At 41.5% G+C, this 72089-nt stretch overlaps 1 long non-coding RNA gene across 1 annotated transcript; it reads right to left on the minus strand.

Annotated features, from left to right (window-relative positions):
- Window positions 1-8354: 8354 nt before the first annotated feature.
- Window positions 8355-47581, minus strand: LOC118923022 (uncharacterized). The gene is made up of 2 exons (XR_008993146.1): window positions 45219-47581; window positions 8355-9972 (listed from the first exon to the last, which is right to left on the minus strand). It is a non-coding gene; the product is annotated as an uncharacterized LOC118923022 (long non-coding RNA).
- Window positions 47582-72089: the final 24508 nt, after the last annotated feature.

The following is a 72089-nucleotide window of genomic DNA, read 5'->3' on the forward strand; positions in this document are numbered from 1 at the left end:
TCATTTCTGCGATCTCCTTTCTGGCATCTGTGATCTCCTTCCGGACTTCATCCCATTTCTCTTGCGTATTTCTCTGCATCTCTGTCAGCATGTTTATGATTCTTATTTTGAATTCTTTTTCAGGGAGACTGGTTAGGTCTGTCTCCTTCTCTGGTGTTGTCTCTGTGATCTTTGTCTGCCTGTAGCTTTGCCTTTTCATGGTGATAGGAATAGTCTGCAGAACTGGGACGAGTGACGGCTGGAAGGACTTCCTTTCTTGTTGGTTTGTGGCCCTCCTCTCCTGGGAGAACAGCGACCTCTAGTGGCTTGTGCTGGGCAGCTGCATGCAGACAGGGCTTCTGCTTACTGCCCGGCTGCTATGGAGTTAATCTCCGCTGTTGCTGTGGGCGTGGCCTGGCTCAGGCAGCTACTCCAAAGTGGTGGAGTCGCGTTGGAGCAGGAGCGGCTGGGAGGCTATTTATCTCCGTAAGGGGCCTCCCTGCTCCCTGCAGCCCAGGGGTTAGGGTGCCCAGAGATCCCGGATTCCCTACCTCTGGATTAAGTGACCCGCCCTGCCCCTTTAAGACTTCCAAAAAGCACCCGCCAAAACAAAACAACGCCCACCAAAAGAAAAAGAAAAAAAAATTTTTTTAATTAAAAAAAAAAAAAAAAAAAAAAGGTGGTCGTTCGTTTTTCTTTATTCTGCGGTGCCAGCCTCAGGCCTCTGCTCACCGGTCTATCTGCCCTGTTTCCCTAGTATTGGGGTCCCTATCCCTTTAAGACTTCCAAAAAGCGCTCGCCAAAACAAAACAGCAAAAAAGCAAAAAAAAAATGGTTGCGCGCTTTTCTTATGCCCTCTGTCGCCCAGCCTCCAGTGCCTGCTCACTGTTCTTGCTGCCCTGTTTTCCTAGTATCGAGCGCCCTGCACTCTGGCCCGGATGGCTGGGGCTGGGTGTTCGGCTGTCCTGGGCTCCGTCTCCCTCCCGCTCTGCCTGCTCTTCTCCCGCCGGGAGCTGGGGGGAGGGTCGCTCGGCTCCCGCGGGGCCGGGGCTTGTATCTTACCCCCTTCGCGAGGCGCTGGGTTCTCTCAGGTGTGGATGTGGTCTGGATATTGTCCTGTGTCCTCTGGTCTTTATTCTAGGAAGGGTTGTCTTTGTTATATTTTCATAGATATATGTTGTTTTGGGAGGAGATTTCCGCTGCTCTACTCACGCCGCCATCTTCTGCCCCTCCCGGATCAGACACATTTGACTCTACACTGCTTTAAGTCAATATGACATTCTTTCAGCAAAGTGCTTAGCAGGCCTTAGAGCCTAGAATGGGGGTCCTGGGGACTTTTGCTGATGATGGCAGTGGTGGGTAATGGCATACAGAATAGACTTTCCAAAACAATTTTGAAAGTGACCTTAAAAAATATTCTAGAAATGAAATATATGAATAGAATGGTAGTAAACCTTTGAACAATATTTTTGGAAGAAAATAAATTACACAGCCCAATTTTCAAACCTATTTTCAGCAGTGTATGCATTAGGAAATGTCTATGGTCTCACCAGCCAAGTAAAAATCGTGATCCATCAGAAATTATAGGTAAGGTGAGAAAAGAGGTGAGATTAACCAGTGCAGAACAGGAAACTTCAGGGAAGTTTTAGGGAGTGAAATCAGCACCTTCATTACAACAATCTGATACTCTTCTCAATGACCTGAGATACTGTGGACCCCAAACTCCAATGACCCAATCTAAATGATGCTTGATAAATTCTGAAACAAACAATTTCTCAGCACATCTCAGGAAAAATACTATACCTAATGTTTATCCCATTCAGTTTGGGTCTTGCTATCTGTCAGGCAGGGATGGTTTGGTCAGAAAGGACTGGCCATCTACTCTTGCTGCTGTGTTGCCTTCTTGCTAACATATGTACTTCACTGATGTACACATGTACATGCATACAGATAAAAAGCACCTGCTTTTGGAATACCCTACAAAAGTGATCTGATGATAGAGATGTGACACCCTGTGGGCAGTGCTGTTTCATTTTCACTGGGAATGTCTGCATTCCCTCCTCTAAATCCAGCATTAAAGGTGGCTGCTTGTCCAGGTACATACAGATGCCTGCTTTGTGTACATACACAACAGTCCTTTGCTTTGACTGCTTTAAAAAGCACATTTCATGGGTTCTATTTCACTTTCGCCCCTTGAGAGTGAATGTGTATGTATTCCAAAGACGAAGAATATGTCAAATCTGCAGAGGTCTTTAGCTACTACATGGAGGTCTTTAGTCACTTCAAATCATCAGTGAACATAAAGTATGTCATTTAGCAACTTAAAATATTAAATGATAGCATTTCTACGTTTGAATTAGTTCAAGTTTTCCCCAAAGTTCTCCATATGAATATGTTCTTTCTAATGGTGGACTCCTCATTTCATATACTGTAAATTATTACATTTAATTACTGGCAGTCTTGATGAGATCCCCGTGTTTACTGCTGATCTTGAGTCAAAAACTTCTGATAGGAGCTATGAAGTATCAGCTCTCATCTGGGAGAAGACAAACGCTGCAAAGCCCTTGGACCAAGCCTAGAAAATCCACTGTGGGGGTGCTTTATGCTGTTGGATGCATGGATGCTATGAAAGGTGGCAGGAACAAGCTAATTAACTGAAATTATCATTTTAAAGAGATGATATATAATCAACACCCTCAGAATTATGAGGGGGTATTAAAGCCATATTTAAATATTGGCAGCTAAAGCTAATTTTAGGCTTCATTATGTAACTTTGTGACTTTCTTTCTTACGGGATATAATCCTTTTATTAGTGTTGGCTAAACTCTGAACAGGTACTTTTCTGGCAGCAATTTTTAAATATGAGCATTTGCTCTGCAGTATAAAATCTTTTCAAAGTAAACTTATTTAAAATTTATCAAATGGAAGGGACAAGGTCCTCCAAATTTGATTTTTGTCAGAAATAGAATAGGGCCTCTAACTCTGTGATTTCAGTTTTCTGCTAGGTACTCAAAGGCCAGTTACAAGTAATCTTGAAGGATAAAAAGATCTGCAGTTAAAACCTGGAATAAAGTAATGATTTTACATAAGAATTTTATCAAAGGGAATAAGGAAACATTTCTGAAGCCATCATCTTTACTTTGAACTGTTCTTAGAACCTATTTCTCTGTAGTTCTGACCTTTTTACACATAAGTTGGTAGACCCAGGTTTACCAAAACAGTGGGGCTAGGATTTTATAATTAAGATTTGATTGTGTCTGAATTCAGCAAAATTGCAGGACACAAAATTAATACACAGAAATCTGTTGCACTTTTATACTAACAATGAACTAGTAGAAAGAGAAATCAGGAAAACTTCCATTCACAATTGCACCAAAAAGAATAAAATACCTAGGAATAAACCTAACCAAGGGAGTGAAAAGACCTATACCCTGAAAACTATAAGACACTCTTAAGAGAAATTAAAGAGGACACTAATAAATGGAAATTCATCCCATGCTCTTGGATAGGAAGAATTAATATTGTGAACATGGCCATCCTGCCTCAAGCAATCTACAGATTCAATGCTATCACTACCAAAATACCAACAGCATTCTTCAACAAACTGGAACAAATAGTGTTAAAATTCATATGGAACCACAAAAGACACAAAATAGCCAAAGCAATCCTAAGGAAGAATAAAGCAGGGGGGAATCTCACTTCCTAACTTAAGCTCTACTATAAAGCCACAGTAATCAAGATAATTTGGTACTTGCACAAGAACAGACACACAGATCAGTGGAACACAACAGAGAGTCCAGATATTAACCCAAACATATATGGTCAATTAATATACGATAAAGGAGCCATGGACATACAAAATGGGAAATGACAGACTCTTCAACAGCTGGTGTTGGCAAAACTGGACAGCTACATGTAAGAAAATGAAACTGGATCACTGCCTAACCCCATACACAAAAGTAAACTCAAAATGGATCAAAGACCTGAATGTAAGTCATGAAACCATAAAACTCTCAGAAAAAAACATAGGTAAAAATCTCTTGGACATAAACATGAGCAACTTCATGAACATATCTCCACCATCAAGGGAAACAAAAGCAAAAATGAATAGGTGGCACTATATCAAGCTGAAAATCTGCTGGACAGCAAAGGACACCATCAATAGAATAAGGCATCCTACAGTATGGGAAAATATATTCATAAATGACAGATCCGATAAAGGGTTGACATCCAAAATATATAGAGCTCACACACCTCAACAAATAAAAAGCAAATAATCCAATTAAAAAATGGGCAGAGGATCTGAACAGACACTTCTCCAAAGAAGAAATTCAGATGGCCAGCAGACACATGAAAAGATGCTCCACATTGCTAGTCATCAGAGAAATGCAAATTAAAACCATGAGATACCACCTAACACCAGTAAGGATCACCACCATCCAAAAGACAAATAAGAACAAATGTTGGCCAGGTTGTGGAGAAAGGCAAACACTACTACACTGCTGCTGGGAACGTAAATTAGCTCAACCATTGTGGAAAGCTGTATGGAGGTTCCTCAAAAAAATAAAATAGAAATACCACTTGACCCAGGAATTCCACTCCTAGGCATTTACCCTAAGAATGCAGCAGCCCAGTTTGAAAAAGGTAGATGCATCCCTATGTTTATCGCAGCACTATTTACAATAGCCAAGAAATAGAAGCAATCTAAGTGTCCATCAGTAGATGAATGGATAAAGATATGGTATATATACACAAAGGAGTATTATTCAGCCATAAGAAACAAATCCTACCATTTGCAATAACATGGATAGAGCTAGAGGGTATTATGTTCAGTGAAATAAGCCAGGTGGAGAGAGACAAGTACCAAATGATTTCACTCATATGTGGAGAATAAGAACAAAGAAAAACTGAAGAAACAAAACAGCAGCAGAATCACAGAACCCAAGAATGGACTAACTTTTACCAAAGGGAAAGGGACTTGGGAAGATGGGTAGGAAGGGAGGGATGGGGGGGAAAGAATGGGGGCATTATGATTAGCATGCATAATATGGGAGGGCATGTGAGGGCTGTACAACAGAGAGAAGACAAGTAGTGATTATACAGCATCTTATTACGCTGATGTACAGTGACTGTAATGGGTTATGTGGGGGGAACTTGGTGATGGGGGGAGTCTAGTAAACATAATGTTTGTCATGTAATTGTACATTAATGATACCAAAAAAAGTTGACTGTTTAGGAAATAAAATCAAACTACTTAAAACTCTCCAAGTCATATGTAGAAATTTCATTGGACATCTTGTAGAAAATGATGCAATCTTCAAATTTTTGTGCTACTAAAAACTGATTCTTTTGATATGTGTAGTTGTAATTTTAATGTGGAAATTGAAAGTGATACAGGAAGTAATGCCAATTAATCACAAATCTATAAAACAAGAGCTTGCAAATGTAATTTCAAAGTAGTACAGTAACCTCATAAAACTAGTATTCTTCTGACAACAAATACAATAGTCTTGTAATTTCAAGTCTGACAACTTATTTTACTGCATTTTATTGAATAGAATGAATGTTGAAAGGTGTCTTGTTTGATATTTAAAGAGGTACTAAATACAAAATGCAAGTATAGTTATTATTTGTTTCTAATTAAAAAAAGAACCTAACTTGCAATGTGAGAAGTGGAAAATGGTCGGTTTTGTTTTGTTTTCTTCTTCTATTTTTACAGAAAATGGTAACAAGTATTCACAACTCATTAGTTTCTGAAAATGAGTCAAATGTGACCCCACAGTCCCTTGACTCTATTACTACAGTTTTATATGGAAGGAAGTAAGGCCATGATTTTGAGACTTTTTGTGTACCTACAGTAGCAGGGAGACATAAAAGGCCCTGTGGGAAGTTGCAGACAACTAAAATAGTAGTAAAGCTACAATTTTTGAGTATCTGATCCTTCATTGGTGTTCTGCAAACATTATTTTTAATCCTCACAATAAGCCTACAAGATACATTTAGTTTAATCTTGCAGAAGAAGAAACTAAGGTTCTTCAGTTTAGATAGGCAACGCAAGGACGAATGCCTAGAAAGACTAGAAATGGAGTTCTCACTCAAATCCTATGCTCATTTTTGCTGCATTGTAACTATTTAGAAGAGAGAGTAACAACAACGAAACTGATTCCCCCCTTTGAAGGTTTTAGAATCTGTGGAAGAACCGGCACGAGCACTTAGGAACAAAAAGGGAAAAAGGAAAAAGACGTAAGTATGGCAGAAACATTACTGAAGCAGCATTTATTTATGCAAATCAGCATTAAATTTTAGAATGTACCAATTTTCACTCCTTCATAAATCTTTGAAAAAGAATTTCTGCAAATATGCCTGTTCTTACTGTGTTGTTTCACTTGCCTTTCTAAGATAGTTTTTGAACTTTCACCTTTAATGTCTAGGAAAGGCAGCACTTCCTATCTTTAATTTCTTCTGACTCATACAAGTAACTTGGAATTAGTTGCTAAATATAGATATCACACAAGTGGCTGGGCTAACTATGATTCCTACCATTTAAAATAATCGTCAGCATGATCTCAGAGACAGAATTTCTAAATCGTCAAATGGCAAACTTGGGGCTTTTGTACATACAACGTAATCAGTAGCTTTTCATTTATTAAAAACAATGAACTCTGAGAGATGGTATGGCAAGGAACAAATTATTCATTTTTAAATCATTTTAATAACAGAGGAAATCAATCAGACACAGTTACAACTACAGGAAGTATGTTACCAACAATACTACAAAAGTTTGGTTGGTTTTGTTCCTTCTTGAATAGATCATAAGTGAGGGTAGAGGAGGGGCTTAGAAATGAATTGAGAAACAGTTTCTGAAGTGTTTTAGGGCAGAAGGTCAATTTACAAAGAAAAATTTTCAAGTGGATGTTAAGGAGAGAAATAAGTAAAACTATCCAGTTTAACTTTCCCCATCAGATACAGAGCTGCCATAGCAAGCCAGCTAGATGACTTACATTTTGTTTAGTAGGAGCAATAGTAGATGTGGAAAATGGGCTTAAAAGCACCTTCAGAATTCATCATACAGAATTACCAGTCATATATGTTCACAGATACAATTAAAAGATGTGGGGAATACTTAACTTCCATATTTAATCTAATGTCTTGGAAAAATTAACTTGGCATGAAACACACCTCTACATCCTTTCAAAGTGTAAGTCTGCTAGATACATTTGATTAATACAGCTTTGTGCAATTTCCTAATTACTTCACCATTAATATCTCTATAGTTTTAATAGTGCAGCCTTGCCTTCATTTCCTAATCTAAGTTGGCTGTTTGATAAATTCCACTCATTAAAAGACTTCAAAACAAAAACTTAAAATGAGAAGGATTGAGTAGGAAGACAGATTTGGGGATATTAGAATGAGGAAGTGAAGATATAAAAACAGAAAATTGAATGGTTGACAGAGTGAAAGCAGAGGTGAGTCTGTTTGTAGATACTCCAGTTTTAATGATATCACCTGGAGATATTTAGAGTTTAGAAAAGATACTCTGCTACGTGGGGTATTTGATTTCTCAGTAGTAACTGTAGTCAATATAGCAACTGCTGATCTGTCAATCAGCCTTTAGCCAAATCCACATTATCAGTGAAAGATGCAGGAATTAAAGAGAAAGGGTAAATGAGTGCCTGTATAGTCACAAGATTTATTGTGAAATTACAAAGTGTTCGGACATAAATACTTACAGTGTACTATTCACCAGAAAAGACAAAATTAGAGAAAAGAAACATTGCCTCTAATCCATTATACACAGAAAAACTTTCAGAAGAAGGTATAAATGTAAAATCTATCCTGCTTAAATACTGACCTGATCTCACCTATCATAGCATTATAATTGGCCAGTGGAGATGCTTCGGATGTTAACTATATTTTCATAATAAGTAATAGATTATATTTTCTCCACAAATTGCACAGTAGAAAAACAAGTGAAAGCTGCTTTTGTTTATTCCTATGGTTGGCTTTGTGCGATTGGGATGAAATTCCCTAAACTTTTCACAACATACTATGGTAGTAAACTTGGTATTTCAGTAATTGAATAGAAAATGAACTATTAACACATAAAGCAGGTAATAACTCAATGTCATATTTTAATATCAATTAATTTTATTCTTAATTATAATCCTTTGTGTCACCATCATGAAACTTCCTATGAATTAACATGAAAGACCTATTTAAAAGGAATTATCATTCCTGTTCCTTAAGTCATTTGCATTTTAGTTAAGCATACACACAACTTGTTGGTCCCCTTCCCACCTCTGACCCACGGATAAGGGAGGAGATGCGATGAGATATCTGAGGACCTGAAAGGACCAGCCAGGGGACTCAAGGTGTAACAGCTCAAGAGCAATGCCGAAAAGGCACTCCTCATGTTTATTGACCAAATGAACTTACAGTGAACTCAAACATCCTTATCCAGCCTTGAGTCTAGCCCAAGGAAGCGACGCTTCTCAAGGATACCAAAACCTTGTGTGTGAAGGTGGCTCCGAGCCATGAGAACTGCTTTGGTTCTCATCACTCAGTCCTTGATCACACATCAGTGTGGGAAAAACAATCAAGTCATGTGTGCTTATACATTTAATTTCCATATTACATGAATGATGTATTAATCCTATCAATCTTACATTTCACCTTTTAGTGCATAGATATGAGTACAATAAGTAGAAAATTTCTAATGGGTCTATTTCTTGAATTTACTTCATTCTTGAAGCAGAATGAAGATAAAAGATAAATTTAGTGCAGTTAGAAAGTAAGTGCAGGTGACAGGTTTATACTTATAGATTGAATGTTGATCTGAGCTGGGCAAGGACAATAAAACATTTACAGGTGCAGATTTCTCTCAAAACTGCGGGGGTGAGGTTCTTAGCCTCAACTCTGTTGGCTCCCAATCTCTCACCTGATGGCCCCCCTGTGACTGTGCCTGTCTTAGGTTGTTCCTCCCTTGAGGAATCTCACCCGTCTCTGGATAACCAGCCATCTTCCAGGGCCATGCAGGGAGATGTAAATTTGGTAGGTGAGAGAAGCAATATTCTATGAAAAGGTTAGTTTTCCACTTCTTTACAGATTTATGCCCCGTGGCCTATGTCCAGCACTTGCTTTAAGACATCTTTGCCAGTAAAAAGGATTATGATGCACAGCAATTTTAAGTATAAGGCACGAATTCTAATAAAAAGCTGTATTTTGAAAGGAAGAAAAAAACTATAGAAGTAGCAGATGGAAGAGAATGAGAAAATTATTTGACATGATTTCTTGTAGAGTAACATAAGCATGTATAGATTTTAACAAACTACGAATTAAATTGCATACATACATTAACAGAACAGGAATACAGATACACAACAAAAGCAGACTTACAATTACCAGCCATATCTAATGAAACCAAGAAAACTACATAGATAACTCAAGCATTTGTGAGAACTTATTGACGATATGACAGATATCATCTAATTGATATTGAATATTTTGAGAAAAATCAGGCAAACTGAAACATATTCCTGGAAACTGTTCACATCCCATATGTTCTTATAACAATAGATAGTCTATAGTAGCATAATTTTGAAGTACTGCAATTTGTACTTCTCCCAGTTCCTGGTTGAGTTCAGATAATACAGAAGCAGGCAGATTTGTTGTTTTACTGTATGCACAGGCCAGCTTGGATATTTCTTTCTGTATTCCTATGACACGTCCAGGAACTGGCAGGAGGATGCAGCTGCAACATCAACAGTGGCAGGATCTGAAAGTTTCAAGTCATCGCAATCAGATGGAAGAGCTCAGAGAAGTCTCTTGTGCTTATATCCAGGATGATCTATTAGGGCAGGAAGAATGCATCTCACGCCACAAACACCTTGATAGTGTGAAGAAAGGTCTTGATATATTTTGTTATTACACCAAAATACTCAGCCATTTGGAAGTCTATACTTAGAAGACCATTTTACATTGATTGTAGAATTACTGTAAGAGAGTACATGAGTACAATGAATACATACACAATCTAATTATAGTAGTGCTAACAGGTAAATTTAATTGGGCATCAGGAGTAAGAGCTTTGGAGGGAAGAGTGATATTTCTGTAACATGAAACATTCAATAATAAAGTTTAGCATTATTTCTTTTGACAGCGCTTTCCAGGTAAGTATATATCAGGTAAATAAGCCAAATCAATAAAATATTTTCCTTGATGAGGAAAAGAAATTCCACTGACATGTTACAGGGGCCCTCTGGAAAATATCAGATCTAACTAAAGGTAGAAGTACTTTTTAAATTTTGGTCTTGGGAAGCTGACTAAAGTTTTTAAGGCACTTGCCTTAATAGAATTATAGTTATGAAATAACATTATTATTTAACCAGAATGATGATAAAAGCAAATACAGAAGGTTACACAGCTGTTAACAACTTAGCTTAGTCTTTAATATTAAAATCTCAATTTCTTAAGTACTCAGACAAGTCATTGAGACTTTAAGCATAAGAAACTGTTTTAATAAACAATCAGAAAACCTTTTACAATCTTTCAACATTAAAGGTAGAGTAATAAACTTGTTCTTTTAACAAAAAAATTCTAGTCTTGCTGTATACTTGATATCAAGATTTATTTGCTTTAATTTCACATAGCATGACTATCAATTTTTGTAAACTTTTTACAACTTTCCTTTTACATTCAGTATTCACTGTCTTTAAACAAACAGCTATACTTTTGAATAGTTATCTTCTTTTGCTTTCAATACAATGCATTTATATTCCTTATACCTTCTCTTATTAAAACATACATTATTTAGCATACAGAAATGTTTTCCTTATTATATTAAGTAGTTTTCATTAGAACTTAAAACCATTTGGTACTTTAACCTTCAGTGAACACTGAAAAAAGGCCATTGTAAACTGTTACACCAGCATTCCTCAGATTGACACATCTATGCACATATTTTATCATTTTTGGAAATGTGCCTTACAGCACAATTTCTCATTAAGCATAAAATATGTCTATATAACTTAGCAAACTTTAAGAATTTTGGTTAGCACAAAAATTATCAGGCTGTTTGCAGATATATACACTGTTATACATTAATACGGTATTATTATTAAGATGTTCATTTGCTACACTTGTTTACTTATTTTTAGCAACCATGCCAGATTACTTATAAAACTTTTACCAAACATCAAAGTCAAGCTTTTCTTTAAGCATCTTCTTGAAATATTTAACAGGTAACATTAACTTAAGTGACTTTGAGTAAACTTTGGCAGCTGATAGCTATAAAGACATGTCTGTTTCAGTTAAACTTAAATTAGCATTAATGCTTAATATTTTTTTACTAGATTTTCTGGAAGTTTTAGAATGCCCAATTTTCACAAGCACTTGTCTTTAAATCAATTTTTACCAATACCATCTGAAGATAGGAAAATATTTTTCATTTACACACTTAGACACACAAACATACAGATTGAGATGTAATGACTACACAGTTATCAACATTTTTCCTATAAAAAACATATACACAGACAGAAAAAGTGACATAAAGATTTGTTACTAATATTCAATTGCCTTCCTTTTTTTTAGCTTACTTGATTAAAAGTACTTTAGTTTTCAAGAATACACTCTAAGGGTGAGCAGTTTACATAACTGGGTTAAGGTTCAGACGGCCCCAGACTAAAAGGTCCCATGAAGGCTCTGAGCTGATAGACACCTTGTGTGTCCAGGGAGCTGGAAATGAAATAAAAGTACAATTCAAGCACCAGTTAAAGCCAGTATTGTAAAAAATAAATTTCTTCTATCTCAGGGAGTCTAGTTTAAAACTTCCAATATTCAAAGATAATGATGAACTTAATAAGTAGAATTTCACTAAAAGAATTTAGAACACTAGTTCCATATTGTAGTAGTTCACAGGACTTTTAACTATTTTCTTTCCTTCTGGCAAAATATATTTAGCTGCATAGCATTATATTGCATACTTCTTTCAGGGGCCAAGCCTCTCTAATCAGAGAGTTTGTACTGAGGTCAGGTTTGTGTGCAGAAGGCAAGACACTTCTTTTTTAGAATTATGGATCGAATTGCTCCCAGTTACTTTTCCTTAGTGTTTTCTGCCGAGCTTTAGTCATTCTTTGAGAGGCCCCTGGCTGCCTGATAAAAGCAGGGACTGTCTGACTTTTCGCTGCTAGAGTCTTGATCTGAGTCACAGGCTTGTTTTGCTTCCCTGGGGCTGCAGAAAAGGAAATGCTTAGCCCAAGGATGACTGCCTCTAAGGAAAGGAGTTAATAAATAGAGGTATTTACATGTTGGTCTGAGGGTTCAGCTTAATTACTTCACAGGCTTCACTTACATTACACAGGAGAAAGTGGCACAGGCCTAAGAGGACTGCTTTGAATGGGGAGCAGGGGAACTTTTCCCAAGGCCAGAGATAAAATTCAGAGGCTGCCATGGACATTTATGATGTGGTTTATGCTCTTAAACACCAGTTTCTCCCACTGCCTGGGAGTTATCCTGCTAGTCACTCACTGCAAGAAATCTGATCTCTGAGATAAGAGGTTGGGGATCATTTGCATGTTTTGCATAGACAGCAGCCTAGCTGGAGGTTCCCTCAGTGCCATAGGATCGATCAATCAGCCAGAGATGAGATCTAAGGACCACAGTCTACTTGGTCTGGTCTGTCTTCATAGTCTGCAGATGAGCACAGGAAAGTAGGAAATCAGCTCAGCCACTCCCTGACATTCCCGTATGTCCAGAGGCAGGAGATCAAGGAGCAGCAGACACCAGGAAACCTTTCACCCAAGACATAAGACTGGTAGCTGACGCTAATCATCTTTTAAGTGGCTAAAGGATGCCCAGACACATTTTGATGGGATTAAAAAGTACAGTATTAAGTCAGGAATAAGAGCGAAGCGTAGATGATCTACCCTGCGGTGGTGAGCATAGGGTCCTGTGAAACTGATGAAGTCAGAAGAAAGTTAGGGACGTCCCCTGCCTCACTCAGAGGCCAGGGAAGCCTGAAGAAGCAGGCTGGAAGTCAGAGACAGAAAGAGAGACACTCCTCATGGATACCCAGTCGGGCTGTCGGGGTCTGATTCCAGACACACAGGCCTTTGAGAAGCCGCTGAAGTGTAGCCTCAGCCTAGACTCTCACAGTTGCCCAAGGCTTTCCTCAGTCCCTCATGTACAAAGAGATGCCTCTGAAAGGGAATCCTGTCCTCCACTTGGCTGACTTTTCCAGCTCCCAAGGGAGACGGGGGATCCACTGAGGGAGATGCAGGGGAACCTGTCACGCAAGACTTTGAGATTGGCAGCCAGGCTAGTCCCATTTAAGTGGCTGAGGAGCGCCCGATGCTATGTGCCACAGATGACTTCCTTCTATAAGGGAAGTGAAAGAAAAGGCAGACTTAGTTGCTGATACTCACCTCTGAGGTTATCTTGAGCGAGCCCCTTAAAAGGGGGAGTTTGTTAAGGTTGCAAAGCGAGAGTAATCAAATTACATAAAGACCAGATACAGAAATAGCATCGCTCTATGAGCTTTCTTAAAATCTCTCATAACATTAACCAAATCAGTTTGCTTGAGCGTTCCCTGTGGTGGCAATCAATAACTATTTTTTAATGTATTTATGCAATTGGGCAAAATCCTTCTTAGAAGTTTTCACACCTGTTTTTAGGAGGGCACGGAGTCATTTTAAATCATCCTCCAGTTTAGCTCCTTTAGTTTCAGTTTGGCCCATTATAGTGTCCCTGATGTCTTGATCCTATCCTTATGCGTGATTTCCCGGGAGACCTACCGGATTGACGATCTTCAGAGCTTGCCTGCTTGGCTTTTCAAGGGTCACCCGAGCAGAGCTTCCCCACTCTGGGTTTCAAATGTCACTGTTCTGAGTTTCATCGGTCTCTGTTCTGAGTTTCAACCGTCCTCGTTCGGGTGCCACTTGTTGTTCCCCTTCCCGCCTCTAACCCACAGATAAGAGGGGACGCGACGAGTTATCGAAGACCTGAAAAGGCCAGTCTGGGTACTCAAGGTGTAACAGCTGAAGAGAAATGCTGAAAAGGCACTCCTCATATTTATTGATGAAATGAACTTACAGTGAACTCGAAGATCATTATCCGGCCTTGAGTCTAGCCTAAGGACACGACACTTCTCAAGGATGCCAAAACCATGTGAAGGCGGCTCCGAGCCATGAGAACTGCTTTGGTTCTCATCACTTAGTCCTTGATCACACATCAGAGTGGGTCAGAAAAACAATCAAGTCATATGTGCTTATACATTTTATTTCTATATTACTTGAATCATATTTTAAAACCCCAAGCTGAATTTTAAAAGGGCACATATTAATATATTGAATGGTACAATAATATGTATAATATATTGAATGAATATAGTGGATGGGTAAATAAGTCAGTGATAGATTCCAAGATAATTTTTTGTTTGCCACCTGTGTTAGTACTACCAGTAGCATAGTATAGCCAAAGAAGCCATTATGAGCGTGTAAGACATATGTAGTAAATAAACTATTTCATCCTCAATCTTTTTCTTGCCAATGGGTTTCAGCCCTGGGCAAGTTTCCTATGGCTTCAATGTGACCAAAGAAATTGACAGCAAAAGGTTCTTTGGGGGGTGAAAGGGTTCACTACCTGGCTTGTTCTCCCGGCAGTAGGTCGAGCACTAGCGTCTCTGCCTCTGCCCAGAGCACTGGGCTGAGCTCTCTGTATAGCGTAATAATAGCTTATTGCCTAAAGGTGTGGAAGCGGTAGCATAGCAACAGGTCAGTCACATCATCAGGTGGTTTAAGTTCAGTGAGGATCCTGCCATAGGAACCCCAACTTCCCCACACTCTCTCATTAGGATCCAGGAGTGGTAAAATATTACCCTTCTCTTGCCTGCCAGGTTGGAGAATCATCTGGTCTACTTGCTTTACTTTGAGTTGCAATCACTGATTCTATGCTATAAATTATAGGTACATAAATAAAATCTGAACATTTTTATCCATGTTTTTTTTAACTTTGTCCAATATGCTCTTTAATAGGTAAACATACAATTGAAAAATATGACCTCAGGACCAACAGCTGGCAACATAATAGCACCATGAGTAGCCTTAGGTTTCAGTTTGGAGTTGCAGTTATTGATAATAAGCTCTATGTCCTCGGGGGAAGCGATGGCTTAAAAACTTTAAATACTATGGAATGTTTTGATCCAACTGGCAAAATGTGGACTGTGATGTTTCCCATGTCAACACCAAGGCATGGCTTAGGTAAGAGCTTAGGGTTACATAGTCTCTAAAGAATGTGCAGTTGCTATTAGAACTTTTTAAAAATTAGTTTCTAAAGAATGCATAGTTAGTACAGATTTTGAAAACAAATTCAGCTGCACATTATTGGGATTTAGCCAAACCCTTAGTCAAAATGTCTCCAACATGCTGAAAAGTTTAAACAAATGGTAAAACCCTGTCAAACTCATCTCTTGTTTCAGATCTCTTAATTGTCAATCCTGTCTCCCTTCTACTGGTATTTTAATAAGGCCTACTTTAAGAGAGATAAAAACTTTTGGAAGGAATAAATTGTTGAGGAATATAAAACTACATCAGGAATTTTTTTTCTAAGCTCAATTTAGAGGTAAGAGCACATGATGATGGACATTGTGTTTCTAGTCACATGAATCATGACCCTTCCCAGAATATCAAATTGGTATTTCAGCAAAAGCCTTAAGATGCAGATCCAAGGCAGGGACATTTAGGAAATTGTAGGGCATCTCTAGGTTATACCTAAGCCAGAAATTCCCAAGAAACTGAAGAAAGATGTAGTAAAGACTTTGGAATAGTCAGGAAATTTGATTCTCCTGAATATTTGACAGAGTACATCTTTCTGCATGCTAGGCTCCTTTGTTTAAGAAGAAGAAGAATTACCTTAGTAAGTCAATTAAGAACTGACATACACTGCTACAAAGTGGCAGATCAAGGTCTGGTATCGTTTACCCCAAATTATCTAATACATTGTCTATGGCAAATGACAGATTATATAATTATGCAGCTCAGTTGTGTCAGTGTGATTACTTGACATAGCTTAGAGAACTTATCTTGTGGAGAAATCAGAGCAAGTTTTACAAATCTCACAGATATCACTAAAGAGGTAAGAGAGGTGATGAGGATATACCACTGAGAGACTGACTGAGATGGTGAAGAAGGTGGGGCATGTAAGGCTGGAGGCACCGGAGGGAGGAAAGCGAGGACAGTGCAAATGGAACAAAGACAGCACCAAATAGCTCTGTGCCATATAAGTTAGGAACGGACAGCTCTTCCTGGATTCCAGTCCCGTGACGTGCCGACAAACCCCGGATGCAGATCCCCTCTATACGGAAGGAGCAGACCTCTAGCTGTCCATCACCCGACCCTGAGCCAATAGAAAATTCCCCACATACCCCTGGAGCAGCCCACTTTCCCCTCCCCGCCCTGTGCTTATAAAAACTCCCTGCCTATCTGGTTAGCGGCGACTTCTCCAGCCTGTATTTCAGACTGGTGAACCTCCCCTGGGATTGTGCTCAAATAAACTGACTAGTCATTTGTTGCCTCTCATTGCCTGCTTATTTCAGTTAGAATTTATCTTTACAGGGGAGAAAACCAATTATGTGAATTCCCAGAGCAGATAAGCAGCAGTTAGAAAGGGGTTATTCATGGTATCTAATGGAACAAACTTCTGATTAAACCTCAAAAAGCTCTATTTAGTTATCCCATGAGAATCTCCTTTTAATCCCTATAATAAAGAAGTTTTAGAAATACCTACCAGATAGCCTACAATTCTAAATTTTATTTAAGATTCAGTATCATATCTCATCTACCCCTTACATTCAAAACCTAGTGTTGAAATAATGACAGAAAAAAATCAGCTTCCCTTTTCTATAATATCCTGGTTAAAGTGTGTCTCACTACCTCCTTTAACTTCAGTGTTACAAAAGGGATAATGTCTTGCCAATGGGTTTCAGCCCTGGGTAAGTTTGCTATAGATTCAATGTGACCAAAGAAATTTACAGCAAATCGTTCTTGGGGTGCAAGGGTTATACCAAACGTTATTTCCAGATGGCAGGACAGTCACTAAAATCCCATTCACTCAGAGCGAGTCTGAGTGCAGCAAGCCTGTCTCTGCCTCTGGGACCCTCTGTCCACACAGCCGTCCTCTGAGCCTGTCTTCACAGCCATCCCACACAGCCATCCCCTGGGCCTCTATGCACAGTTGTCCTGCACAGCCATCCTCCAGGCCTCTGTCCTTGGCACTGCCACCACTACAGCCTCTGCTCTGCTCTCCTGCAGCCTTGCAGCCCACCATGTTGTGCCCAGAGTACTGGGCAGAGCTCTTTTTATAGAGTCAACAGCCATGTATTGCCCACAGGCATGCAGTGAGCTAGTCAACCATGGCCAGGTGAGAATCCTGGCCACAGGAACTTCCATTTTATCAACAGATGGCCTTTCATGATACAGTAACTAAAACCTGAAAGTTTCCTAGGATTAACAGACCATATTTAGTTTCATATCAAGGTCATTATATTATTTATATGTACACAAAACCATTTAAAAACAAAAAACAAAGTTTTAGCCCATCAGTTGTTTGCAGAATTAAACAATATCCCTTGCCGGAGTCCAGCTCCAGCCTAGGGGTGGGATGCCCGAAGGTGCAGGACGGAGTCGGTGTATGGAGAGACAGGACATGGAGTCAGTTGGAGGAGGTCTCTCAACAAAGTGCCAATGAAAGCTTTATTTATACCATTTTGCACAAGGATATGATTATTTTTATTGTTCTGTTGATTAGTATAGGCAGTTGATTATTAAGTATAGGCAAGCTTTTTTCTTTCTTCTTCTTTCTAATCTATTCATGGTTGGTCAAGTGTTAGGTGATCATTCTCTGTTCCTTGACTGAAACTTTTCCTAACAACATGTACTCTTTCATGTTTTACGTTTCTATGCAACACAGTTTCTATCTGGTGCATGTGACCACAGGAGCGTGCAGTATGTAGCAGTAACTATGGAGTCTATCAGCTCACGGTGAAATATAGGTCACCTAGTGCCACAGTTAGCTAGGATTCTTTCCCACAAAGATATTCTTAGAGGTTTTAATAAATTCATAATCAATCTAAAATCATAAACTCATATCTTCACCTTATACCCCTTTATAGGGCACAGTAGGCAGCAAACTAAATTTCCCCTTCTTATCTACATTTCCCTTTCTTCTGTGTGGATACCAAACTCTCCCTGACATATGCTACACAGGTCTCCATGACTCCACTACTGCAGGAACTAAGTAAGTTCTTACATGGTGAACAATGCAAGGGCATTCATACCACAGAAACTTGTTTCTGTTTTAACTACAAACCTTAAACTATAAATAATCAAGTCAAATATGATGTGATTATTCATTTGATTTTTATACTTTATATATGAATCTCGCATTTTCTCTTTTACGTTTCTAAATGTTGATGTAGTAGGTAGATGCAAGATATAGATAGAAAGCATGATTTAGAACTGTAAGAAGGCAGGTGTAGATGATCAGGTTTGTGCCTACAGACCAGGTATTAATCCAAGCTGAACAAGGGCAACAAAACATCCACAGGTGTAGAAGATTTCTCTCAAAACTGGGGGGGTGAGGTTCTAAGCCTCACCTCTGTTGGCCCCCATTTTCTCACCTGATGGCCCCCCTGTGACTGTGCCTGTCTTAGGTTGTTCCTCCCGTGAGGAATCTTACCCGTCTCTGGCTAACCAGCCATCTTCCGGGGCCATACAGGGAGATGTAAAGCTGGCGAGAGAGAAGTAGTGTTCTTTGAAAATATTAGCTTTTCACTTCTTTGCAGATTTATGCCCTGTGGCTTGCAGGCCCAGCACTTGACTTGAAGTATTTTTACTTCTTGGAAAATTATGGTATTTGGTAATTTCACGTATAGGTACGAATTCTAATAAAGGGCTGTAATTAGGAAGGAAGAAGAAAAGCTATAGAAGTAGCAAACAGAAGAAAACATGAGAAGATTGATTAAGTGTCAGACAGGGTTTTTCTATTCAGTATTCCCCTATAACTCTATTTCTCTAATTTTCTAATAAAACTCGTCATCACTAATTTCACTAGCATTAAAAAATAAAAGAGGGGGCCATTCCCACTTAGGTGGAGATGGGGTAGTCAATGTTTGACTAAAACTAACTGTAGGTTTCAGCATTCTATGCCAAGATGGCCATCTGGCCTCTCTGTGTTCTATTCTTCAGGACCACTGTCCTGAATAGCTTCTGGAAAGTTTATGTTCTCCTCCTTTCCGTGCTGCTTAGCAAAGGTTAGCTTAGCCCTTGGCAACAATGCAAGCAAAAACAAAGCCAATAGTATAATGGAGATTAACAAAATCAAGGTGGGTAATAGAGGGAGCCAGCTGCAAAGGCCCCTGCTTTCTGGGGGGTCTTCCTCCAGCCCGCGTTTTGCTAAACAGCTTGAGTAGCATGGCTCCCAGAAATCTCTTATCTGTGGTGTACCCTGGTGAGCCCTCATGCTATTTTTATTCTTTAGGTGTAGCCACACTTGAATGGCCAATGTATGCTGTTGGTGGTCATGATGTATCAAGTTACCTAAATACTGTAGAAAGATGGGACCCTGAGGGATGTCAGTGGATTTACGTGGCAGTATGTCAACTCCTAGAAGCACAGTTGGCATTGCTGCATTAAACGGCAAGTGAGTAAACCCAAACCTGCAAGGGCTTTGCCCCCAGGTCATGTGATACAGCACTTGATATGCTCCATCAGTAAGTAACATTCCCAGTAACAAGGACATCCTAGTTATCAGTCATAAAAGGCCTTTGTTGGAATCCTCCCTTAACTATGACAGAAAGCACTTGTCTAAAATGAACATTAAATAAAATATCCTGTAGTCCCTTGTTGCTCAAGTGTGGTCCTGGGACCAGCAGCATTAGCATTACCTGAGATTTAGATATACTGGTTTGATATCTTGCTCTGGGTGATGGTTCCGTGAGTGTATACACATGTCAAAACTCACCAAGCTATACACTAAGATTTGTGCATTTCATTGTATGTCCCTCATTAAAAATTCATGAAAAAAAAGAAATGCTGAATCCTAGCCACACCCTAAATAACCTCCTAAATCAGAATCAGTATTTGAACAAGATCCTCAAGTAACTTGTGTGCACAGTAAAACTGAAAAGCACTTTTGTAGGCAAACCAGTTCCAATTTTGTGCCCAGGAAGCTACCACTTTTTGCATTATGACTTATGTTTTACTTATCAAAACTTTGGTCTCTGTAATAGGGAAATCTTTTTGTTCGTTACTACTCACTCTCTCCTGAGAGTACAGGATTCCCAACTCTAGAATTACATCTAGTACCGTCTTTCTGAATCTTTCCCTCTTTCTGATCACTTGCCTATAAGAGAAAGTTAATATATTAAGGTCCTATGGTGTTAGAGGTTGGTAAGAGCCTGAATGGTTACTTCTTCCAAGTAATTATGTACTTTCTGACAAGGGACCTTTGGAGACAATAACTAGCATATAGGAAGAACTTGAATGATAAGAATTTCAGACACCAGGATATATCAGTGGCAGGAGAAAGTCTTCTGTGTCCATATTTCCTATTTATAAAGGTAATACTTTGTCATGTAATTGGTCTCAACGTAGAAATTTCAACACAGATATTTTTTAGCACCTGTATATGAAGTAGGAAATGTCTGTAGTTAAGAGAAAACCTGGGCTTACCATGTCTTAGAGCTTGAAAGATTCCTAACTGTCAGTATCACTGGTCTGACCTGAATGATAACATGGGATTCAGTAACCATCCCCTATTGCAGAAGAGACTAAACCAATAGGCTGAAACCATTAAATTCAACTAATTTAATTTTCTTTTGCTGACTCACAAATGGGCTCATAACTGAGCATGAAGTGTTGTTATAGACATATGGTTTAATAAATGTTTATCTTCTTTATTGATGCAGAATTCATTTTAAGTTAGATTTAAAATGCTGATCATCAAAATAATTGGCATTGTAAAGTTTATCAGAGAAATGTCATTGACAATGTATCTCTCTAGGAAAAAATTCCTGTTCCTTGGCTCTATCTTACTCCCTTAGATGTTTAAGTTACAGTTTTGTTAGTGACCATTTTTTACATTAAATAAAGCAGTTCATAAAGACAAAGGGGTTCCAGTGCTAGGCAGTTGAATCTGGCTAAAATTATAAAGTTGCTAGAGTTGGTCTTTGGAAACGCCTACCTTTTCTTAAATTTCCAGCTTTATTAAACCATAGTTAACTAATGTTGGGAGCCGGGCTATATCCCTTCCCCCACTTGCTGATGTGGCAGGAATGGAGAACAAAGAACATCCCGTTTACGTATCCCAGGAGGAACTGGAGGAGCCCTGCTGTGTCTACCTTTGCCCGGATACCGCTGACGTCAATACTGGGCTTGATTGTCTATTGGACAATGCTATTTCCTGGAATAGTGTGCCTTCTTTGCTGTATAAATACTCTGGACCCTAATAAAGCTTTGTTGGCAACGCATTGGAGTGTCAACCCTCTCAGTTCTTTTCTGTCTTCTTTTCTTCTGAGCCCCAGCATTTTCCCCTTCAGCAGACCCTGTTTGATTTGAAGCGGCTGGTTTGCAACAGACTAACACTGTCAATGCTTTTGATATCTCCCTTCTTTCTCTGTATTTCATTTCCCACGGAATCCTTTAATCTACCAAGTCAAAGTAACTTTCACAAAAATGATAAAGGAGAGAGGCTTGGAATAAGGTAGACCTTTCCAAGTGCCTTCAAATAGGTATCCATTCAGAGTCAGACCATCTGCTACAAAATACTACCAGAGAAGAATGTATATTCAGAAATTTTAAATGCTTTGTGCAAGGTTCTTTCACTTTCATTCTATGCACAAATTGGAAATACAATCTCTCTCCCTCTCTGTATGTGTATCCACATACACACACTTGTGTCTCTTATCTAGGCTATATGCTATTGGTGGATGTGCTGGACGTTCCTGCCTCAAATCAATGGAATACTCTGACCCACACACTAACAAATGGAGTCTGCATGCTTCTATGTCTAAAAGACATGGAAATCTGGGAGTTACAACATACAATGGATTCTTATTTGTTGGGGGTCATGATTCCCCTACTTCGAATGAATGCACCAGCTTTTCTAACCATGTGGAAAGGTAAAATGTTTCTATTTACTTATGCATGTATTTATATGTTATTTTTATTTTTCTCAGAAATCAGAAAGACTTTTAGTCTTCCAAATAAGTGTTATTTCTTTCATGGGATTAATCCTTTATAAAATTGCACACTTACTCCTATGCCCAAAATATTTTGAAGAAATCCTCCTTAATCAGATCCATCATTAAGAAACATATTAAAGAATATGCAGTTTTGTTTGATAGTCAACTTTTAAAATAATAAGACAGAAGGGATGTAATAATAAAGAAATCTTACACCCAGCTGTATTACTCAAACCACTCACCGGCTCAATTAAAAATAACATGGAGATTAGAGGGACCTAGATGGCGGCGTGAGTAGGGCAGTGGAAATCTCTGAAAACCGTATTTTTGAAAATACAACAAATACAACTAATCCTAAAAGAAACCAGAAGATACAGTACAACAGCCAGGCTACATCTACATCTGCGAGAATTCAGCACCTCACAAAGGGGTAAGATACAAGCCGGGCCTGGTGGGACCTGAGTGTGCCCTCCAACCCAGCTCCCCAGCAGGAGGAGAGGGGTCAGAGTGGGGAGGGTGTGGGAGCCCAGGACTGCAAAATACCAAGCCCTAGTCATCCGAACTGGGAGCACAGACACACAGTACTTGGTGTGCTGGATATTAGGGAAATGGGACAGTAAAATCAGCGAGAGGGTGCCTGCAGCCTGTGCCCCTGGGAGAAAAGAAAAGTGAGTGCTTTTTGTAAGTCTTAAAGGGACAGGGACCTCACAGCTGGACGGCAGCGTCCCAGCAAACAGCCCAATAGCTGGGAATCCTGGGGAACTCCAGGCACCCTAACCCCTGGGCGACAGCGAAGCTTTGAAGCCTCTCATGGCAATAAACAGCTTGCCATCCTTTCCCCCATTGGTGTGCCCCCCCACAGCAGGGGAGTGGCCTGAGAGAAGTCACACCCACTGCAGCCACCCAGAGCCTTCTCTGCAGCCACCTGGGTCAGACTCAGAGGCCCCACCAGTATGCAGCACTAGAGCACAGACAGAGGAAGCAGGGAAAGGGCGTGAAAGGTTGCCGTTCTCGCAGGAGAGCACACGTGGTGGCCTGCCTCCCCCACGGGGCTCTGGGCTGCCCTGACGGCTGCCCCGCCCATGGCAGCTCAGAAAAATAAAACTGGAAGCTGCTCTCCATGTGCAGGACATTGTTCTCTGAGCTGACACACGTGCCAAGTACCTACAACTACCTCTAATGCCATGAAAAGGCAGAAGAATTTGGTCCAGTCCAAAACTACTGACACAACCACCAAGAGAGGGCCTGGGGAGATAGACTTGACCACTCTCCCTGAAAAAGAATTCAACATAAAGGTAATAACCATGCTGATGGATCTGCAGAGAAATATTCTACAGCTAAAGGAGCAAGTACAGAGGGAGAATACAGAAATAAAACAATCTCTGGAAGGACTAAAGAGCAGACTCGATGAGGTGCAAGAGGCCGGTAATGGAATAGAAATCAGAGAACAGGAACACAGAGAAGCTGATGAAGAGATAAAAGCATCTCTAGGAATGAAAGAATATTAAGAGAACTGTGTGACCAATCCAAATGGTACAATATTCGCAACATAGGGGTACCAGAAGAAAAAGAGAAAAGGATACAAAGTGTCTTTGAAGAAATAATTGTTGAAAACTTCCCCAGACTGGGGGAATAAATAGTCTCTCAGACCATGGAGGCCCACATAACTCCCAACACAAGGGTCCCAAGGAGGACTACACCAAGACATATAATAATTAAAATGTCAAAGATCAAAGACAAGGACAGAGTATTAATGGTAGCCAGAGAAAAAAGGTCACCTACAAAGGAAAACCCATCAGACTTCTCAACATAAACTTTATAGGCCAGAAGAAAATGGCATGATATATTTAATACAATGAAACAAAGGGCCTTGAACCAAGAATACTGTATCCAGCACGATTAACATTTAAATATGAAGGAGGGATTAAACAATTCCCAGACAAGCAAAAGTTGAGGGAATTTGCCTCCCACAAACCACCTCTACAGGGTATTTTAGAGGGACTGATCTAGATGGAAGCACTCCTAAGGCTAAATAGATGTCACCAGAGAAAATAAAATCACAGCAAAGAAAGCAGACCAACCAAATACTAAGGGCAAAAAAATAAAATCAACTACTCACAAAAGGAGTCAAAGAAAACACAAAAGACAGAATAAAACACCTAACATATAAAGATTGGAGGAGAAATAAAAAGGGAGGAAAAGAATCATCAGACTGTGCTTACAACAACTTAATAAGCAAGTTAAGTTAAACAGTTAGATAGTAAAGAAGCCAACCTTGCACCTTTGGTAACCACGAATCTAAAGCCTGCAATGGCAATAAGTACATATCTCTCAAAATCACCCAAAATGTAAACTGACTGAATGCACCAATCAAAAAACACATTGTAACAGAATGGATAAAAAAGCAAGACCCATCTATATGCTGCTTATAAGAGACTCACCCCAAACCCAAAGACATACACAGACTAAAAGTCAAGGGATGGAAAAAGATATTTCATGAAAACAACAGGGAGAAAAAAGCAGGTGTAGCACTACTGGTATCAGACAAAATAGACTTCAAAACAAAGAAAGTAACAGGAGATAAAGAAGGACATTACATAATGATAAAGGGGTCAGCCAAACAAGAGGACATAATCATTATAAATATATATGTACCCAATACATGAGCACCAACATATGTGAAACAAATACTAACAGAATTAAAGGAGGAAACACAATGCAATGCATTTGTTCTAGGAGACTTCAACACACCACTCAATCCAAAGGACACATCCACTGGACAGAAAATAAGTAAGGACACAGAGGCACTGAAAACACAGTAGAACAGATGGACTTAACAGACACCTACAGGACCCAACACCCAAAAGGAACAGGATACACATTCTTCTCAAGTGCACATGGGACATTCTCCAGAATAGGTCACATACTAGGCCACAAAAAGAGCCTCAGTAAATTCAAAAAGATTGAAATTCTACCAACCAACTTCTGACCACAAAGGTATAAAACTGGAAACTAATTGTACAAAGAAAACAAAAAGGCTCACAAACACATGGAGGCTTAACAACATGCTCCTAAATAACCGATGGATCAATAACCAAATTAAAATAGAGATCGAGCAATATATGGAGACAAATGACACCAACACCATAAAACCCTATCTTCGGTGGGATGGAGCAAAGGCAGTTTTAACAGGAAAGTACATAGCAATCCAGGCCTATCTAAAGAAGGAAGAACATTCCCAAATGAATAGTTTAGTCACAATTATTGAAACTGGAAAAAGAAGAACAAATGAAGCCCAAAGTCAGCAGAAGGAGGGACATAATAAAGATCAGAGAAAAAAAAATAAAATTGAGAACAATAAAATAATAGAAAAAAAAAATCAATGAAACCAAGAGCTGGTTCTTTCAGAATATAACCAAAATAGATAAACCCCTAGCCAGACTTACTAAGAGAAAAAGAGAATCTACACATATTAGCAGAATCAGAAATGAGAAAGGAAAAACGATCATGGACCTCACAGAAATACAAAAAATTATTAGAGAATACTATGAAAATATCTATGTTAACAAGCTGCAAAACCTAGAAGAAATGGACAACTTCCTAGAAAAATACATTCTAAGACTGACCAAGGAAGAAACAGAAAATCTAAACAGACCAATTACTAGCAAACAAATTGAAGCAATAATCACAAAACTACCCAAGAACAAAACCGTTGGGTCAGGTGGATTCACTGCTGAATTTTATCAGACATAAAGAGAAGACATAATATCCATTCTCCATAAAGTTTTTTAAAAAATAGAAAAGGAGGGAATACTTCCAAACTCATTCTATGAAGCCGGCATCACTCTAATACTAAAACCAGGCAAAGACCCTACCAAAAAGGAAAATTACAGACCAATATCCCTGATGAACACAGATGCAAAAAATACTCAATAAATATTAGCAAACCAAATTCAAAAATACATCAAGAGGATCATACATCATGACCAAATGGGATTCATCTCAGGGATGCAAAGATGGTACAACATTCAAAAATCCATCAACATCATCCACATCAACAAAAAGGACAAAAATCACATGATCATCTTCATAGATGCTGAAAAAGCATTTGACAAAATTCAACGTTCATTCATGATAAAAACTCTCAACAAACTGGGTATAGAGGGCAACTACCTCAACATAAAAAGGCCATATATGACAACCCTACAGCCAACATCATACTTAGCAGCGAGAAGCTGAAAGCTTTTCACCTAAGATTGGGAACAATACAGGGATACCCACTCTCCCCACTGTTATTCAACATAGTACTGGAAGTTCTAGACACAGCAATCAGACGAAAAAAAGAAATACAAGGCAACCAGATTGGTAAAGAAGAAGTCAAACTGTCATTATTTGCAGATGACATGGCATTGTACATAAAAAACCCTAAAGAACTCACTCCAGAACGACTAGAACTAGTATCTGAATTCAGCAAAGTTGCAGGGTACAAAATACACAGAAATCTGTTACTTTTGTACATGCTAATGATGAATTAACAGAAAGAGAAATCAGGAAAACAATTCCATTCACAATTGCATCAAAAAGAATAAAATACCTAGGAAAAAACCTAACCAAGGAAGTGAAAGATCTATACCCTGAAAACTATAAGACACTCTTAAGAGAAATTAAAGAAGACACCAACAAATCGAAATTTTTACCATGCTCTTGGCTAGGAAGAATTAATATCGTCAAAATGGCCATCCTGTCCAAAGCAATCTACAGATTCAGTGTAATCCCTATCAAATTACCAACAGCATTCTTCAACGAACTGGAGCAAATAGTTCAAAAATTAATATGGAACCACCAAAGACCTTGAACAGCCAAAGCAATCCTGAGAAGGAAGAATAAAGTCGGGGGGGGATCTCGTTCCCCCACTTCAAGCTCTACTACAAAGCCACAGTAATCAAGACAATTTGGTACTGGCACAAGAACAGACCTACAGACGAGTGGAACACAACAGAGAGAGAGAGTCTAGATATTAACCCAAACATAGATGGTCAATTAATATATGATAAAGGAGCCATGGACATACAATGGGGAAATGACAGCCTCTTCAACAGTTGGTGTTGGCAAAACTGGACAGGTACATGTAAGAGAATGGTCCAATTTCTAACCCCATTTTCTAACGCCATACACAAAAGTAAATTCTAAATGGATCAAAGACCGGAATGTAAGTCATGAAACCATAAAACTCTTAGGAAAAAAGGCAAAAATCTTTTGGACATAAACATGAGTGACTTCCTCATGAACGTATCTCCCTGGGCAAGGGAAACAAAAGCAAAAATGAACAAGTGGGACTATATCAAGATGAAATGCTTCTGTACAGCAAAGGATACCATCAATAGAACAAAAAGGCATCCTACAGTATGAGAGAATATATTCATAAATGACAGATCCGATAAAGGGTTGACATCCAAAATATATAAAGAACTCATACACCTCAACAAACAAAAAGCAAATAACCCAATTAAAAAATGGGCAGAGGAGCTGAACAGTTCTCCAAAGAAGAAATTTAGATGGCCAACAGACACATGAAAAGATGCTCCGTATCACTAGTCATCAGAGAAATGAAAATTTAAACCACAATGAGATACCACCTCACAACAGTAAGGATTGCCACCATCAAAAAGACAAACAACAACAAATGTTGGTGAGGTTGTGGAGAAATGGGAACCCTCTTACACTGCTGGTGGGAATGTAAACTACTTCAACCACAGTGGAAAGCAGTATGGAGGTTCCTCAAAAAGTTCAAAATAGAAATGCCATTTGATCTAGGGATTCCACTTATAGGAATTTACCCTAAGAATGCAGCAGCCCAGTTTGAAAAAGACAGATTCGCCGCTATGTTTATCGCAGCACTATTTACAATAGCCAAGAAATGGAAGCAACCTAAGTGTCCATCAGTAGATGAATGGATAAAGAAAATGTGGCACATATACACAATGGAGTATTATTCAGCCATAAGAAGAAAACAAATCCTACCATTTGCAACAATATGGATGGAGCGAGAGGGTATTTTTGCTCAGTGAACTATGCCAGGCAAAGACAAATACCAAATGATTTCACTCATATGTGGAGTATAAGAACAATGAAAAAACTGAAGGAAAAAAACAACAGCAGAAACACAGAACCCAAGAATGGACTAATAATTACCAAAAGGAAAGGGACTGAGGAGGAGGGGTGGGAAGGGAGGGATAAGTGGGGGTAAGAAAGAGGACATTACGAAGAGCATGTAGAGCATGTATAATGTGAGGGGGGCACGGGGAGGGCTGTGCGACAGAGAGAAGTAGTGATTCTACAGCAAATTACTTACAAAGTCCAGTTTGAAATTCCTTATAAGAAGTTCCAGCAAAGCACATTTAAAAGATCCTATGTAATCAATTACAGCTGATGGACAGTGACTGTAATGGGGTTTGTTGGGGGGACTTGGTGATGGGGGGAGTCTAGTAAACATAATGTTCTTCATGAAACAGTAGATTAATTATACAAAAAATAAAAAAATAAAAAAACAAACACTGGTTATATTAGCAAGGCTTTGACTGGAATGTTATACCTGAGAGCAGCTTTAAGGAACTAAGGTTGACTTTATAAAGCCAACAAAGCCCCTTGGAAGAACTGGCCTGGTACCTTGCTTACAGAGTTCCCAGCAGTGTTACAAGGTGTATAAGGAAGTTCACTTCCTGGCAGGTCCAGAAACCTCAGGAATGTTTTGGGAACCTCAAGAAGAGAGGAATTCACCCAAATCTACAGGTACTGCAGGCACAACCTAATGGCAAGTCTGGCTTGGCTTTCTTGCCTCAAGAAGCCTTTAAAAGTCCAATTTGAAATTCCTTATAAAAAGTTCCAGCAAAGCACATTTAAAAGATCCTATGTAATCAATTACTCTTCTTGCTGCACTTATGCAAATAATTGAGTCAAACAGCATTTCTTAATCTGGCTACTTCTAATAAAAATGAGGGTGGTTTTAGAGAAAAGCATTATTTCAATAATGCAGTCTTATCTATACTAAATCCTAATACTAGTCATTGAGATGTAAACTCGATCCAGAATTCTAGTTTCCCCATGATATCTGGCTATGATTCTCAATTAGAATCTTCATATTTCTAGTTCTCATATTCAGCAATGCATTCTTAATCTCAAGTTTGTCCTTCCAGAATGGAAAACCCAACTCCAGATGTTGCTACTTAACCTAATAACATGATTTGTTCAATCCTGCTTAGAAGCCATAAAACTGCAAATAGTAATAGAAATGGAACACAGAATAGAAGCACCAATCTTCCGAGGTCCTCTCAACTGACCAGTGGTGGTGATCTAACTGCACCCCGTACTGTGCCCCCTCTCAGCATGAAGCAGCCAGGGCAGTCGTTGCCCCCTTTCCCTAGCAGCAGCTAGGGTCTCTATATGTAGAGAGGGGAATGAGACAGGGACCATGGGCTAAGACAGAACAGGGTGAGGGCCTCTCGAAAAAGCAAGGCAGAATATTTTCAGTCAGAGCAATGTAAAACTACAAGCTAGGAACCCCCGCCCCCTACTAAAACTATGTTGAACATTTAGCTCTAGAATCATTCTTCAGTGAGATCAGTTAATGTTCCCCAGATAAAGAGTAGCACATGTCATTTGTAATCGTGTATAAGATTCACTTTAGCATACTAAAAAGCCCAGGCCTATGTGCTGTCTTTCCTCCTTCAGATATGATGAGGTAACTTTGCAAACTGAGCAACTAATTTAGCAGGCAGACCCTGCTATGCTGTAGATGGCATAGGAAAAGGCAGGAAAAATTCCATCTTAAAGATAAGATTCTATTTTAACACCCAGGAAGTTTAAGAGGCAGGATCCTTTAGCAAATAGAGAATACCTCAGCTCACCTTGGGAGCTGAGCAGGCAGCCTTTTGATATGCTCCCAGATAAAGATGCCAGTATCCCAGAGAGAAATCAAGATGGGAAATTCCTTATGTTAAGTTAATTTTTAATTTTCAGAGACCACTTAACAAGTCCTTCCCCAAGGCTTTAGTGAGAGTCCCCACCTTTTTGGATAAGCTCTAGCACAAGACCTCAAATCCGTTACTCTGTCAAGCTCAACCCTCCTTCAATATGTACATGATCCCCTCCCATGCAGTCCCTCCCTACAAACCTCTCAACAAGATGCTATTCTCCTTTTAAACTTTCTCTCAGGACAGGGCTATCTGGTCTCACCCTCCAAAGTTCAGCTGTCTGCCGCTCAGGTCACATGCCTGAGAGTTCAGCTCTCCATGGGCTACAAGGCCATTACCATAGACAGGAAAAAACTTCTCCAAACCATGCCTGGTCCAAACAACAAAGACACCATCCCTAACTCCCAAATAGCAAAGACCATACACAGTAATCCTTACCATGCCAACTGCAGTTAAACTCCAGGGTCTTCCCCATTGGTTACACAACTCCCACCGTAAGCTGTTTGTCTCACCTTATTCTCCTCCCACCATATCTCCCACAGGTTCCTACTCCTCCACCCTGATGGGACCTCTTACTCTCCACATTTCCTGGCATTCATCTCCACTTCCACTCATCACTGAAGAAGTTTCTGCCAGCACAAAGTCCTAAGACCTCCCTTACAACCGCCATGCGTCATGCTTCAGGATTGTTAACCCTGGTCTCAACACTTATTCTCACCAGACCTATCTTCCCAACATCAGCCCTTTTTTCTCTTTCAGACTGTCCAAAAGATTGCACCATCAAGGATTCCCTTTTCCCTACAGGTTGCTTTTCTGGCTATACATATGACCCCAAAGAATGCTGTAATTCAGCCACTCTATGTAAACATAGCAATCAGTTTAAATGCAAAAAATTTCTAACCAAACCTTTAAGCAGCTTATATTACAGGACTACCAACGGCTCTCCAAAGATGATGATCCTTATTAAACCTGGAACACGCCATTGCCACTTCAGGCCGAGGGCTCATCTGAGGACTGCCCCCCATCAATACAAAAATGAACTTCATCGCCCCTAATCAGCAGGAAGCAGTTACTGAAGACTGACCTTCACCCCTTCCCAAATCCTCTACCACTTATAAAACAGAAAAGGGAGGAATATAAGAATATAGTAATTTATCCTCCATTTACCCCACTGTCCCAAGCACATAAACTGGTGAGAATTATGCCTGAACTTGTCTGGGCTTGCCCCACCTTAATCTAAACAACCCAACACTCTCCCAAGGCAACAGGCCAAGCAATACTCCACCACAATAAAAGGCACAACTCTCTACCACGCTGCTGCTCCCTCTCTCTCTCTTCTGGAGGCAGCCACTTTCTCTTTCAGGTAATACAATCTCTTGTGTGGGCCCATGTCTCCTGAGTCGTTCAGGGTAAGGAGGGTCATGGCGAGATACCCTTTCAATATTGAAGAGGGCAGAACATTCCTTTGACTTCATGGACTCATTCTCTTCACAGAAAATTGAATATATTCAATAATTTAAGAGCTTTACTCTGTGGCTGACTTTCTATGTGTTTATTATGACTTGTGAGTCAAAGAGCAATGTCTTCATCCACAAATGTCTGCTCCTCTTTTTATCTGGTGCCCAAAAGTAAACAACAAAATGAAGGATGATTAGCTGTAATTTTTCAAAGGAGAAAATTATCAGAAATGTGAAACTTCCGTGGGACCCCTGGAAGGTTAGCTTGACCCCTGCCTCCATTTTGTGTCCCCCATCTTGAATAACTATGTCCCTCCATTTTTGTTCTGTGTCCTCTATCTTGAGTAAGAAGTTTCCCGCTCAAGCCACGCCCAATTTCCAAATGTATAAAAGCAAAAAGGGAACTTTGTTTAGGGTCTCAGACCGAGTCTTGTGTTTTGATGGGTCACTGAGACCCTAGTTCAAACTAGCAATAAAGACCCATTTTGCTCTTACATCTCACGACTGAGGCTGGTGATTGCAGCTCCACATGGGGTACTCAAGGAAATGGGGCACATTTGGGGGCTTGTCCAGGATCCCCATGGGGAGCAGCAGCCCCCAACCACCGGGTAAGGTCTTTATTGAATTTGGAAGTGACTAGTCACACCAGCCGCAGGCCAGCTGGAATAGAGGAGGCAGAAGTCCTTCCGCAAGACCTGCCTCCATCTGGTTTAGGGCAATGTAAGACTGGGGCTGGCGGACATGTCGGGAGGCTATTGCAGGGGTAGAAGTCCTAGCAAGACCTGCCCCGTCTGGTTTAAGGCAACATAAGACCGGGGCCGGCGGACATGCCGGGAGGCTGTTGCAGGCTCAGGACCGTAGCGAACGGTTCATGGGTCTCTGGGGAAAGTCTTCTACAGAGGAAAGACTAACTGAAGAATATTTGGAATATTTCTATCAGACTCCCGGGAGAATTTGTTTTTTTGGCTGGTTTTGTTAGTCTTATTGTCTTGATTTGTGTTGTCATTATCTACTTTTGTTAGTCATATTGTTTTGTTTTGTGTTGTTGTTGTTGTCTGGCCAGTTTTGACTTTTTCCCTCTATTACTCTTACCCTCACAGTCATCACCCAACTATGGGGCAAGGGCAATCTTCACCACTGACCCTCATGACTGACCATTTTTCTGATTTCAGAACCAAGGCTAGTAATCTTAGTTTGGAAGTCCGGAAGAGCAAACTCATAACCTTTTGTTCTGCAGAATGGCCTGCGTTCGGTATAGGATGGCCCCGAGAGGGATCTTTTGCTCTCTCTGTGATTCAGGCGGTTCGAGACAGAGTTATGGACCCAGGGCCCGGATCAAATCCCCTACATACTCACCTGGCAGTCCCTTGTTAAAAATCCTCCTCGCTGGCTAAAACCTTTTCTCTCTCCACCCACTCCCGTGGCACCTACCCCCCTGGGGCTGCCACCCTCAGCAGTCCAAGCCATGGTAACATCCACCTCAGGCGACAAGAAGCCAGTTGACTCTAAAGTTCTCCCAGAATCAGGCCCCTAACCTAAAGTTCTTGATTTAGAGGCCGAGGCAATCCAACCCACCGTACCAGCATTACCGCCTCCACCTCCCCCTTATCCGCGGGCCGACAGTCCGCTCCAAGAGCACCCTGAGCCCAGTCTGGCTCCCCCCTCCCAGGGGCGGCCACATGGGGGGCCGTCTTTTGGCACCAGGGGTAGACACCAGACTAACAAATCCTCTGCCTCCACAGACACAGATTCGGATGACTCCAACGTCCAAGCCCTCTGGTCCAAGCGATTGGGCCCCAGAGGCCCGATGGGGGTCGTAATGATCAATACTGGCCTTTCTCCTCTAGTGATCTCTATAACTGGAAAACCCCAAATGCCCCTTTCTCTGAGAAACCCCAGGGTCTTATTGACCTGGTAGAATCTATCCTTTTTACCCACAGTCCTACTTGGGAGGACTGCCAGCAGCTCCTCCAAGTACTTTTCACCACCGAGGAAAGGGAGAGGATCTTCACGGAGGCTTGCAAACTGGTGCCAGGCATCGATGGCTGTCCCACCATGCAGCCCCACCTCATCGATGAAGGATTTCACTTAATGCGCCCCAACTGGGATTTTGAAATGGCAGAAGGTAGGGAGCATCTCCGAGTCTACCGGCAGACTCTGATGGCCGGTCTCTGGGCAGCTGCCAGGAAACCCACTAATCTGTCCAAGGTAAATTCCATTAGACAGGAGCCCCAGGAGAGCCCAGCCACTTTCCTCAAGAGATTAACGGAAGCATTTAGACAATACACTCCTCTAGACCCTTCAGCAGACGAGACAAGGGCCACCTTAGTCTTAGCTTTTGTCAACCAGGCAGCCCCTGATATCAGGAAAAAGTTACAGAAGATAGATAGACTCGGGGAACAGACTACACAAGACCTACTCCGAATAGCAGAGCGGGTCTACACCAACCGAGAGACTCCCGAGGAAAGAGAGGACAGGATCTGGATAGAAGAGAGGAAAGTTAGGGCAGAAGAAAACCATAAGAATCAAAAGGAACTGGCCCGCATCTTCCACTTGGGGGCCCAGGATGGCCATCCGCCCCGAGGCTCCTTAGGCCCCTTAAAGGGAAAGAGTGGTGGAGAGAGCATATGGGGTTTACAGAGGGGTTTACGGCTGCACCTGTCCAGGAAATGGCAGCTTAGTTTGGAATAAAGAAAAAGAAGGGCCTTTCCCCAGAAACCTGAAGTCCACCCAGTGTGCCTACTGCAAAGAAATGGGGCACTAGAAGAATGAGTGCCCCCATCTGCATTGCCTTCATGCCCCCCAAGGAGGACTAAAACCCGATGGGGCCCCTAAACATTGGGTGATGTATTCGGGAGAAGACAGTGACTGAGGGGGTAGGGATTCAGGCCCCCTCCCCAAGTCCTGGGTAACTCTACAGATTGAGGGGGAACCAATGCGTTTTATGGTGGACACTGGGGCCCAACACTCTGTTATAACACAGAGTGCTGGGCCCATCTCCTCCCAAAAAAGCTGGGTACAGGGGGCCACTGGCACTAAGTGCTATCCATGGACCACTCGCCGAGAAGTTAAGTTCGGGTCCAAGACTGTTCAACATGCCTTCTTGGTGATTCTGGAATGCCCCACCCCCCTCCTGGGCAGAGACCTCCTGAGCAAAGTCCATGCACAGATTCATTTCCAACCACATGGGATGGAAGTCACAGACGGAGAAGGGAGACCCCTACAGGTATTGACCTGAGTCTGCAAGATGAATACCATCTCTACTAACTGGCTGAACATGGTTACAAGCTGTCACCAGAAATTCAGAGGTGGGTACGGGAGATTCCTCAGGCATGGGTGGAGACTGCAGGGCCGGAAGAGACATGGCACCGACCTCCTGATTAGCCACCTGAAGCCGGGAGCTGCGCCGACTAAGGCAATACCCAATTCCCTGGGGAAGCCCGACAGGGGTTCTCCCCCCACATACACCGTCTACTGAAAGTGGGAATATTGCGAAAGTGTCAATTCCCCTTGAACACCCCGCTACTCCCTGTGCGGAAACCAGGAGGGGGCTACCACCCAGTGCAAGACATCCAGGCTGTTAATACCAGGACGGAAGACATCCATCCCACCATCCCGAACCCATACACACTTCTCAGCAGCCTAGAGCCCCGACAAGTATGGTACACCATCCTAGACTTAAAGGATGCTTTTTTAAGCCTTGCCCTAGCCCCCGGGAGCCAAGACCTTTTTGCATTTGAGTGGACTGATAATGAGCAGGGGACCCCACAACAACTGACCTGGACTTGCCTGCCCCAGGGATTCAAAAACTCCCCCACGATTTTCAACGAGGCCCTGGGAGAAGAGCTCCAAGAATACTGGACTTGACATGCAGAAGTGACCCTCCTCCAATATGTAGATGATCTCCTTCTACCCTCAGCAACACAAGAGAAGTGTGAGCAGGCTACTGTCAATCTCCTAAGAGAGCTTGGGCGCCTAGGGTATCGGGTGAGCGCCACAAAGGCCCAGATAGCCCAGCAAGAGGTAAGATACCTGGGCTACCGTCTAAAAGGAGGGCAGAGATGGTTGACCCCCGAAATGACAGAGACTGTCCTGCGGATACCACAACCCAAATCTGCGCGAGCGGTAAGAAAATTTCTGGGGTCAGTGGGATATTGCCCCATGTGGATACCAGAGTTCGCTGAAATAGCCCAGCCCCTCTATGCTGCTAGCAAGGAAGCCCTGGGTTGGGGATGGACTGAGACTCACCAAAAGGCCTTTGACAGGCTAAAGACGGCCCTACTAGAGTCACCCGCTCTGGCACTGCCAGACCTGGAGAAACCCTTTTTCTTTTATGTCAGTGAGGCCAAAGGAATAGCCAAGGCTGTTTTGGTGCAGCCTCTCGGTCCATGGAAATGCCAGGTTGCATACCTGTCTAAGAAGTTGGACCTGGTGGTGGCCAGATGGCCCCCCTGCCTCCAAGTTATAGCAGCCACCTCCCTATTAGTCAAGGGCGCTGGCAAACTTACGTTCGGTCAGCCCCTCACCATCATCGTGCCCCATGTGGTGGAAAGACTGCTGCGCCAGCTGCCAGGGCACTGGATGACAAATACCCGCCTCACGCACTACCAGGCTCTCTTATTAGACACTTCTCACATGCAGTTCATGCCTCCTACCGCGCTGAACCCAGCAACAATGCTACCGCTCCTATTCAAAGAAGCTCCCCTCCACGACTGCCAAGAGATCCTAGCTGATACCATGACCATGAGACCAGATCTGAAGGACACCCCACTGAGCAATAGTAACCTTGTGTGATTCAAAGACGGGAGCAGCTTTGTACAGGACAGTCACAGGTATGCGGGAGCCACCGTAGTGGACAAAGAGGGGGGGATTGTCTGGTCAGAGACTCTGCCCCAAGGCACGTCAGCCCAGCGAGTGGAGTTGATAGTGCTGGCAGAGGCACTAGAATGAGGAAAAGGAAAGCATCTGATGGTTTACACCAATAGCCACTATGCCTTTGGGACCCTCCATGTGCACGGACCCATATAAAAGGAGCGGGGGTTCTGCACGGCAGAAGGAAAGAGCATCAAGAACCAAGATGATATCCTCCGCCTGCTGGCTGCTGTACATGAACCCCGGGCAGTGGCAGTGGTCCACATCCCTCGGCACCAAAAGGGGGACAGTGCAGAAGCCCTGGGCAACTGCAGGGCAGATGAGGCTGCCCGTTGGGCAGCAACATCTCAAGTCTTTGGGCTACAGTTGCACCAGATACCACCGCCAGGTATGGGAACCCTTCCCCCCAGCCCCGAGTACTCCACTCCTCCTCAGACATGCAGTGGATCAAGAGACAGTCTAGGATAGAGAAGATGGACTTCGGATGGTACTGAGACCAAGGTGGATGGCTAATATTACCCGAGGCCTTAGAAAACCAGATACTAACTAATTTGCACTCCTCCACCCACCTGGGTGAGAGGAAGACTCGACTCAAGTGCTCTTAGAAAAAGTCAAGATCCGGATCCCGGGGGCCAAGGCCCACGTACAGGTTCTCTTGAGATCATGCACTGCATGCTAGGTAATGCAACTGAGCCGAGTTAAAGAGACACACACAGAACTTCGCCTTCAGGGCCACGTGCCAGGGCAACATTGGGAAGTAGACTTCACTGAGGTGAGACCTGGCCGATATGGGTACCAGTACCTGCTAGTGATGGTGGACACTTTTTCCGGGTGGGTAGAAGCATTCCCTACAATGAAACGGCACTAGTAGTGGGTAAGAAATTGCTAGAAGAAATCATGCCTAGATATGGCCTGCCCGACCACAGGATCAGACAATGGACCAGCGTTCTCTGCAGAGGCTATACAGAGGGTAGCTGCCCACCTGGGGGTAAATTGGAAATTGCATTGTGAGTACAACCCCCAGAGTTCAGGACAAGTAGGGAGGATGAATTGGACCCTAAAGGAGACCCTCACTAAATTGGCTCTAGAGACTGGCGGAGATTGGGTGACCCTCCTTCCCTTCGCCCTGTTCCAAGCTCAGAACACCCCTTATTGGTTAGGACTGACCCCTTTTGAAATCATGTTCAGGGCTCCCCCTCCTATCTTACCCCACTCAGCCTCAACTCCTGAATCCCTGGGACCCCCAGCCCTTCGGGAAGCCTTGGAGAGGCTGCACGAAGTACACCGGGAGGTGTGGCCCCTCTTACGAGCCGTTGGGGGTAGCCCCGGCCACCAGGAGGCACAACATGACCTCAAACCAGGAGAAGTATGGGTAAAACATCACCGTTCCAAAACTTTGGAACCTAGATGGAAAGGGCCTTATGTTGTACTCCTTACTACCCCTACAGCCCTTAAGGTAGACGGCACTGGGCCATGGATCCATTACTCGCACGTCCAGCGAGCCAACCCAGAGAAGGCACCCGCACCTGCTGAAGAACAGTGGACAGTGAGAGCGCACCTGCAGAACCCCCTTAAGCTGAAGCTGCATCGCCATCCTGCGCCATGACACTCCAGCCGCTGCCCCCGTCACTCATTCCTCCTCAATGCCACCAACTAAATGCAGACCCATAGTGGGACAAGAATGCCCACTCAGGCACAAAAGAGAAAGGGGGGAATGTGGGACCCCTGGAAGGTTAGCTTGACCCCTGCCTCCATTTTGTGTTCCCCATCTTGAATAACAATGTGCCTCCATTTTGTGTCCCCCATCTTGAATAACTATGTGCCTCCATTTTGTGTCCCCCATCTTGAATAACTGTCCCTCCATTTTTGTTCTGTGTCCTCCATCTTGGGTAAGAAGTTTTCTGCTCAAGCCACGCCCAATTTCCAAAAGTATAAAAGCAAAAAGGGAACTTTGTTCAGGGTCTCAGACCGAGTCCTGTGTTTTGATGGGCCACTGAAACCCTAGTTCGAACCAGCAATAAAGACCTGTTTTGGTCTTACATCTCGTGACTGAGGCTGGTGACTGTGGCTCCACATGGGGGACTCAAGGAAACGGGGCACAACACTTCAATATCACCTGCTCCTCAAATTCGGGTCTGCGTTATTCCAAAGATACGTACATTCTTCCCACCACACTGGACTGTGATTTGGCCTGTATTTCCCCTTACTTTTATCCAAGATGAGGGTTGGCCCAGAAAAGCTAAGGACTTTTTCAGCTCCAGCGTACCATATTATGTTAAAGACAGCATTCCTTCAAACAGCATTTCTTTCCTTGTTTTTATTTTCGGTTTGAGGAAGCTCCTGTCAATAGTGAAAGAGCGGGTGCATGTGTGGTGGTGATGAAGCTACCATAAAGCCATCTTTATCAAAGGGAAGGAAAGTGGGTACTTTCAAGACATGGAGTAGGAAGAAGAGAAGAATGTTCTTTCCTTCAGTTAGTAATCAAACATGAAAATTCTTGTGTCATTTTAATATGTAGTTATACATGCTCTCGTTTCTGAACCCAGAACAAGTTTTCAAGCACAAATAACATACAGCTGTTAAAGTGTGTTAAGTGTATGAGTTGTCACACCTCATACTATAAATGGAAGTCCAGTAGTCCAGGCTTAGCCTCATTACTTTAAAATGTTAAAATGTTTAAGGGAAACTGAGAGCAGCCAAGGTATAAAATGTTATAAAAGCATTGGTAATTTTTAAGTTAAGAGACAGAAGTCAAAAAACAATTTCTATTTTTAGAAAAAAGCATTCTAATATCTGGAAAATAACTGATATAAAAGAGAACATCTAAAGCTGAAAATAGAAAGTCTCATTTTTAGTAAAGTATCTTTCTCTTATTCAAACAGTATCCCAAATGGCTAGACTGATAAGGAAGATTCACAAGGACAGCAACCTAGCAGGTGACTTCACTCTGTCTCGCTCCCACCTCAACACAAACAACACAAGGACAGTAATTTACGAGGTGTCTCCCCTCCGCCTCACCCCCCTTAATACAAACCAAAAAAACACTCCCTTGGTTTCCCGCTCTGCGGAGCACCGATTCCCAAGCTTCACTCCCTAAATGCCCTCCCCCTTGCCAGCTTGCTTGCTGTGCATGTAGGAATGTTACAGATAAGGAAGCAGAAAGATGTATATTGCTCCCTTTGCCTTTGTTCGGGGCTCAGACTTTTAGGAGATTACTCCCCTCTGAGCCCTCAGGTGTGAAATAAGGCCTCAGTACACCAAGACCTCTGAGTACTGCTTGGTTTTTCCATCAGTGATCCAGTACAGGCTTTTATTCAGTATTTTACATAAAGTGTAGTTCCCTGACCCAAGCGTGCTGGCTCTTTGTTGCCACCAGTGTAGGGCAACGGTGGGGCAGTGATGGAACAGGAGATCACAACAGAAAAGGTGTGCCATGCCTGATCTTTCGGCAGTCTTCCGCCTGGTCACCCTAGGCTGGCCCCACTCCGCTGTTCACGTGGGACTCAAGGAGGCTTGGCAGGTGAGGACCTGGTTCTGAAATTGAATCCGGTAAGACCCTGGGGCAACTGACCCAGCCAGTCGCACCCACTGGGGTGTAAGGGGAGGCTGATCACCTCCCAGAGACTTATTAGAAGTCTCACAGGTAGACATGCCCGGGGGGGAATATTTAAACTCTGGGTGGGTGTGGGTGTGGGTCCTGTGCTACGGAATCTGGGCCCTCATCTGCTTTCGCAGTCAGCCATCACGGCATATTGGTGATTCAGCTTCGGCTGATGTGGCCTGGGACTTATACGGGTGTACCTCAGCCAAGGCTTGGCCAACGTCTCCATAAGGAGTCTGACTGGTCTCCTCTCTAGAGGAGGCATCCCTCCCTTGTCTGTTGTCACAGCACCATCCACGGACACGTCATGGGGTTAGGGAAACTTGACACTATGATCAAGAATTTCAGGAAGGGATTTTCAGATAACAACAGAGTAAAATTAACTCCTGGCAGGTTGAAAACCCTGTGTGAATCTGTATTGCCAACCTTTGGTGTAGGGTGGCCTCCAGAAGGAACCCTAGATGTCCCAACAATCTGCTGAGCCTGGCGGGTCATCCCTAGAGATCCAGGTCATCTTAATCAGTTCCCATACTTTAACTCCTGTTTAGAGGTTGCCCAGAACCTTCCCCCTTGGGTGCAATTCACTTGCAACAGGCAAGGATAGGGTAGGGTCTTAGTTGCCTCAACAAAGAAACTTGGAAAGAATCAACAGAAACCTGAGCCTCTGCACATTTTTACTAGTGATCCAGAGGAACAGCTAATATTGCCCCCCCCACTTATTTGCCTCCAAGGCCATCAGCACCCAGCTCTCAGTCCCTGATACCCCGCCACCGTCAGCCTCCCTGCCAACTCCAGAACCAGTGAACCCACCAGACCAGCAGCCAGACTGCACCCTCAGCTGGGAGCAGGTGCCCTTCAGATGCCAGTGCAAGACATGTGGGTGCCTGAAAAACATAGTAAGTATGGGACCATCCAGCCCAGCCAGTCCATGTTTTACTATCAACCCTTCTCCACAACTGAAACCCCATCTGAAAAGCCACAAGCTCTCATTGATCTTATGTAATCCCTCTTCCAAATCCATCAGCCAACCTAAAGAAAAACTGTCAACAGCATCACCACACCCTGTTCACAGGGGAAGAGAGGAGGCAGCCGGGGTCCATAGGCTGAAATCACTGTCCCCAAGGAGCATCCCAAAAGGGACTTCACCACCTGTGAGGGACAGCACCAGATTCACCAATATCAGGATGCTCTCCTCCAGGGGATCAAAGCTGGGTCCAACAAGCCTACGAACATGATTAAAGTTTCTTCAGTCACTCAACAACCAGAAGAGTCTCCTGGAGACTACAATGAGAGACTGTGTGAAACTTACCACATCTACACCCCCTTCGACCCTGAGTCACCAGGGAGCCAGCGGCTAGTAAACACCACATCCGTAGCCCAAGCTGCCCCAGACATCAGATGAAAGCTCCAAAAGCTTGAGGGCTTTGCTGGGATGACTGAAATTGCCAACAAAATATATCTAAACAGAGAAGTTCAGGCCAACAGAGAGGGTAAAAGACAAATAAGGAAAAACCCAAGTCTCCTGGAAGCTGCAATGAGAGAGAGAGATGGCAGAAGGCAGGGAGAAGCCAGCCACCTAGAGGGGGGAAGTCCAGGAACCCCCTAGCCAGGGACCAGTGTGCTTACTATGAAGAGAAGGGGCATTGGGAGAATGAATGCCCCAAACAAAGCAAAGCTCCAAGGCCCAGTCGCTGCCAGGAGGAGCCCCATGCGGAAAGGCTCATTAGCATGGCAGGAGCAGACTCAGATTGGCAAGGACCAGGCTCTCTCGCACTCGGCCCCCATGAGCCCACGGTCAAAATGAAAGTGGGGGGCCAAAACATGACTTTTATAGTTGACACAGCAGCAGAACACTCTGTGGTCACTCTCCCTGTTGTCCTCTTCAGTGAAAAAGACTATAACTATTCTCAGAAGCACAAAGACAGCGGCAGTATCCCCTCTCACAAGAGGCGAGAGCAGGCATCCAGGAACACCTGATCAGACTCAGAGAGGCAGGCATTCTAACCGAGTGTCAGTCACCCTGGAACACCCTGCTTCTACTAGTCAAAAGGTCAGGAGGAGAGTACCAGCCTGTTCAAGACCTGCGAGCCATTAATAGAGTGACTGCTGCTTTACACGTGGTGGTTCCAAACCTGTACACCCTCCTCAGCCAGATCCTAGAGCCTGCCAAATAGTTCACTTGCCCAGATTTAAAAATGCCTTTCTCAGCCTCTGGCTGGCCCCGCAAAGCCAGCTCTTATTTGCCTTTGAATGGACTGAACTGGATAAGGGGGCAGATGCAGTTAACATGGACTTATCTTCCACAAGAGTTCAAGAACTCACTCACTCTCTTTGGAGTGGCATTGGCTGCAGTCCTTGCCAGCTTTCTGAGAGATCCCACATGCTGAGCCCTCCTGTGGTAGGTAGAAGACCTCCTCTTTGCCAGTGACACCCAGGAAAATTGTGCAAAAGGCACAAAGGTCCTCCTGCAACTTCTGTCAGACTCAGGATACTGAGCCTCATAAAAGACACAAATCTGCCAGGAGCAAGTCCGGTACTTAGGCTTCCTCCACAACCAGGGAGAAAGGGCACTAATGCCAGAGAAGAAAAGGTCATTAACTCCTTGCCCCAGCCCAGGATGGGGGGGGCATGCGAGAATTCCTAGGGGCCACCGGTTTCTGCAAAAATCTGGATTCCTGGATTCTCAGCAATGGCAAGGTCCCTCTGCAACCTCCTGGGGTGCGGGGGAGGCCAGACTCAAAGCCCCTGCTTAGACAAAAGACGCAAGAGCCACCTTCCTGGAAATTAAAACTGCTTCAGAACAGGTACCAGCCCTAGGGCTGCCAGATATAAAAAGGCCCTTCAATCTCTTCGTACATAATAAACGTAGCAATTCTGCATTGCAAAGAACATTAAAAGGAAAACAACCCTATAGCACAGGGGAATTGAAAGGCAGATGAAGCTGCCAAAGCAGAAGCCAGTAAGGAAGCAGGGAGAGCTCCTTCTCTCACTATGGCCCTGACACCCCCGGTAGAGGCCCCTCCACCCAGGTACACTGGAATGGAGAAAGACTGGGCCATAACTGAAGGAGCCACTTTAACTGAAAATGGATGGTGGATATTGCCAGATAGACATTTCTTTGTCTCACCTGCAACCAGGAAGCAACTAGTCAGCAAATAGCACCAGCTCACCCACCTGGGAAAACTTCCCTGGAGGCCCTCCTCTAAAAGCAATACTACATCAGCCAGTCACCAGCACTCTGCTGAGCAGTGAGTAGACAGTGTGAAACTTGTTGCAGAAATAATGCTTGATCTGTCCCATGACTCCCACCTGGTGTTCCAAGAATGGGAGTTGCCCCCTTTGAAGACCTTGAGATAGACTTCACGGATGTCCAGCCAAGCAGGGGACTCAGATGCCTCCTAGTAATAGTGTGTACATAACTCTGGCTGGGTCGAAGCCTCCCCAACCAGAAGAGAACGAAGCCGGGAGGTAGCCAAAGTCCTCCTGAGAGAAACTGTGCCCTGGTTTGGCCTACCGTCCACAATCCAGTGACAATGGGCCTGCCTTTGTAGCAGATGTAGTGCAAACATTAACTGAATCCCTCAATATTTCCTGGAAACTTCACACTGCATAAAGGCGACAGAGTTCAGGGAAAGTAGAGTGAATGAACTGCACCCTCAAAAGAACCCTAGTTAAATTTTGCTAAGAAACTGGCCTCCCGTGGTCAGATTCACTGCCCCTGGCTCTCCTGCATGCTCACTGCACACTTGGAACTCAAGGTTTATTTTTCCCTTTTGAATTAGTGTATCAGTAATTACCCCCATGTTTAGGAAGGCTCCCAGGGAACCTACACCAAATAAGACATAAGGAAGCAAGAGAACAGCTCCAAGTCTTGGAAGCCACCCTAAATAAACTATAACAATACACCATAGAGTCCCGATCTCTCTAGGAACCACAGTACATTCCTTCCAGGCTGGGGACTCAGTCTGAGTTAAAGATTAGAAAAAAGACCCCCTCAAATCTCAGTAGACTGGCCCCCACATTGTTGTTCTAACTACTCCTACTGCCCTCAAGGTTGCAGGCATCACTCCGGGAGTCCATCATTCCAGAGTAAAAAGGGCCCATCATCCTGACGAGGAAGCACATCAGTTAGAGGCCCAACCAGACCTCCAGATCCTCTCCACCTCTGCATCTGACGATTGCCATCTGACTGATGGACACCTGCATGCCATGGATCCTGGCTCTCATCAGAGTGCTGTCTTTTATTCTGGGCATTGGACTCTGTGCTGTTGCACCCCTGCACTGGACTATTCCTCAAAAAAGTCAGCCTTTCTATTATCTATTGGGTAACTGTTAAATTGTTTTACTGTGCTTACCTGTCTCTCCTAGCTGGACTCAAGTCTCAGCCTGCATTTCCACAGTACTTTACTCTGTAATGTTTAATTGTACAAAAGTTATAAAGTGCATATTGGGACTAAAGGTAGCTACCTCCGTTTCCCCTGTGAGATTTCCTAGGTGGATCAGGCTGCCCCTTTACTGATCCCTGCTCTGGTTGGGCTCAGTGGAGCCGGATCAGCTGCAGTAGGCACAGCGGCTCTAGTAAAAAGAGACTTAGGGCTTGCTGCCCTAACAGAGGAAGCTGATCAAGATATGGAGAAGTTTGAAACCACCATGATTCAGTTGCAAGATCAAACTGATTCCCCGGCTGAAGTGGTGTTGCAAAATCGTAGAGGACTGGACCTCCTGTTCATGTCACAGGGAGGCTTATGTATAGCCCTTCAAGAAGATTGTTGTTTTTATGCAAATAAGTGTGGCATAGTTAGGAGCTATCTAGCCAAAGTAAAAGAAAACATCCAGCGTAGGAATAAAATGTTAGAAAATAAAAAGTCTTAGTTCCAGGGATGGTTTGAATAGAATCCGTGGCTAACATCTCTTCTAACTGGCCTTGCTGGGCCAGTGATTCTGCTGTTCCTTAAACTATTAATAGGACCCTGTATATTTAACTGGCTCATTAACTTTATTGAAGAACGCGTTTCCTCCATTGCATGACCCCTGCACCTCCCTGTGCCCTAAGACTGCCGGCTATTCCCACCACCCTCAGGCCGTAAGATTGGGGGACTCACCTTTTCAGTTGTCTGTGTGGATCTCAGGCTCCAGGCCGCCACAGTGCCTTCTCAGATAGCAGCCCAGCAGAAGATCTGCTCGGCCCATTTGCCCCATCGCCAAGAAGGCCCAATCCGTGCTGCCCATGCAGAGAGAGTTGCCGGCACTTGGCAGGGGGACCTCATTTCCTAGAAGCCCCTGTGAAGGCTGGGGGTGTGCCCAAAGCAGTGCCCAAGGCACGGCGGGGGTATGGCATGGCCACTGCAGGTGATGTCAGAACCCCAAAACGCTGGAGCCTTCACGCACCGTCCATAATCAGGAATAAACAATACCTGTAATTTCTCCACTCAGACATAGCTATACTTAAGCTTGTATCATTTCATATAAATATTTGTCTTCCTAAGCCGCTTTTAACATAAATGTTGAACATTAAGTGTTCTTCCCGCAATATTTTCAGACTTTACATATCATTGATGTAATTAATGCTTTCTCTTGTCACCGTTGGGTTCTTTCAAATTATTGGCATTACAGCCACTGTCACTTGTGTTTGGCAGAGACTCAATGGCATTCAGGAAACTGGGAGTGGAAAAGGGCCATCTCCAGGCATACTCTGATTGGAGGTTATTGGCATAGAGAAACCGGAGGTGGGCTTAACTAGGAGCAGTGCATTTTATGTGACTGATTTGGGGATTGGTATGGCTTTCTCTGGTTGGTCCTGAACTGGAAGCCGAGGCAAAAAAAAACAGGGAAGCAGGCAGTCACCGAACAAGTCCTGGGTGTTGTGATCTGATTGCTGCCAAGGTTGTAGCTTGGCTTCCTTCCTGAAAACCAGTTGGTTGCTGCAGAGTTTGTGGGTCAGAGTTCTGTTGTCATGTGTCATGTATGAGCTGGAATCGTCTGTACATTCGGTCTCTCAAGTTTAATGGTTTCAAACAATAGCTATCATTGATTATCTTCCATGGTTTCTCTGGGTCAGGAATTCAGAAACAGACTGGCTGTACAGCTCTGGCTCAGGTTTTTCATGAGAGCTGAACCTGAAACAGTGTGGAGTTCCAGAAGCAACTGGGAGCTGGCTGGACATCTCTCTTATTTCATGTAACATCAGAGTTTCCCCATGTGGTCTTTCCATGGGGCTAGTCTGGTCTTCTTAACCAGCATGGTCGCTTTAGACATCTTACATTATAGCTCGAGGTTCTAATACAAGAGTTGCAAGAAACACCAGATGGAAGCTGGCTTCTCGGCCAAAGCATGTCACATGACCAAATCCAAACTCAAGGGAAGAAAAACTATTTCAAACATACTTGCTTCTGGCAAGAGTGTTGTGGCTGCTTATTTTTTCCAAATAGTCACAAGATCTCCCCATCTCACACATGTTCTTTCAATATGGCTTTGAGGGGGAGAGAAAGCCAATTGTGTCTCCTCTTGAATCTTGTTGAGCCTGTAGTTGGAAATGAAAGTATGTGAATTCTAAGGCTGGGTCATAAAGAACACTGTAGGCAGGTGCCAGCTCCAGAGTCCCTAAAGCAGTGTATCTGTTCTGCCACCGGCTGTTGAGGGTTCAGCCTGGGGGACCTGAATCAGACCCCACACCCTGGCACTTGGGCCACGGCTGCAGCAGGGAGACCCGCCAGGGCAAACCTAGCGACAGGGCCCTTGAGCGACAGGTTTTAGAAGCTGCTACTCTGCTCAGAGTCAGGTCTCACCTGGCTCTATATTGTTCTCTGTGTATGTTGGGAGAATACATTTTGGAGCATCTAACTGAGCATCTGGGTGAAATCTGGCTTTCATTCATGAATGACTTCTTCTTGACAGAAGTATTTCAAAAGAAAAACCTTTACAATGGTCTCTGAGGCACTTAGTTCTGTTCCCACCACTGTTTCCTGTTTTGTCCTATTACAAGTGGAGAATGACTGTGGTTCTAATTCTGAGCCTGGAAAAGGTGAAGATTTGAATATTGGAAATACTTTGGGAAGCAAATCAACTACAAATGATAAAACAAGAGAAAAGAAGGAACAGCAAGAGAGTGAAGTGTATGAGCCCAGGAATTGTGCTTCTAAGAAAATTCTTCAGCAATTCTCTCATGCTGTGTGTAATGCTCAACATGAGCTTTCATTGTTAAACCCAGCACTGAAGAATTCAGAAGAAAACTGGCAAGAGCGGAGACAAGGATGGCATCCCAAATGCTGGAAGCAGAGCTTGAGAAGGCATCTAAATTATAGTTAGAATATGGGAGGGCACAAAAAAGGAGTAAGGAATGCTGAAAATGCTTCAATTCAATGACATGGTATAAATGAAAAAGGTAAGAGTTAATTGTATCTTAATAAAACTGGAAAAAATAAATGAAAAGTTTTTTAAAAGATAAAAAAAATTGTCAGGGTAAAAGATAAACCTCTCACAGTATCATTAAAATATTTTAAATCTGAAGATCTGCCTTTGTTCGGTTGCTTTAACAAAATACCACAGCATTTGTTATATAAATTATAGATATATTAAATTATACGTTATATTTTATAATATAAATTTATCACAAATTTAGTAGAAAATAAATACAAATTTATATTATAAATATTATAAATTGCTATTTATAAAGAGAAATTTATTGCTCATAGTTCTCAAGGCTGGAAATATGAGACTGGGGTGCCAGCATGATTAGAAGAGGGTTTTCCTCCAGGTCACAGACTTCTCATTGTATCTTCAAGAAGAGCATTCATAAATTATAACAAGAGAAAATCTTATTGGGTACAATGGAACAGATCATTGGGCAGCTCATGAACACAGCCAGGAAGTGGTCCTGAGATATGGAAGAGTTGGAAGACTGATGAAGATGGAACATGGAAGGAAAGATGCTATAACCTAGAAGATACCAGTACAACTTCTTTGTTCCTGAACTCTTCTGTCTATAAAATCTATTCCCTGGTATAGTTGTCCTAGCTCCTTTCTACAGGCTAGATTGGATGTCCCCGATTCACAACTCATTGAATAAAGCCAATGTTTTTTACCCAGTTGTGTTTCTTAACACAACAGCAGTCTACAGCTGCCTGGTACAAGGCCCTAGGATGTTTCAAGGCAAGGGAACTATTGTCTTGGGATGTTTGTATATGAAAGGCATGGTTTGGTTGGTTTGTATATGAAAAGTATGCTTCTGGCCAAGACCTTGCTATCACTAAGTATTGGCCAGCCCTGGGAGGGAGGTCTGTAATGCCTCCAAATGCCAGAGGACCAAGAACACAGAAAATAAGAAAGTACAGGTAATATAATTGGCTTTGTGATGAATGGATGGCAAACTGACAAACAGAATCTAAGAAAACATATGTACAATAAAATAACACCAATAAAAAGAATTATCAATATGTGCAACAACTTGGATAGAACTGAAGGGCACTATGCTTAATGAAAAAATAATCCATATCAAAAGGCACATTTTGTGTGATTCCATTTACAGAACATCTTCAAATTGACAAAACTATACAGACAGAACAGATTAGTAGTTGTCAGGGGATAGGGACATGGGTGGAGTTGGATGGGTGTGACTATTAGGAATTTAAATTCTATGGGGAAAGAAATACTTTAAATTCTTTGATACTGAAGAAAAATTGAGGCTGGGACTCAGCTAAGAATTTGATTGAAATTCTGACTGTATTATAAAGCATATTTTTGATGTGGCCTGAAGCATTTAATTTTGCTCTGGAAGCCTCACTTTCCTTATCAGTAAAAAGAGAATTAAAAGCTCTTCTGTTTTAGGATTAAAGATGGTGGCATGAGAGATGAGACAGAGACTTCTTCCTAAAACAACATATAATACAAAAATATAATTAATACCACTAATCTTGGAAGATCAAAAGGAAAGAAGGCTGCACCAGACTGCATACACCTGGAGAAAAGAATAAACCTCACGGAACAGGATAACATACCAAAGCTGTGGCCTGGCTAGACCCAAGCCCTTCCCCCACCCCAGTTAACCAGCAGGAGGAAGAGAAACGGAGCAGGCAGAGAGTGGAGTCCTGGGACTTCTGAAAACCTAAATCTGGAGATCTGTTCTGGGAGCACAAACCTACATTTCATGGTGCTTTTCATGGTACTCTCATGATTAAGTGGTTGGAAAGCTACAAAAGGCAGAATTCCTGGAGAGACTGAGATTCCAGCCACTTGTGGAAAGCAGGGATCCATATCTGGCTGCTCTGGGACAAAAGAAATGTGGGCAGTCTGAAAGACTTCCTAACAGCAAGAGGGCTGCAAAAGGGGCAAAGATTGCATACAGCTTACTGCTCAGGAGAAAGGACAGGTAGACAAAATTGTCCAGGTGCTCTCTTCCCAGCAGGTTGGGAACTTTCTGGATCTTCAGGTGCTCCAGCTCCCTGGCTGGCTACACAGCTTGAAGGACCCCCTCTGTAATACACAGCCTACTGCACCTTTCTCCCAGCCAGCCCCACCTGGCTTGCAAACCAGCAAACCCTACTCTGGTGTTAGGCCAGCCAGAGTGAAGCCCCATCTATAGCAATTCCAAATGCAAAGCATAGAGGCTTATACTTGTATGCTCAGTCCACTGGTTGTGTCAGTGGAGGCAGGCACAGAAGCCGGGAAGCAGGAAACAGCTTTCGTCCCCCTAGGCACCAGTACTGCTCCCCTTCAATGCCCGACATTGCTACAGGGGCTGAGCAGCTCCAGAGAGTTGAGCTTCTGGGTACTAGAGGGCGCCATAAACAAATATGAAACACCAAATAAATCTGCTTCAAAGTAAAATTATGAATACAACACCTGAGAAAGATTCAAGTGCAACTGACCTCATGAATCTTCCTGAAACGGAGTTCAAAATAAAAATCATTAACATGCTCATAGAGGTACAGAAAAATATTCAAGAACTCAGGAAAGAATTCTCATTGGAGATACAACCATTGAAGAGCACAAAGGAGGGTATTAAAAGCATATTAGATATGGTGGAGATGATAAATGAAATAGAAATTATAGAAGAGGAATACAAATAAACTGAGGCACAGAGAGAAAAAAGGATCTCTAAGAATGAACGAATATTGAGAGAACTGTGTGACCAATCAAAACAGAATAATATTTTCATTATAGGGGTACCAGAAGAAGAGAAAGAAAAAGGGATAGAAAGTGTCTTTGAGGAGATAATTGCTGAAAACTTCCCCAATCTGGGAAAGGAGATAGTCCCTCAGGCCATCAAGGTGCACAGATCTCCCAACACTAGGGATCCAAGGAAGACAACACCAAGACACACAGCAATTAAAATAGCAAAGATCATGGATAAGGACAGACTATTAAAAGCAGTCAGAGAGAAAAATAAGATCACATACAAAGAAACGTCCATCAGGCTATCATCAGACTTCTCAGCAGAAACATTACAGGATAGAAGGGAGTGGCATGATGTATTTAATACAATGAAGCAGAAGGGCCTCAAACCAAGAATACTTTATCTGGCAGGATTATCACTTAAATTTGAAGGCAGGATTAAACAATTTCCAGATAAGCAAAAGCTGAGAGAATTTACTGCCCACAAACGGTCTCTACAGTGTATTTTGGAGGGACTGCTATAGATGGAAGGGTTCCTAAGGTGTAATAGCTGTCACTAGAGATAATAAAACCACAGTAAAGAAAGTAGAACAGTTAATTTCCAAGAAAATGAAAAATTAAATCAACTATCCCCAAAGTCAATCAAGGGATAGACAAAGAGTACAGAATATGATACGTAACATATAAAGAATGGAGGAGGAAGAAAAAGGAGGAGAAAAAAAGAAATTTTAGATTGTGTTTGTAATAGCATTATTAAGTGACTTAAGTTACACTCTTACATAGAAAGAAGGTTAACCTTGAACCTCTGATAACCATGAATCTAAACCCTGCAATGGCAATGAGTACCTACATATCGATAATCACTGTAAATGTAACTGGACTGAATTCACCAAAAGGCATAGAGTCTTTATCAATGGATAAAAAAACAAGACCCCTCTGCCACACAGAGAAGACAAGTAGTGAGTCTACAGCTGATGTACAGTGACTGTAATGTGGTTTGTGGGGGTGACTTGGTGATGGGGGAAGTCTAGTAAACATAATGTTCCTCATGTAATTGTAGATTAATGATACCAAAATAAATAAGAAAACAAGACCCATCTTTATGCTGCCTACAAGAGACTCACTTTAAACCAAAAGACATACACAGACTAAAAGTGAAGGGATGGAAAAAGATATTTCATGCAATAGGGAGATAAAAACAGAAGTGGCAGTACTTGTATCAGACAAAACAGACTTAAAAAAAAAGAAAGTCACAAGAGACAAAGGACATTACATAATGATTAAAGGGTCATCCATCAAGAAGATATGACCATTATAAATATCTATGCACCCAACAGAGGAGCATCTACACATGTGAAACAAATACTAACAGAATTAAAGGGGGAAATAGAATTCAGTGCATTCATTCTAGGAGACTTCAACACTCCACTCACTCCAAAGGACAGATTAACCAGACAGAAAATAGGTAAGGAGGCAGAGGCCCTGAACAACACATTAGAACAGATGGACCTAACAGACACCTACAGAACTCTCCACCCAAAAGCAGCATAATATACATTCTTCTCAAGTGCATATGGAACATTTTCAAGAATAGATCATACACTAGGCCACAAAAAGAGCCCTGGTAAATTCAAAAGCTTGAACTTTTACCAACCAGTTTCTCAGACCACAAAGGTATGAAACTAGAAATAAATTACGCAAAGAAAATTAATACTCCCACAAACACATGGAGGCTTTACAACATGCTCCTAAATTACCAATGGATCAATGACCCAATAAAAACAGAGTTCAAGCAATATATGGAGAGAAATGACAACAATAATACAGCAAAATCTGTGGGACACTGCAAAGGCCACACTAAGAGGAAAGTATATTGCAATGCAGGCCTACCTCAGGAAAGAAGAACAATCCCATATGAATACTCTGAACTCAGAAGGATTGAAATTGTACTAATCGGCTTTTTAGACCACAAAGGCATACAAATAGAAATAAACTATGCAAGTAAACTAAGACCCATAAACATATGGAGGTTTAACAACATTCTCCTTAATAATCAATGGATCAATGTCCCAATAAAAAAAGAGATCAAACAATATGTGGAGACAAATGACAACAGTAAATCAACACCAAAGTGAATGCCGTACTAAGAGAGGGAAGTATATTGCAATACAGTTTTACCTCAAGAAAGAACAATCCCAAATGAAGTCTAAACACACAATCAATGAACCTGGAAAAAGAAAAACACAGGAGTCCCAAAGTCAGTAGAAGGTTGGACATAATAAAGATCAGAGTAGAAATAAATAAAATCTAGAAGGATAAAAGAGTAGAAAGTATCAATGAAAGCAAGAGCTGGTTCTTCAAGTATATAATCAAATTGGATAAACCCCTTGCCAGACCTAGCAAGAAAAAAAGAGTCTGCATACAAAAACAGAATCAGAAATGAGAACTGAAAAATCACTACAGCCACCACAGAAATCAAACAGTTATTAAAGAATACCATGAAAAATTATATGCTAACAATTGGGTAACCTAGTAGAAATAGATGTTCTAGAAAAATACAACCATCCACGATGGACCCAGGAAGAAACAGAAAATCTGAACAGACCAATTACCAGCAATGAAATTAAACTGGCAATCAAAAACTGCCAATAACAAAAGTCCTGAACCATGTGGCTCCACCACTGAATTTTTTCAAACATTTAGTGAAGACCTAAACACCCAACCTCCTTAAATTTTACAAAGACTAAGAGAGGAGGGAGTACTTCCAAACTCATACTATGAGGCCATCGTCACTCTAATACCAAAATCAGGAAAAGACATCACGAAAAAATAAAATTACAGAACAAAACCCCTGATAAACATAGGTGCAAAAACACTCAACAAAATATTACCAAACTGAATTCAAAAACAGATCAAAAAGATCATACACCACAATCAAGTAGGATTTTTTCCAGGGATGCAAGGATGGTACAATATTAAAAAAAAACCATCAACATTATTCAACATGTCAACAAAAAATAAAAATAAAAATCAAATGGTCATCTTCATATACGCTGAGAAAGCATTCGACAAAATTCAACATCCATTCATGATAAAAACTCCCAACAAAATGCGTATAGATGGCAACTACCTCAACATAATAAAGGCCATATATGACAAACCCACAGCCAACATCATACTTAACAGCAAAAAGCTGAAAGCTTTTCCTCTAAGATCAGAAACAAGACAAGAATGCCCCCTCTCCCCACGTTTGTTCAACATAGTAATGTAGGACCTAGCCACAGCAATCAGACAACAAAAATAAATAAAAGATATCCAGATTGGTAAGGAAGAAATTAAACTGCCACTGTTTGCAGATGACATGATATCGTACATAAAAACCCTAAGAATCCACCCAAAAGATACTAGAGCTAATAAATGAATTCAGCAAAGTTGAATTTTACAAAACCAATACACAGAAATCTGTTGCACTCCCATATACTAACAAAAAACTAGGAGAGAAAGAAATCAGGACAATTCCATTCACAATTACATGAAAAAGAATAAAATACCTAGGAATAAACCTAACCAAGGAGGTGAAAGACCTATATCCTGAAAACTACAAGACACTCATATGAGAAATTAAAGAAGACACCAATATATGAAAATAACATCCCATGCTCATGGATAGGAAGAACTACTATTGTCAAAATGGCCACCCTGTTGAAAGCAATCTACAGACTCAAAGCAATCCGTATCAAAATACCAGCAGCATTCTTCAACAAACAAGGACAAATAGTTTTAAAATTCATATGGAACCACAAAAGAACTAGAATAGCCAAGCAGTCCCAAGAAGGAAGAATAAAGCTGGGGGATTATGCTCCCCAACTTCAAGTTCTACCACAAAGCCACAGTAATCAAGACAATTTGGTACTGGCACAAGAACAGACCCATAGACCAATGGAACAGACTAAAGAGACCATATATTAACCTAAGCATATATGGTCAATTAATATACGATAAAGGAGTCATGGATATACAATGCGGAAATGACAGCCTCTTCAACTGATATTGGCAAAACTGGACAGCTACATGCCAGAGAATGAAACTGGATTATTGTCTAACTCCATACACAAAAGTAAACTTAAAATGGATCAAAGACTTGAATGTAAGACATGAAACTGTAAAACTCTTAGAAGAAAACATACGCAAAAACCACTTGAATATAAACATGAGCAAATTTTTCCTGAACGCATTGCCTCAGACAAGGGAAACAAGAGAAAAAATGAACAAATGGGACTACATCATGCTAAAAAGCTTCTGTACAGCAAAGGACACCATCAGTAGGATAAAAAGGCATTCTCCACTAAGGGAGAATATATTAAAAAATGACATTTCCAACAAAGGGTTAACATTCAAAGTATATAAACAACTTACATGCCTTAATACCCAAAAAGCAAATAACCCTATTAAAAAATGGGTGGAGGATATGAACAGACAGTTCTCCAAAGAAGAAATTCAGATGGAAAACAGGCACAGGAAAAGATGCTCCACATCACTAGTCATCAGAGAAATGCAAATTAAAACCACAATGAGATATCACCTCACACCAGTAAGGATGGCCACCACCTAAAAGACAGACAACAACAAATGTTGGTGAGGTTGTGGAGAAATGGGAACCCTCCTACACTGCTGGTGGGAATGTAAATTAGTTCAGCCATTGTGGAAAGCAATATGGAGGTTACTCAAAAAGCTCAAAATAGAAATACCATTTGACCCAGGAATTCCACTTCTAGGAATTTACCCTAAGAATACAGCACCCCAGTTTGAAAGAGACATATGCACCACTATGTTTATTGCAGCACTATTCACAATAGCCAAGAAATGGAAGCAACCTAAGTGCCCCTCAGTAGATGAATGGATAAAGAAGATGTGGTACATATACACAATGGAATATTATTTGGCCATAAGAAGAAAAAAAATCCTACCATTTGCAACAACATGGATGGAACTAGAGGGTATTATGCTCAGTGAAATAAGCCAGGTGGAGAAAGACAAGTACCAAATGATTTAACTCATATGTGGAGTATAAAAGCAAAGAAAAACTGAAGGAACAAAACAGCAGCAGAATCACAGAAGCCAAGAATGGACTAACAGTTACTGAAGGGAAAGGGACTGGGGAGGGTTGGTGGGAAGGGAGGGATAAGGGGGGAAAGAAAGGGGGAATTACAATTAGCATGTGTAATGTGGGGGGAGGCACGGGGAGGGCTATGCAACATTGAGAAGACAAGTAGTGATTCTACAGCATCTTACTACACTGATGGACAGTGACTGTAATGGGTTTGTAGGGGGGACTTGGTGAAGGGGGAAGCCTGGTAAACATAATGTTCCTGATGTAATTGTAGATTAATGATACCAATAAAAAATGGTGGAGGACATGAACAGACAGTTGTCCAAAGAAATTCAGATGGCCAACAGGCACAGGAAAAGATGCTCCACATTGCTAATTATCAGGGAAATGCCAATTAAAATCACAATGAAATACCATCTCACACCAGTTAGGATGGCCAATGTAAAAAAGACATGAAACAAGAAATGCTGGTGAGGATGTGGAGAAAGGGGAACCCTCCTACACTGTTGGTAAAATTGTAAATTAGTTCAGTTATTGTGGAAAGGAATACGGAGGCTCCTCTAAAACCTAAAAATAGAAATACCATTTGACCCAGGAGTTCCACTTCTAGGAATTTACGCTAAGAATGTAGGATACCAGTTTCAAAAAGATGCATGCAACACTATGTATATTGCAGCACTATTTACAATAGCCAAGATATGGAAGCAACCTAGGTGTCCATCAGTAGGTGAATGGATACAGAAGATGTGGTACATATACACAATGGATTACTATTCAGCCATAAGAAAGAAACAAATCCTACCATTTGCAGCAATATGGAGGGAGCTATAGGGTATTATGCTCAGTGAAATAAGCCAGGTGGAGAAAGACACATATCAAATAATTTCACTCATCTATGGAGCATAAAAACAAAGGAAAAATGGAAGGAACTAAACAGCAGCAGACTCATAGATCCCACTAATGGACTAACAGTTACCAAAGGAAAAGGGACATGGCAGGGTAGATGGGAAGGGAGGGAGAAGGGGAACAAGGGGCATTACAATTAGCACACATAACATGGCTGGGGGGCATGGGGAAGGCAGTATAGCACAGAGAAGACAAGTATTGACTCTATAGCATCTTACTATGATGATGGATAGTAACTGTAACGGGGTATGTGGTGGGGACTTGATAATGGGGGGAACCTAGTAACGACAATGTTGCCCATGTCATTTTATATTAATTGATACCAAAATAAAACATAAATCAATTAATTTTTTAAAAAAGGAAAGACATGAAGCTAGCAAGGATGTGGAGAAAGGGGAACCTCCTACACTGTTGGTGGAATTGTAAATTAGTTCAATCATTGTGGAAAGCAATATAGAGGTTCCTCTAAAAACTAAAATTAGAAATACCATTTGACCCAGGAATTCTACTCCTAGGAATTTACCCAGAGAAAACAACATCCCATATTCAGAAAGTTTATTGCAGCACTATTTACAATAGCTATTTACAAAAGATATAGAAGCAACCTAAGTGTCCATCAGCAGATGAATGGATAAAGAAGAAGTGGTACATATACACAATGGAATACTATTCTGCCATAAGAAGAAAACAAATCTTACCATTTGGAGCAACATGGGTGGAGCTAGACAGTATTATGCTCAGTGAAATAAGCCAGGCAGAGAAAGACAAGTACCAAAGGATTTCACTCATTTGTGGAGTATAACAACAAAGCAAAACTGAAGGAACAAAACAGCAGACTCACAGACTCCAAGAAGGAACCAGTGGTTACCAAAGGAGAGGGGTGTGGGAGGGCAGGTGGGGAGGGAGGGAGAGGGGGATGGAGGGGTATTATGTTTAGTATACATGTGGTGTGGGATCACAGGGAAAACACACTGTAGCACAGAGAAGGTACATAGTGATGTGTGACATCTTGCTGTACTGATGGACAGTGACTGCATTGGGGTGTGGGTGGGGACTTCATAATATGGGTAACTGTAGTAACCACATTGTTTTTTCATGTGAAACCTTCATAGGAGTGTATATCAATAATACCTTAAAAAATTTTTTTTAAAGCATCAAAAAGAAAAACAAAAAATATCATATGATCATCTCAAGAGATACAGAAAAAGCATTTGAGAAATCCTTCAACATGTATTCATGACAAAAACTCTCAACATAGTATGTATAGAGGGAATATACATCAACATAATAAAAGTCTTATGTGGTAAGACAACAGCTAACATCATCAACAATTGGAAAAACTGAAAGCTTTTCCTCTAAGATCAGGAACAAGACAAGCGTGCCACTCCTGCACTTTTATTAAACAAATTAGTGGAAATCCTACCCAGAGCAATAAGGCAATAAAAAGAAACAAAAGACAACCAAATCAGAACAAAAAAAGCAAAACTGTCATTATATGCATATGACATATACATAAAAAAACTGAAGACTCAAAAGGCTGTTACAACTAACTGAATGCAGTCAATAATATTATGTAAAATCAATATACAAAACTCAGCTGTGTTTCTACACACTAATAGTGAACTATCAGAAAGAGATGTTAAGAAACTAGTCCCATTTATAACTGCATTGAAAAAAATAAAATACCCATGAATAAATCTAACCAATGAGGTGAAAAATCTGTATGCTGAGAACTATAAGACACTGATGAAAGAAGCTGAAGAATATGTAAAGAAATGGAAAGAGTCTGTGCTCATAGACTGAAACGATTATCATCACATACTATTAAAAGCAATTCACAGATTCAATGTAACCCCTTACCAAAAGCCGCGTGGCATTTTTCATGGAACTAGAACAAACCTAAAATGCGTATGGAACCACAAAAGTCTGAGTAGCCAAAGCAATCTTGAGAAAGAACAACAAAGCTGGAGGCATCAAGCTCCCTGATTTCAAACTGTATCAATAAAGCTATAATAATCAAAACAGTACAGTACAGACACTGAGATCCATGGAACAGAATAGAGAGCTCAGAGATAAATCCAGTCATAGAGGGTTACTTAACTTACAACAAAGAAGCGAGGAATATACAGTGGGAAAGGACAGTCTTTTCAACAAATTGTTGGGAAAACTGCACAGCAAAATAACAAAACTGGATGATTATCTTATACCATGCACAAAAAGCAACTCAAAATGGATCAAAGACTAAAACATTAAGACCTATAGTAATGAACTTCCTAGAAGAAAACATAACAGGGTAAGCTCACTGACCCTGGACTTGATGGTTTTTTTAATATGACACCAAGAGTGAAAGAAGACAACAAAAGTAAAAAGAAAAAGTAGGATTATATCAAACTAAAAGGGTTCTGTTCAGCAAAGGAAGCAATCAACAAAATGAAAAGACAATCTACAGATTGAGAGAAAATATTTTCAAACCACATATCTGATAAGGAATTAATATCTAAAATACAGGAAGAATTAATACAATTCAGTAGGGGAGAAAAACCCACCAAACAACCCAATTACTAAACGGACAGGGATGTAAATGGATATTTTTCCAAAGAACACATACAAATTGCCAATGGGCACATGAAAAGGTGCTCCATATCACTAATCATCAAGGAAATGCAAATCAAAACCACAATGAGATATCACTTCATACCTGTTAGAATGTCTATTATCAGAAAGGCAAGTAATACCGAGTGTTGGCGAGGATGTGTGGAGAAAAGGGTTCCCTTTCGGTGTACTGCTGAAGGTGAATTAGTTCTGCTACTATCTAAAACAGTATGGAACTTCAATTAAAAAAATGGACCTAACACATGATCCAGCAATTCCACTTCTGAGTATTTACCCAAGCAAGGTGAAATCACAATCTTAAAATACCTGCTCTGTTCACAGCAGCATTGCTTACAATAGCCAGGACAGAAACAATCTAAGTGTCCACTGATGCATGAATGGACAAAGAAAATCTTGTATATATATGCACAATATGATATTATTCAGTTACCAATAAATGGAAATTCTACCATTTGTAACCACATGGATGTACCCTAAGTGAAATAAGTCAAATACTGTATAATATCACTTACATTTGGAATCTAAAACAAAAGAGAACAAAAAGGAGATAATTCATACATATAGAGAACAGATTGGTGAATACCAGACAAGGTGGGGTTGAGGGGTAGGGGGTAGGCACAATGGGTGAAGGTCAAAAGTTACAAACTTGCAGTTAACAGACGCTTAAGTCCTGGGATGTAATATATAGAATGGTGAATATACTTAACAATGTTGCATTTGTATATTTAAATGTTGAGAGAGTAGATATTAAAAGTTCTTATCCCAAGAAGGAAAGAATCCTAACTATATATAGTCATGGATGTTAACTAAACTTACTGCTGTAATCATTTCACAATGAAAACACATACATCAAATCATTACGTAGTACACCTAAAACTAACACAATGCTATATGTCAATATATCTCAATTATAAAACTATTAATTTTAGAATAATCTAGCAGCACTTAAAAACTTACAATTGCAGGCGCGCCATCTGGGTGGTGGGCACAGGCAGGGCCGAGGGCGCCCCAGGGCGGAGCCAGGCTGCTGCTGAGACAGAGACCGTGGGTGTAGTCAGAGTAGGGTGGGGGCCTCTGGAAAAAGATCCCTACTAAAACTCCATATTAAACAATTAAACAAAGACAGAGTCACATTAATTCTCTAAAGTAAAATATTAAACTAGAAATATAAGCATTCTTCAGTGAAGATTAGTTAAAACTAATCAGCCAGGAATAATCTGGCCTGGAATGTTTGAACATCCCCCAGATAAGAAAATACCTCAGCACACCCCATGTCTTGTTTGTGTCAATTAAATGAAACTATTGTAAAATTTACTTTAGCCTGCTAAAAGGCCCAGTTTATCTTTAACTTTACCCAGACGCTGCTTTTCCTCCTCCAGCCCTAATCAAGTCAGTAACTCAGCTCACCTTGAAAGAAAAACAAGCAGCCTTGACTTATACACTCCCACACCAAGAAACTGCTACTCTGAGAAAGGATCAAAACAGTAAATTTCTTATGTTAACTCCACAAAATAGTCTGGAAGACTGATAAAAAAACTTAGCGTCTCTTTAAAAATAAACACTTAGAGACCATCTAGTGGATCCACTTCTCTAACTCTTGGTCTCTCAACTGCCTATAAACCCCCTAGACAACGCACCACCACGGACTCTCTTGTCCCCTCGTGGCATAAGCCGGGAGTTCTGTTCTTTCACTCTCTCTCTAAATAAAAGCCTGTACCTTGCTCTCCTACCTTGACTGTTTGTGAAGCTCAATTCTTCAGCTTCATGAACAAGAACCCCGGCATCACTGTGAGAGACGGGTGCGCCAGGAGCGGGGAGCCATCAGGCGGCCGCTCGCTGCAGGGCCGCCCCGCTGGCTGTGGCTGTGCGCCCGCCGCCGGGCAAAGGCCTTCAGAGAAGCTCGGCGGCGGCGGCGGCGGGCGGGGGGCGAGGCGGGCCGCGACTTCCTGCGGAAGGAGGCCATGGCGTCTGAGCGAGGCCGGGCGGGAGGCCTCCCGTCACGCTCCCCTCAAGCCCGCACCTGCCTCTCTCGTCCAGGCAGCCCCAGCCGCCCGCTCACGCTGCTCCCCAGCCCGGAGGCTCCCCGAGGGCGCCACGGAGGCGGGCCCAGGCGGCGGCAGCTCGGAAGCCAATGCGGCCTCGGGGTATCGAGGGCGGGAGGGAGCGAGGGCGTGCGCGTAAGCAGAGAGCCGGCGGGGACGCCGCGCAGGCGCCGTGGGAGAATGACCCCGGGGTCACCGCGGCGCGCTGCCTGAGGGGGAAGGCCGGGAAGCAGGGCGGACCGACCGCGAGAGCGCAGCAGCGGCGCAGGGATCGGCCAGACGCCCGCCGGTAGTTCATGCTGCTGCTGCTCTCACCTGACATTTTTTACCCTGGGTCTCATCGTTAACTAGGTTGGAATATGCATTTAAAAAAATTTTTCTTGATATCATTAATCTACAATTCCATGAGCAACATTATGGTTACTCGATTCCCCCCATCAAGTCCCCCCACATACCCCATTACAGTCACTGTCCATCAGCGTAGTAAGATGCTATAGAATCACTACTTGTCTTCTCTGTGCTATACTGATTTCCCCATGGGACTCCCCCCACATTATGTGAGCTAATTGTAATGCCTCCTTTCCCCACTTCTCCCTCCTTTCCCACCCAGCCTCCCCAGTCCCTTTCTGTTGGTGCATTCTTGCCTTCTGTGAGTCTGCTGCTCTTTTTTTCCTTCACTTTTTTTCTTTGTTCTTATATTCCACATTAGAATGAAATCATTTGATACTTGTCTTTTTCCAGTCTGGCTTATTTCACTGAGCATAATCCCCTCTAGCTCCACCCATCTTGTTGCAAATGGTAGGATTCATTTTCTTCTTAAGGCTGAACCATATTCCATTGTGTATATGTATCACATATTCTTTATCCATTCATGTACTGATGGACACTTAGGTTGCTTCCATTTCTTGGCTATTGTAAATAGTGCTGCGATAAATGTAGGGGTGCATATGGGTGCATATGTCTTTTTCAAACTGGTCTGCTGCATTCTTAGTGTAAATTCCTAGGAGTGGAATTCCTGGATCAAATCGTATTTCTATTTTATTTTTTTGAGGAACCTCCATACTGCTTTCCACAATGGTTGAACTAATTTACATTCTCACCAGTAGTGTAGGAGGGTTCCCCTTTCTCCAGATCCTGGCCAACATTTGTTGTTTGTCTTTTGGATGTTGGCCATCCTAAGTGGTGTGAGGTGATACCTCATTATGGTTTTGATTTGCATCTCTGATGATTAGCAACGTGTAGCATCTTTTCATGTGCCTGTTGGCCATCTGAATTTCTACTTTGGAGAACTGTCTGTTCAGATCCTGTGCCCATTTTTTAATTGGATTAATTTTGCTTTTTGAGGTGCATGAGCTCTTTATATATTTTGGATGTCAACCCTTTATGGCATATGTCATTTATTAATAATGTCTCCCATACTGCAGGATGTCTTTTTCTTCTATTGATGGTGTCCTTTGCTGTACAGAAGCTTTTCAGCTTGATGTAGTCCCAGTTGTTCATTTGCTTTTGTTTCCACCTTTTCCATTTTACCAGATGAAAAAAGACCAGAATTACTGACTTGTAGATGATCACACACCTATTTGATACCAAGTCTGCAATCGTTTCAGATTTGTTAAGCAGGAAAATAGATATGAGTGGGGTGAAAGGAGAATAAGTTCAGTAAAGCCCACTAGAAAGGACTCAGTTAACCAGTTAAAACTAGAAATTCAGAAAAGACACAGAGTTAATCAGTTAAAGTTCAAAAGGTGAAGAGCAACTTGGCCTTGAACGTTTGAATACTGCCCAGATAAGAGTACCTGAGCATAGCCCATGTCTTCATTGTGTCAATTAGATCACCATAAGATTTACTCTAGCCTGCTAAAAGGCCCACATATAAACAGCAATAATAAAGACAGGGAGATCGCACCCCCGTAAAGCCAAAACTGCATTTTGAAAAAAACCCAGGAAGCTGAAGAAGAAATATTCTTAACATACTCTTTAGCAAACTACAAATAAGTCTGCCCACCTTGGAGGAAGAGCAGAGAGTCTCAGTCTTGATTGATAAGCTAATTTTTCAGAATTACCTAGAGGGCTGACTTATCAGAAACTTAACATCTTCTTAAAGATACTTGAGATCACTTAACAAGCCCACACCCTAGTAGCCCTTAGTCATATTCCTGAAAAATCCTGAAAAGAGGGAACCCCCAACCTCTCAGGGCACTACTCTCTCTGAGGTTGCCCACACTTTCTAAGTTTGTAACCTTTTAATCTTAAACTCTGTCTCCAAACTTTCAGGGTGCTCCTCTCTCTCTGAGGTCATCTGCACTTCTTTCTCTGTAAATAACTTTAAATAAAACTTTTACTCTGCTTCACTACTGTGTCTCTGCTCTTCAATTCTTTGTTGCAGTGGGGACAAGAACTGAGAAAAATACACAACGCCTCTCCCCCAACACCTTGGTAGCGGTGGTGCTTCCGCTTTCCTGACTTGTTCTTCCCATCACCTCCCTTTCTCTCAATTCCAGCTCTATCTGCCTTAGGTTGTCATAGAAAATGCCATGCCCACTGGAGAGTGATGACACCAACCTGGATGGTTGTAGGCTTGGTGATTTTTCTCAATTGAAGTCTCCTAACACCTCACCATTAGTCTATTTACAATTGCTCTGATATGAAAAAAGAGCTTGGAGGTCATCACTTCCATTCTTACTAGGAAAAGTTGAACAAAGTGACCTAAACAAGAAATGAGGTTGTGATGGAAGTTGCAAGTGAAATGATTACACTGAAATGTGAAGAGAAAGGCACATGCAGTCACAGCTGACATTTGCTCCCCTGGAACAGTATCCTCAGGAGCCAGAAACCGGAAATCTACCATATTCTCACAAAGATCCGAGAATGATCTAAGAGGCAAAAAGATAAATCACTGTGAAATACACCCAGACAGTTCTCCATGAGAAAGCCTACCCTCCTGGGAAAAAACTTGGAATCAGAGCAGTATTCCACCTGGGAGAAGACATTTCTTATATTCCAGTGTCCTCTACACTTCTTTTCTCACCTTAGCTTGGTTTAAAAATAAAAGCTAAACCCCTGGAGAAGCATTTTTGAAGGTCATGGACCAAAGAAAGAGATTCAGTAAAAAATTAAGATTCATTCAAAAGATTACAGGACATTTTCCCTCCCTCACACCTTACCATGACACCAGTAGGGCTCCAGGATCAGTGGGTTACAGGTAACGAGTGGTAGAGAACAGACTGGCTGTGAGGAGGAATACATAGGGGAGCCCAATGTTAAGAGGAAGACAAAAACACGGACATAAGAGGAATATAAAAACTCTAGCATCTACAAACTCCAATACTGAACACAGCCCAACCCCTGGCCAGGTTAAAAACTCCAGTCCTCTTACTAAAGGCCTATCTACTCAGTTCCTATTATCTGATACAAAATGTCTTTTTTCAAGGCATACCAAGAGGCAAAGAAAAAACATGGTCTGAAGAGGCAAAGCAACCATCAGAACAAACTCATATATGACATATCCTTTAGAATTATCACACAGAGAATCTAAAATAACTAGGACTACTATGTTAAGGGTTTATCAGAGAGAGCAGTTGTCTAGAATCCCAGCCATAGGAAACATCACTTTATCCATAGCTGTAGATAACAACCAAAAGAAAAATCTGAATGAAGTGTGGACATTAGCTCACTATACTATATCAATATTTGTTCATTAATGAAAATGAATATCCCATACTAATATGTTAATAAGAAGGGAAACTGAGTGTAGGTTATAGGAGAACTTTCATTACTATCTTTACAAATTTTTTATAAACTTAAAACTATTGTAAAATTAAAAATGTATTAAAAATTTAAAAAACTTACAATTACATAGCTGTAATATATACAACTGTACAATTATAGATTGTATTAAGGGCTATTAAGGATAAAAGCAAATGGGATGGAAGAATAATTTAAACAGGAAATGGTGGTTAGGGAAGGTTTCTCTGAGGAGGCTGAAAAATGAAGTAAAAGTGAGCATTACACCAAAAAGACAGAAGGTGAAAAACATTCTGTCTCGGAGAATATCATGTAGGTAACACTACCCTTAACCAATTCACCTACACCTACAATCATTTCAGATGCAGTAACAGAACCACCCCTCCTTCTTCTAAATGCAAGTTCCTCTACTGGTGCAAAGGAAGTATAACTCATCTGTTGCATTCCTACATACTAATGATGAACAAGGAGAAAAAGAAATCAGGAAAACAATTCCATACACAATTGCATCCAAAAGAATAAAATACCTAGGAATACACCTAACCAAGGAAGTGAAAGCCTATACAATGAAAACTACAAGACATTCATGAATTAAATTAAAGAAGATACCAATAAGTGGAAACACATTCCATGCTCATGGATAGGAAGGATTAATATTGTCAAAATGGCCATCCTGCCTAAAGCAATCTACTGATTCAATGGAATTCCTATCAAAATACCAACAGCATTCTTCAACAAACTAGAGCAAATACTTCTAAAATTCATATGGAACAACAAAAGACTCCAAATAGCCAAAGCAATCCTGAGAAGGTAAAATAAAGCGGAGATTACACTCCCCCACTTCAAGCTCTACAACAAAGTCACAGTGATCAAGACAATTTGGTACTGTCAAAAGAAGAAACCCATAGACCAATGAAATACACTGGAGATCCCAGAGATAAACCAAAGCATATATTTTCAATTAATATACGATAAAGGAGCCATGGATATACAATGGGGAAATGACAGGCTCTTCAACAACTGGTATTGGAAAAACTGGACAGCTACATGCAAGAGAATGAAACTGGATTACTGTTTAACCCCATAAACAAATGTAAACTCAAAATGGATCAAAGACCTGAATGTAACTCATGGAACCATAAAATTCTCAGAGGGAAACAGAGGAAAAATCTCTTGAATATAAACATGAGCAACTTTTCCTGAACACATCTCCTCAGGCAAGGGAAACAAAAGCAAAAATGAACATTTGGGACTACATCATGCTAAAAAGCTTCTGTACAGCAAAGGAAGAATTCTCCTACAGTATGGGAGAATATATTTATAGATGTCATATGTGACAAGGGGTTAATATTCAAAATACATAAAGAACTCACACCCGTCAACACCCAAAAGGCAAGTAACCCAATTAAAAAATGGGCGGAACACCCCCCTGTTCTGAGAGAAATCTTCTTCATACGTGGATGTTTTCTTGCCCTTGTCTAGCTTGGATTAACACATAGTCTACAGGCATGCACCTGATCATCTACATTTGCTCTCTTACAACACTAAACTATGTTTTCTACCTTTATCTTGTATCTACCTACCACTTCAGCATTTTATTAAAAATAATAATAATAAAGAGAGAAATGTGGTATCCACATATAAATCAAGTATAAAAACCAAATGAGTATTCATATTTGAACTGACTGTTTAGAGTTCATAATGCATGAGCAAAACCAAAAGTTTCTGTGATGACTGCCCCTGTACTGTTCAGAGCAAAACCAAAAGTTTCTGTGATGACTGCCCTTGTACTGTTCACTATGTAACTTATTCATTATGTAAGAATTTGTTCTCCATGTAAGAACTTGTTTGTTATGCCTCAGAAGATTGGAGACTGATGAAAATTAGGCTTGGGGTGGATTAATGATTGTGCATTGAGCATTGACTCCCCTATACAGAATTTTATTGTCGTTAACAACCATTTGATCAATAAATATGAGAGATGCCCTCACAAAAAAAAAAAAGGACAGACTTCCAATGGTAAAATAAATAAGTAACCGGGATGTAATGTATAGCATAAGGAATATAGTCATGATATTGTAACAGCTTGGTAGGGTGATAGCTGGAACCTAGAATTATGTATATAAATGTTTTATCACTGTGTTGTACACTTGAAACTAATGTAATGTAATACTGTGCGTAAACTACCCTTCAATAAAAAATAATTATCTAAAAAAAAAAAATGGGCGGAGGATATGAACAGGCAGTTCTCCAAAGAAATTCAGATGGCCAACAGGAACATGAAAAGATGCTCCACATCACTAATTATCAGGGAAATGCAAATTAAAATCACAATGAGCTATCACCTCACACCAGTTAGGACCAACATAGAAAAGACAGGGAACAACAAATGCTGGTGAGGAGGTGGAGAAAGGGGAACCCTCCTACACTGCTGGTAGGAATGTAAACTAGTTCAGCCATTGTGGAAAACACTATGGAGGTTCCTCAAAAAACTAAAAATAGAAATACCATTTCACCCAGGAATTCCACTCCTAGGAATTTACCCTAAGAAAATAGGATCCCAGTTTCAAAAAGACATAAGCACCCCTATGTTTATCGCAGCAATGTTTGCCATAGCCAAGATATGGAAGCAATCTAAGTGTCCATCAGTAGATGAATGGAATAAAGAACATGTGGTACATATACACAATGGAATATTATTCAGCCATAAGAAGGAAACAAATCCTACCATTTGCAACAACATGGATGGAGCTAGAGGGTATTATGCTCAGTGAAAGAAGTCAGGCAGAGAAAGACAAATATCAAATGATTTCCTCATTTATGGAGTATAAAAACAAAGCAAAACTGAAGGAATAAAAGAGCATTAGACTCACAGACCCCAAGAAGGGATTAGCTTGTACCAAAGGGGAGGGGTGGAAGAGGGCTGGTGGGGAGGTAGGGAGAGGGGATTGGGGTGTATTATGATCAGTACACATGGTGTGTGTGGGGTCATGTGGAAGAAAGTGTAGCACAGATGAGACAAATAGTGACTCTCTGGAATCATACTACACTGATGGACAGTGACTGCAATGGGCTACGGGGGATGCCAGATCAAGGCTTGCCCAAAAACAATGCCTACAATGAAGAAAATAAGGAAAGCAGAAGAGAGATGCATGTGCAACCTGGCTTCGACAGTCCAGCCCAAGGAAGACAGGAGTCAAGGATAGGAAACCAAATGGAAAGATCCTTGGACCACATCTTTCCTCACAAGGTGCACTCAACAAGTTCATCCAATTCTTGAACCAAGTTAGAAAAAGAGCTCCTTAATCCCTTCCTGTGCTCCCAGAAAGGGGCAAGTTCATTAAATAGATCAACTGATATAATTTCAGAACAAATGAAAGTATTCACCCTAAACATTACTCCTTCCTAAGGATATTAATTAACAGTACATATAATTTAAAATGGGTAGGACAGGTTATAAAATATATTATAAATAAGTACTAGTTTTTTATATTAATGAACATCTTTAAGAAATGTTGAGATGATTTCCCTAACATAAGGTCCTGGGGGGAAGTGAGGCAGTCACACCTGTCCTGTAGGATTCTACCTTCACAGAGAGCAGCCATTTAGGGGGTGTTTTAGCCCACCTACTACTTCCCCCATCCAATCCTGTCTTCTTGTTGGGAGTCTGAACTCCCTATTGGATACCTCGTACCTTTAAAGTGTCTGCTTCTGACATCATTCTCCCACCAACCTATCACCACCTATAGAATCTTGGGGTTTCCACAGAGTTGTTTGTAAATAGGCTTGGACCATAGCAAGTGACCAGTGACCAGTGATCTTCATACTGGACACACATGCTCTTCGGCTTCAGCCACTCAGACATCTTCGAGCTGCTTCTTCTCATCTCTTGTATAGACAGTTGATGTTTCCTCTTCTTCTCTGACCAAGTCAGGTAAGGAAAGAAACTTTTAAAAGATTTTCATTAGATTTTTTTGCCCCTAGATTTTAGTAGCAGGTTTAAAATAGCATGAAATAATGGGAGAAACTGTTGAACTAGAAATCTGGAGGCCAAATTTCAGTTTTGACTGACATTTACTGGCTGTGTGACTTTCGACAAGTCATTGACTCTCCAAAAAAATCTTGTTTTTGCTCATCTGCTCCATTAGGAGGGCAGATTGGTTCTCTCTGGTCGCTTTCTTATCCAATATTGTGCCTTAAAGGGCACACACATAGAAAATGAAATCACAGGCATCTTGAAAGGGTTTCCACAGAAACAGAGAAAACAAGGTGGTGTAGAAAACTGGCAGTATAGGCAGTATATACTGATATATAATCTGTAGTGGCCTCCCTCCAATAATGTTTCAAATTTACTATGTTTTAGGTTAATGATGTTCAAAAAGTAATATCCAAACATTTTCAAGTGTTCCAATCTAAACCAGGTGAAAAGAGGAAGTAGGGAGAGAGGATACAGAGTACAGGGCTATTCAAAAGAAAGGAAGTGGAAGATTGCTTTCATCAGCACAGGACAACAGGAACCGAAAGGGTGGAGAAAATACAGGAATGAAGGCAAGCATGGAGCAGCTCTCAAGAAAAAGGAGTAGTTTGAGTTGAATGTTGAAGCATTCAAAGATTTTAAGTTAAAGCAGAAACATAGAGTGAAATATGCTCAGAGCAGGGTAGAACACAGCTGATTTAAGCAAATGCTTCCATGAGTAGACTCAGAAGGAAAGCAAGGCCAGGTAGGGTATCACATCTCAGAAAAAAGGAGCTCATCAGACATCACACATAAATGTTTGTTTCTTCCCATTGACTCTCTGAACCACAGAGGGCACCTTACAGTTTTGAATATAAACATTTTACAAGTATGTTTTAGAAATCATGCTTCCTATAAACAAGAAACTAACCAAAGTGGTTATCTAGGAGAGTGAAGGAAACAGAATTTTCACTTTTATGTCATTCTGATTTTTAAACTAAGTAGATGTTTTGCCTATTATAAATAAAATTAAGTCTCTTAAAAATATGTTATCTCCTAAACTGAGTCAGGACTAACTGCTTTTCTGATAAGTGAGTTGCAAGTCAAGACTGCTTTTCATCTTTACTCATTTTCTCCCTAATACAGAGGGCACACTAATAAACAGGCATTACCTGCTTTTAGATATTAGCTATTCTAGGAAGGAGAAATCAAGCCCCACATCATTAATTCCACATTTATCTAATAAAATTTAGTGGAGTCCTTTGGGATTTTCTATATTTAAAAAAATTAATTTAATTTGAGCCAGCTGGTTTTTCTGGGCTTTGAGGATGACACTTCCCTGGATGTTCAAGACAACTGTGATCTAGGTTTTAAGATAAATATTAAAACCTTCATGATACTTGTTAAGTGTTCTTTTCTCTCATCTGATTGTATTAATCTCATCTCCAACTAGGCTTGATATCTGTTACTTGCTGGCTAATATTATTCAGACAGCTACTAAAGGGTGCAATAATGGAATTCCTTTATACTTAGTATCTTGCTTCTGCTTTGTACCAGGTTTTACTGAAATATTTGTCTATGGAAATTGTACCTACCTCTACTTCCATATTTATAGCATTTTGCTGCTGTTTATGCAACTTTTTACTGCTATTGTCTTCTCTGAATGTACTGTTGAGGAATTCATTCAAAATAACCTTCTATGGGCTGTTTTTTGGTTACTAGTGCTCACTAACATGCATGAGGCAATAGTCACTTTCATAGTATTGCACATATGATACAAAACTTCATTTGTTAGTACACTTATGCTTTAATGCTTGATCCATACATACTCCAGATTTAATTAGTATCTCCATATTTCTTTTTAGTTTTGTGATACATGTTTATCATCATAATTTTTCTCATTATCTTTCCAAAACTTATATTTTCCTCTATATAAATCATATATATGTAACATACCATTATTATTCATGTATGAATCATTACTGTCATCATTGTTACTATTATAACCACTTTATAGATGAATAACCTGAAGCTCACAGATAGAACAAAAAACTTTTTTCTCTCAAAAAGCACTTCTGAGGAGTGGGGCGGAAGATGGCGGCGTGAGTAGAGCAGCGGAAATCTCCACCCAAAACAACATATATCTATGAAAATATAACAAAGACAACCCTTCCTAGAATAAAGACCAGAGGACACAGGACAATATCCAGACCACATCCACACCTGAGAGAACCCAGCGCCTCGCGAAGGGGGTAAGATACAAGCCCCGGCCCCGCGGGAGCCGAGCGCCCCTCACCCAAGCTCCCGGCGGGAGAAGAGCAGGCAGAGCGGGAGGGAGACAGAGCCCAGGGCTGCCGAACACCCAGCCCCAGCCATCCGGGCCAGAGTGCAGGGCCCTCGATACTGGGAAAACAGGGCAGCAAGAACAGTGAGCAGGCACTGGAGGCTGGGCGACAGAGGACATAAGAAAAGCGCGCGACCATTTTTTTTTTTTGCTTTTTTGCTGCTTTGTTTTGGCGAGCGCTGTTTGGAAGTCTTAAAGGGACAGGGACCCCAATATTAGGGAAACAGGGCAGAAAGACCGGTGAGCAGAGGCGTGAGGCTGGCACCGGAGAATAAAGAAAAACAAACGACCACCTTTTTTTTTTTAATTAAAAATTTTTTTTTTTTTTTTTTTTAATTAAAAAAATTTTTTTTCTTGTTTTTTTTTGTGGTCGTTGTTTTCTTTTGGCGGGTGCTTTTTGGAAGTCTTAAAGGGGCAGGGCGGGCCACTTAATCCAGAGGTAGGGAATCCGGGATCTCTGGGCACCCTAACCCCTGGGCTGAAGGGAGCGGGGAGGCCCCTTACGGAGATAAATAGCCTCCCAGCAGCTCCTGCTCCAACGCGACTCCACCATTTTGGAGTAGCTGCCCGAGCCAGGCCACGCCCACAGCAACAGCGGAGATTAACTCCATAGCAGCCGGGCAGGAAGCAGAAACCCTGTCTGCGCGCAGCTGCGCAGCACAAGCCACTAGAGGCCGCTGTTCTCCCAGGAGAGGAGGGCCACAAACCAACAAGAAAGGAAGTCCTTCCAGCCGTCACTCGTCCCAGTTCTGCAGACTATTCCTATCACCATGAAAAGGCAAAGCTACAGGCAGACAAAGATCACAGAGACAACACCAGAGAAGGAGACAGACCTAACCAGTCTTCCTGACAAAGAATTCAAAATAAGAATCATAAACATGCTGACAGAGATGCAGAGAAATGCGCAAGAAAAATGGGATGAAGTCCGGAAAGAGATCACAGATGCCAGAAAGGAGATCGCAGAAATGAAACAAACTCTGGAAGGGTTTATAAGCAGAATGGATAGAATGCAAGAGGCCATTGATGGAATTGAAATCAGAGAACAGGAACGCATGGAAGCTGACATAGAGAGAGACAAAAGGATCTCCAGGAATGAAACAATATTAAGAGAACTGTGTGACCAATCTAAAAGGAGCAATATCCGTATTA

The sequence above is a fragment of the Manis pentadactyla genome, chromosome 12, assembly GCF_030020395.1.
Source record: "Manis pentadactyla isolate mManPen7 chromosome 12, mManPen7.hap1, whole genome shotgun sequence".
NCBI classification, from domain to species: Eukaryota; Metazoa; Chordata; class Mammalia; order Pholidota; family Manidae; genus Manis; species Manis pentadactyla.